Source organism: Tenebrio molitor, chromosome 2 (assembly GCF_963966145.1).
Source record: "Tenebrio molitor chromosome 2, icTenMoli1.1, whole genome shotgun sequence".
In the NCBI taxonomy this organism is placed as follows: Eukaryota; Metazoa; Arthropoda; class Insecta; order Coleoptera; family Tenebrionidae; genus Tenebrio; species Tenebrio molitor.
The window spans coordinates 27,615,682-27,680,953 of NC_091047.1; the positions used below are offsets into that span (position 1 = coordinate 27,615,682).

Here is a 65,272-nt window from a genome sequence, read left to right on the forward strand (position 1 = left end):
CTAGATGAATTAAAGATTAAGTCATTGTCAATTATTCTTTTGATATTGATATTATCCCAATTCTTCTGAAATTGTGGAATTGTTGGTCTTTCGTTCTCATTTTCTACATCCCAGACTGCTAAAGCTTCATCATAATAGTGAATAATAAGCTCCATTATCCTTTGAATTTAGTAATTGAGAAACAAGCTTTTTAACACCATAAACTGAAGATAGGAAAGCAGGGAGGCAAATATTGGAAATGCGGCGAATTCCCAGTCCACCAAATCTAATCGGTAAAGTGGACTGACACCATTGTAAATCAGTTAAACGTAAATTAAGTATTTTTTCTAAAGAAGACTTTAAAGAAGAATCAATGGAATTAACGTAATTAGAAAATTTCCAAAAAGGAGTTGTTCTTAATAAAAAATTAAATTTTGGTATGAAAAGACAGTTCTTGATTAAGGTATAAGCCACGTGTCTGCTAAGAAATTCAGCTTTATTTAAAAGATTTTCAACTGTAATAATAGTTTTTTCGACAGTGTTTTTGAAGCCTTGGTCAAAGATTGGAGAGCCTAAAAGAGATAAACTTCCTCGGTCACAAATTTTAATACCTGGTGCTAAATTTTGAAATTCCTTTATGACTTTTAAATCTGTGTCTCCAGAACAGCAAAAGATCTCGCATTTGTTAAAGTTTAATTCAAGACCAATTTTTCTGGATAAATTGATAACTTTCTTAAAGTCGGACAAAACTACTTCTGGGTAATCAGCTAGGGTTCCATCATCTAAATACCAAATATTCAGTTCAGAATTCAAAGATAAAATAATTTGTTGAATGGCAAGACTAAAAATCATAGGACCACAAGGATCTCCTTGTTGAGCTCCAACAGAAGAAGAAAATAAATGATCACCAAAAAATAAAGTTGAAGGATTCCTATAGCATTGATAAAGATAAGGGTAAAGAAGTGGGGTATGACATTGGACTTCTTTTAGAATAAAAAATTTGCTTCAACTGTGCGAATTAAGATTGTTTGAATTAACGTTACATATGAAAAAAAATCATTAGATTAATTTCAAATTAACAGAAACAGCTAGTACGAAAATCAATCAGAAAGAAAAGTGGGGGTTGTCCTTTAAAAAAAATATTAATGACGTCATAATTATGAGACAAAAAGCTGTCAACATAAGTAAACTACTGAACAATATGCACTTTTTAAAAACAAAGATGACCTCTTCCAGAAATTAATACTTACAGTTTTATTCCCAACTTTTTATATTAATATTAAACTAATTTTAATATAAAAGCCATACATTTATTAACGAAAATTCGAAAAATATTGTTTCTAAATATAGCAATTTGTTTCTATTAATCTGAAATTAATCTAATGATTTATTTTTTCATATGTAAGTTTAATACGGGCAATATTAATTGGCATATTTGAAACAAATTTTTAATATTAGGTAATTGACATCACATTTATAATTTATATAGATAGAATATCTAAGCAGATATATAAGCTCTTTAGTAAAGAATGGAGTTGCTGAAGAAAAGATTTGTTTAACAATCTTATTTTAAAAAATGAACCGGAGCCTTCGCCTTAGCTGGTGCTGGCAGACGTCGATAAACTATCTCTCTCGGACCTATGTATACGCATAAGACTTTTTTGTCGCACCTATTTAAAAATTTTTAAATGTTTATTCGCGTCGGGTAATTATTTAAAACCCTCGTATTCGTCTGGCTTTGTTGCACATATTTTTAATATCAATTAATAAATCTGCCATAAAAATTTCAGACTGCCTAAAGTATATTTTTTGCCTATACAAAACAAAATGACTTTGGTGCAGTCGGGCTGTACTTTAAAACCGTCCAAATAATCTGGGATTTTTATTTCTGTAATCGATAAATGCTAAACTAAAAAATCAGTATAATTTCAAGTTGCCTAAAGTATGTTTTTTGGGATTAATTTTTTGCAAATGTCATGTGCTGCGCAGTAGTAAAATAACCGCAAACGCCCTTAGCGACTCTCGATTCCAGATTCACTAACATTCAAATAGTACAATTTTTTATATCTCTGATTGCCTAAAATACCTTCCCTAAATTCGTCATCAGCTCTCGGAATATTATGCCCTTTACGAAAAATTAAAAATTGATTCAAAAATGGGATATGTACAAACTGCCAATAAGACAGTAACGAAATGATCAATAAAATGTTTTCAATGAGTCGGTCATTGAATATAAATGAAATGAAATGCACTAAAAAATGAGAGGTGATAGAAAACGTGGAAAGTTAATCTATCCGTTAAATAATGAATAAAATGTGGAAGCCACGGCCTAGAAGAAAAGGAGGTGTCACGACTACTCCGGACTTGGCTGGTGGGTAGATCCGGGACCTTCCGGTGAGTCCGGGGACGACCTGGACCGGCAGGACTCGACGAGATCTTTATCCGCAAAAGCGTTCGGTCTGGAAACCTTCCGTAGTGAAGTCCTTGATCCGCTTGGCGATTTGGGGCGGTGGTACTTGAACGAATCCTCTCCAACGACCCTCGTGAACTTCACTACGTCGTCTGGTCAGCCCTGCAAATTCACTGGATCACTGTCCCCTTGACTCTCCTCAGGCACTAACAATACTGCGAACAGCCGTGAACTTCCCCTTTTTGTCCCTGGTTTCCCCGATTTATAGCCTTCGCCCCCTCTCAACGCAGATTTTTCGGCGGAAGCCCATGTACGTTTTTGTCGCGATGGGTTCTAGAACATTCTAAAGAAATCGCGAAGATTTACAAGCGCGCGGCGATTTAAATCGTAACAGTACATTAGTAGTTTAATTAAGTTGGTAAAGGTTTTTTCAACTGTATCCACATGTACAAGTAATCAGTATGGATTAAGATAAGCTACACCTACATAAACAAGTATAACAGTCTAAAACACTACTACTAAATTGATATACTTCGTCCAGCGAGAGATTGGGAGAGATATGAAATTGTATTAAATCAACCCAACATTACAAAATGCACTAGAATACATTAGAGTATAATTTCAGGGCAAAAATGTTACTACTTCAAGAATATATTTCAAATTTTACGTGCGCTAGGTATTAATTTCTGTACAAGGTAGAATTTAGTAATTTTGTATGTCAACCAATCTCTCGCTGGACAAACTATGTATATCAGGCGTGTTAAAAGGCTCATGTCATAAGACACTAGTGTTTTGTATCATCTACAACAATAGTGTAGATGTATTAAATCAATATTTAACATTGACCTTAACAGTCATAATTTTATGCACCTGATTCAATTCTATCTTGCCAATTCCATTATTCTCATCTGCAACGTTCATCAATAGTCTGCCTTGGGAAATATTATACTTATTAAAGACGTTAAGCTTATACTTCCTACAGATTTTAACACCATTAATAGAAAATACATGTTCCATAATTGTGAAAATGTGTGAAATACTTGTATTCGTAACCGGTATAGAGACATACAGGGTGCGTCTGCTTAAAAACTTTATATTTGAATATCTTCGTTGTTTTAAATGACTGCTTAATGATATTTAGTCTTAATAAAGGCTGCATTGCCCTCTTTACATAGGCACTACAAAAATTAACAAGGATCTGGACAGAAGAGGAATATTCAAGAAAAAAATTAATGAAAAAAAAATATTTTCAGCATTTTCTAACATTATAACTTTTAACATGCATATCAAATGTTTCCGTGTAGATTTTCTGCCTAATAATCATCCTAGTGCTTATTATTGACAAATAAATTAATGTTAAATAAAGACAATTTCCAGACTTCATTCACCAGTGTGTATTTACGTAAAAAATACTTCACGGCTTACTGATTTACAAAAAAAAAAACCATAATTAATTTATTATTTGACAACGTCAAAGTAAAAAAGTTCGTGAAATCTTTGAAATACAAGATGTCGTTCTCACAGCAAGAGAAAATTAATATTATTTTTACGTATGGAGAGTGTCACCGGTGCTATCGAGCCGCAGCAAGAATTCTTCAGGACCGTCAAGAAAATTATAAATTTTCCGAAATGAATATCACATAAATTATAAAGCTGTTTGAAGATACTGGCATTGCCACGAGTAAGGGATGCACTCCCCAAAAATATTAACTTTCAAAATGCCGTTGTTGATTAGGTAACTGAAAATCCACACACAAGCACAAGAGCAGTAGCGGCTACACTGAATGTCTCACAAAACACGATTATTAGAACTTTAAAGTCTTTGAAATTTCATCCATATGAAATGATCCTGCAACAAGAACATCACTGAGGAGTTTTTATTCCAGAATTGAAAGGTGTGTGGAAGTTAATGGTCGAAATAAATTTTGAGCATCTAATTTAGTTAAAATTATTTTGAGGTCATTTTTTTAATTTTCTGTGCTGCTAATTGTGTTACATTGTTGAATTTATTGCAGATATTTTAATTGTTATTATTTAGTACATATGTGCTTAAATTATTTATTCACCTTCATCTCTTTAAGCTTGACGCACCCACTTCCATAATAGCCACTTTTATAAATAAAAACAAAAAAATAAAGAGGGTACCGGCTACCGGGTACCCCATGATTCATTGTTTAAAAAATAAAATTAATAACATTTGAATTCGTTTTATTGAAAACTTACTCTAAAATAGTTTAGTAATTTTTTCCAGAGAAGACTGATCCCTAGGATGCAAACGTACCTACACCGGAGTTTGTACATACATACCTATTTGAATTTTTATTGTATTTTACCGAATAGTTCAGTAGTAAAAGAATTTTAAATAAGATAACAATGCCCCGTCAAATTCACGTATCTAAATTATTTGCTGAAAAATGAGTCACCTGTGAAACAAATTCGTAACAACTTTTTACGCTTAAACTCTGTTTTGAACACAGCTGGAAAATTAGTTCTTTTTAACACTAATTTATTGCGTAGTCATCAGTAAAAGTGTAATAAAAACAATACAGGGAGATACAGAGGCCAAAGCTGAATATGTTATACTCCGTAATCTGAGAAAAAAAAAAAAAAAATTTTACTGCGGTTATTTTTCAAATAACTCTGTATCCTTGCAGGTTTCGTTAACTTTTGTTAAGCACATGTCAAGAGGTCATTGAGAAATATAATATTCCTAAATATTGTTTACCTAAATTGATGATTAAAAAAGATATTCGGATATAAACTTTTAGTAGACGCACCCTGTATAGATCCTCAATGTTGTACATCATCAATTTTGAAATTTCTCAACTCAATACACCGGCAAGCCCCAGCAGCGTCCATTATTAGTGCAACCTACAAACATTCAAAAAAATACCCAATCACGTGGAAAAGGAAACTATTAGCCCTAATCATACTGGGTGTGTCTGAAATACGTGTCTTAATTTTAACCAGTGGAAGAACACGCCAATTTACGAAACTTTTCTCTATAACATTTTGCAAAATTCCCAAAAGTTTTTGCCTCCCAATTTTTATCGAACAAGACGTTTTGTGTGAAAAACTGATAAACTAGTCTCTACTTTTTTGTAGCCATGAGAATTTTAAATTTGATTATTTAATTTTTTCTATAACAATGTAACTTGACAAGGCTCCGCGCTTTTTCGTAAAAAATTCAAATAGATTCATTTAACAAGCTCTGCTAGGTATTAAAATTATCACACACATTTTAGATACACCTTGTATATAAGTAATAATTGATAGATGGGGTATATAAAATAGTTTTGTAATTCTTGTTCGATAATTTTGTGCCGTATCATCATATAAAAACGGTCTTGCAATCAGTACCGTACTCAGTATCTGATTAACCTTCAGATAATTTGAGAGCGTGTAAATTGTAGTGTGTTATTTATAAAATAACGTATCATCATGACTGAACCAATTGTCAGCATCGATCAGGGAAAGTTGAAAGGAAAAATATCCACCAATCTACGTAATGAGAACTTCTACAGTTTCCAGGGCATTCCATATGCCAAACCCCCAATCGGCAAACTCAGATTTAAGGTAAAATAATTTTTCTAATGGCGTAATAAACTAGCTGTTTTGAAAAAAATTCAGGATCCGCAACCTCCTGAACCGTGGACGGGTGTTCGAGATGCCACAAAAGAAGGGAGCGAATGCTACTCTAGAGATATGTTTTTAAGACATATAGTAGGCACAGAAGACTGTTTATTTCTGAATGTTTACACACAACAACTTCCGTCAGCCACAAACAATACGTTAAAACCAGTAATGGTTTGGATTCATGGTGGAGGATTTAGAAGTGGATCTGGTAATGCTGACACATATGGTCCAGAATTTCTACTTACTGAAGATATTGTCCTGGTGACAATAAATTATAGACTGGGAATTTTTGGTTTTCTTAGTTTTGAAGATGCATCTCTGGAAGTTCCTGGGAATGCCGGCTTGAAAGATATGGTGATGGCTTTAAAAATGGGTTCAAAAGAATATAAACAAATTTTCTGGTGATCCCAATAATGTTACAATTTTTGGTGAAAGTGCCGGAGGAATTTCTGTACATTACCTGATTTTATCACCGTTGGCATCAGGTAAATTATTACAAAAAAAATAATGATGTTTTGGTTGTTGGAATTTGATAATATTTGTTTTATACTGGGTCTTATTTTAGGATTATTTCATAAAGCTGTATCGCAGAGTGGATGTGCCTTAAATCCAGTTGCACAGGAACGAGGTGACATAACAGTTCATTTGGCTTCATTTCTGGATTTAAAACCATCAAATGAAAAGGCAATTTTACAACGCTTGATGGTACTGCCAGTTGATAAACTTTATGAACTATATGAGAAGGTGGCAATGGTAAATTAATACATTTTTAATATTATTAATCGTATACAAATGTATCTGTTCATTCTACTGATTTTTAAGAAATGTCACATGGTTGATTCCGAAATAGCACTTCCATTTGGCCCGGTTACAGAAAAGCCATCTTCAGGTGCTTTTATAACTGAAGAACCATTGCAAATCATTAAAAGTGGAGCTTATAATAAAGTACCAACAGTGTTTGGGTACACGACAAGAGAAGGAATGCTTTTTGAAATAGCGATGAAACCACGTAAACCTGAAGTGCCTAAGAATTTCGAACGTTTTATACCCTTCATGTTGCAAGTCGAACCTGGTTCAGATTCATCAAAAAATATTGCAAATAAAATAAAACAGTTTTATTACGGGGCGCCTGGTGCAGAAGATAAAATAGACAACTTTTATTTGGTAAATAAGTTCTCATCTATCGAAGTACGGTGTGATCAAGAATGACTGAATCTGTTGGTAACAATGAAATTTGGCAAATTTGAAATTTACAATGAAAGGTTCATTTTTATAATAGTTATTTACAAAATTAGTGGGATAAAAGCAATATTACAGGATTCGAGTGTGAAGATTGCAGATGACGAGGGCGTTAGCCCGAGTTCATCTGTAATCACACGAGTTTCCTGTAATATGCTTTAGCCCACGTGTTATGTACATACAAAATTTTATCTAAGACCGCCCCGAATTAAAAAAAAGGTAAATATTATTTATTTCCGCCAGTTTCATTACACCACTCAGTGGAATAGTAACTTGCTTATCCCACTGAGTAGGGTAATGAAGCTCACTTATCCCACTGAGTGGAGTAATGAAATGCGTCCGGTAATGAAGTTCCTTATTCCACTCAAATGAGTGGGATAAGTGTCATTTATCCCACGGGATTAGATAAAGGCATAAACATAACCGACATAACCAAAAATGTTTTTAATGTCGTTTCAAATTAAAAAATACCGTCAGTATCTATATATTACAAATCAAAAAACACCAGTACTTTTCAATTGTTTCATTGCCAACAGACTCAGTCATTGTTGATCACGCTATAGTAACATCATACCCGTAGTTACTTATTAACTATGATTTAATTTAGTTAATTTGATTTAACAATTAACCGCCAATCCGATTAGATAATTAGATTAGGTACCTTACTCTTGTACTTTTTAGCTGCACACCGATAGATTTGTGAGAGACATCATTTTTGCGGCACAACACCACTCAGTAACTTCTGGTCAACCGGTGTTTTTGTACCGAATGTCCCTAGAATCAGAATTAAATGTTTATAAAAAAGCTGGCGGTATTACAGCTCCAGGTAAATTACCTGATATGTACTTAAAAGTTATAACTCTACGAATTCATGTTTTAAGGTGTGTCTCATGGAGATGATCTGGGCTACTTATTCAAGACAAATATAACCCCCGAAATACAAGGAGGAAGTTTGGAAGAATTATCGATTAATCGATTCGTCAAGTATTGGACAAACTTTGCTAAATTTGGAAATCCAAATCTACAGGATAAATCAAAGGCTCCAGAATGGAAACCTGTGACAAGAAATGAAATCAATTTTATAGATATTGGTGAAAATATAACTGCAGATGTTGATCCGGAACCTGAAAGAATGCAGTTTTGGAGAGACATATGTAGCATTAATCCAGAATATGCTGTTTAACGTCACTATTTAATATTACCATAGCCATTATTGTGTTATGTTATTGTAGAAGGTCATTTTAAATTAAAATATAGATTTAAGAATAAAGAATAAAATCCCGTTAATGCAATAACCCTAGTCTTAAAAACGTAATTTTTACGTGCCTTTTTAAAATGTTAAATCACTTAAGATTTATATTTAAAAAGCGTTCTTGAAAGACATCTGGTTTTTAACAAAAAAAGAAAAAAACTGTGTTAAACGTGGTAGACGCGTATGAAACAAACGCGCACTATCGCCGAATTTTGGTCATCCCTCTTCGCTGACATATTTGACGTTTATCTTCCAAACCTTACAAACACTTACAAAGTTAAAGACAACATTTGGACGTAATTTATTATACTGGATGCTTTAATCCTTTCATAAAGAACTAAAACAGGATCGGGATATTTTAACAAGGTAATTTAGTTCACGTGCCCTTCCTGTGTCTTCAAATAAATTGACGACTCTCTGAACCTTAAATTTTGTAAAGCCAACTTACATTTGGACTTGTTCCACAAGAAAACGAACTACATATATTATTGAAATTCTTACTACACCCTCCGTAGGCAAAAATTGTTTCCTTTTTCAACAATATAGAAAATTCTGCCATTGTAGTCTATTTTAAGAGTCTACTTTTGACAGTTTTTAAGGGGTGTACAAAATGTTGCTTGGCAACTTTTCATCAATTATTTCAAAAGGTAACTGCTCAATAACCTTCAAAATTTAGATTAAATTTTAACAACAAAATCTAATCTTTTTGTCGAATCAAACGAGTGATTTAGTTAATTGTTTGTATAGACACCTATTTTTTAATGTTTAACAATCTAATAATAATTGCCCTTAATTTTCAATAAAGAAAACATGTGTTAAAATTACATTTTTTAACTTGTGGTAATTTTATTATTACTGATTGAACCTTCACCGTCTAAAATATCTGCATTTTAAATTTCATAAAAATCCGTTGGCAAATAACCGAGATATTAGGCATTATGATTTTTAAAGTTTTCTCATTTCTACTTTGAGCGTTGCATCAAACCAGAATATACCGTTTAAGAATATTTAATACAAGTCAGTTGTTATTGTGTTCTGTTACTGTTAAAAATTCATTAAAAAATAAAAATTGACGTATTTAAATAAATTGGTTTGCTTTATTACACTTCACACTAATAAATACTTGACATGGGAACAAATATATAATTTGTTTAAAAAGTGCAAGCAATGCCTACAAGTAGACATATAATTGATTTCATATAAATGTTCATCAAGTGAGCTGTGCATTTGTAAAAGCACCTTTAATTTAGTTACATTACAAAAGTCACATTTATGAAGGTCATGTCCAATAAATCTTTACTTTGGTAAAAATACAAAGACAAAAACAAATAAGAATTACTTTAATTTAATCAGTAAAAAGACGTAACATTGCTCTTGAAATCAACAATGTTAAAATGGACAAAAACTGAAAAATTAGTCAAATCGGGTTCGCGCAGAGCAAGCAACTTTGAAAGTCGAAGTCACTAGCTTTAGCTTTACTACCAACAGAAAATCAGGTTTTCATGGCTTGCTTAAATGCACATTTATATGAAATTGAGTATATAGATAAAGTTACTTTTGTAGAATTAAATCGGAAGATAGTGAGTGACTGGAAGAAATTAAACTTTATATTCTTCTGTTAGTCAGCATATAGATAATTCTATAAAATTGGATTAACAATGTATTAGAAAGTAAATACTTTCTCAACAGAAAAGCTGATTTCTTAAGTCAAGTAAATAAGAATTCTTTTAAAAACTGTTTGATATTTCCGACAACAGGTTGAAAATGGATTACGTGAAGGTGACATTGATGGTGTTTACAGTTTATCAGCAATCAAGAAAAAATTCTAGGAGTGCCAACGTAAAGACAACTTACACCAGCATCAGCACATACGCAGACGTCAATTATTTCTTTAGTGATAATCTGAATAAGACAGTTCACTTATATCAGTTTGCTGATTATACATTTACTTATTATTGTTAAGAAATATAATTTATGGATACTTCATCTCAAATACTGCACACATTAAATGAAAAATTACTTTTAGTTGAAGGTGCTGTTTCCTTAATAAAATAAATCGATGCACAATAATAAAAACCACCAGTGAAAAACACGCTACACTCTGGCGCTGTCTCCATTCAAAGACATCCCTTAAATTACAAAATGAACTGATCCAGATGACTCTGATTATTTGCACATATTTATCGATGTGTTCATTTTTACCTGGGACAACCAAGTTAGAAGTTTGTTTAGACTAAAATTCCTTTGTGACAATTGTTGAAAAAAGTATTACTTTATATTACAAAAAATAAAAAATAATCAACAAAGATATAGTCAAGAACCTAAAAAATATAATAAACCAAGTACTGTAGAGTTCATGAAATGTCGAAAATTATACAGCTAAATGGGTTCGAGAACAGTTTTATTCAACAACATAAATTTCTTAGAGGAGGACAGAAGTGACACAGTGAAAATCTCACAGGCTGAACTTAAAAGATAGAAATGTAGAAACGGTATCTTAAGGGAAAATATTATGGTTCGATACAACTTGTTAACATTAGAAAGTTTGACGCTTTTACCGTCCAAGGGTTGATGAGAGATCCGAAGAAAATTGTGGATCACAGAAAGCCTTGGTCCGAAACTACAATTTCCAATGGTTTCTAGCTTCCTAAATGTATAAAAAGTAATACTTAAATCAACAATTGTTGCTTGCCCCTTATTGTCTTAACTTTTGCTCATAACCTCAATAGAGAAAGTGTCATGATTAATCTTATTCGCCAAGCTACTTGGATTGCTAACTTATTTCGAATTAAACAAAATATCAAGTTCTAGGGGTTTCTTGTATTTTCGGTTGCATATGACGAAATTTTCATCGGAAGTCTCTCGTGAATAACCCTGTATTGTAATGGTGCGAATAGGTTAGCTAAATTAAGAATTTTTATTTTTAAAATAATTTGATGGAAACGTCTTAAGAACCGTTCATTTGGGACGGAAATGCTGGTCAATTGTAAATTTTATTGATGCCGCTGTCCGGAAAAATGGTACTGTAATCCTCAAAGCAAAATCTGTGGACTTTTTTGGAAAACGGTACGCGTCCAGGACAAACCATAGCCCAAGGGGAACAAGTGTTCAAGAGAAAAGAAACGTTACAATAAATTATTCGTTCGACAATTTGGGGAGTCCAATTAAAATGAGGGGATAATTGAATTAATGAATTTGATGTTAGCAGGTTTCAAATTGAGAAAACCACCAAATTAATGTTCATTAGGTTAATTTACTTTTTTAGCATTTTTCAAATTTGTGTCATATTTGTATTAAAGAGCGAGAATTGCAAATTAGAAACAGAGCGCTTTATCCTAGAAAATAACTAGAATCGTTTCCACTTGTAGTTAGAAAAGTAACAAAGCAAAGTAGAAAAGGAGTCGGTAACGGTAACGGAAAAGCCAGGTAGTCGTAGAAACCAGATGTGTGAGTGAGCGAATGAAGATTACTAATTAATTAGAACAGTTTTGGAAAATCAAACCAATGTAGAACAATTTTTAGAAGTAGCAGATCAACGAAATTTAGATGCATGGCATGGCAATTACGTAACAGCGTTTCAAGCCCAAATTCGGTTTCAAAATATTGTTTATTTTTTAGGAACACGATATTGTTTCTTTTCGTCATAGATACACATTATGAAAAACAACTCATAACTCCCTTGAGATATTTCAAATTTTTTCGCCCTCCCCATTGTTTACAACAAACTCATGAGAACGAAGCTATAGTAACCATATATTCACGCAATCTTCCCTGCAAAATGTTTTTAAGAAAGTTTTAACTTTTAAGTATAGACTAAAAAATAAAATATTGTATGCACCACGGGAGATATTCATGTTTTCCCCTCGGTTGACTTATAAACCTCGGGCCCTCGGTTTATAACCACCTCAACCTCAGGGAAAAATCATATTCATATAATATCTCCCTTAATGCATAAATATCTATAATTGGTTTCATTTTTAATTCTGTTTGTTTCTTGATGCTGATGTGTATTATTGTATAGAGTCAGTACTTTAGTGTCCTTTTTCAGAGTTATACTTCAACAACAAATTATGTACATTCGGTCTGGTCCTAACAAAAATGTCCATTTAAATATGGCCGAAAACGGAGACGGTTGTTTCAACAGTTCTAGAGATATCGAAAAGGTTTTGCGATCGGCGGTAGTAAGGTTGATAGAACTGAATTTGTATAGTAGGTTGCTTCGTTGAAAATTGGGGGCGGGGGGAAATGTAATTCGTGACGTAAAATCAACCCAGGAATTTTGAGTGTTCGAATAGAACTCAAGGTTTATAAGGTCCGTGGGGTTTATTGGTGGTTTTTTGGGTTTTATTCTAGTGAGGGAACACCTAATGCGTGATCGACAGACTCTGTCATGAAAGTTTTGTTTTAAATGGTAATAGGGCAACCTAATATACAAATTAGTCAATTCTACCAACCTTGGGAGTAACAAATAAAGTCGTACCGAGCTGATTGGTCACTTTGGTCAAGTAGGGGTTGCAAAAGTGGGGTGTTAGGAAAATGATAAAACCGAAGACGGAACGAAAAACGAGGCTTTTTTGCTTCACTCGAGGTGTGATCTCCAAAGTAGTACGTCCAGCACCTCTAGCAGTTATTTCCGTGATCATGTGTTTTACAATTACAAGGTAAATTATTCCTCTAATTCTTGTACTTTAATTGCAGTCGCGATCTAATTAGTCAAACGGCTTTAGTTCTTTATCGTTTCAAAATCTTGGATTAAATGGAAATTGGAAATTGGAAATTGGAAAATGGAAATTCTGTTACGGGACGAAGTCGAACGTCGGGGCGAAGCACCAAGGGGGAAGACGCCAAGGGGGCGAAGCACCAAGGGGGGGGGGGGAAGCGCCACAGACGTCGGAGTCCTCGTTGATGAAGGGGGGTACCACCGAGTGCCGTGGGCGACTACGGTGACGGTTTCGGTGGTGCGGTCGGCCGAGAGGTGGCTGGTCGATTCCGCCAGCGCAGGGACCTCTCGGTGGACGGCGGATGATGCGAGGGGTGGCTGGTCGATGTCGCCAGCGCAGGGACCCCTCGGTGGAGCGTTGATGATGGTGTGAGGGGTGTCTGGTCGATCGTGCCAGAGCAGGGACCCCTCACGATGTGATCGGGGCTAAATTCGCGAAGCGCGGTATCACGCTCCCCCCCTTTGGAGGCTCGATTTTGGCCCCGATCGACACAATTTGTCCTTGTGGTTCCCTTCCGCGTTTCTTCGGCGTCTCCTCCGATCTGACGCGGGAGTTGCTGCCCAAGGTTGTTTTTCGGGGTCTTCTCCGGCGTCTCCTCCGGCGGGCGCTGCTGCGGTGCACAGGCCACGTATTCTGCATGGGCTGGCTCGCGCCGCTGCAGCCTGCCGGGATTGTTGCTCTTTCCCGGTGTTGTTGGGGCCGAGGGTTTGTTCGGTCTTGTCTTCCTTCCCCTTCGACTTGACTTCTTTGGGAGACCGTCCTGCAGGGGGGCCCGCGCCTTGATGGGGCCTCGTTTGGTCACACAAACGGGGCAGGCTCGGACGTGTTGGCGGACGTCGGCGGAGAGCGCAGGCCACGTATACTGCGTGCGGATAGCTCTCGCGGTTTCCTCTTGGCTGAGATGGCAAACGTCCGGGGCGTCGTGAAACTGCCTCACAATCTTCTGGAACTCGGGGTCGTTGAATTGGGCCGATTTCACCCAGTCGGCGAGCGTCGCGACGTCGGTTGTTGCCGGCGTCGTGGTTGTCATGATCGGGGTTGTTGGGTTGATCTCAGTGGAGTCGGGTGCTGCGTCGACGTTGATTGTCATGGAGCCGAGTGTTGCTACGGGCTCCTCTGTTCCTGTCTTGTCGGTTTGCACCTGGGGGCTGCGGTCCACTGCGATCTGACACAGATGCTCTAGGTTGACGCTTCGGGCTGAGCCGGAGACGTCGCTACAGCCCGACGCCAGTTTTCCGGAGCGCGTTTCTTCTCGGGTTCTGCCAGAGACATCACGGTGGAAGCGGTCTCGGTGAAGTGGGCGAGGTCGCTGTACTTCCCGACTGCCAGGGTGCCGCGGATTGTCGGGGGCATCTGCCTGATGAGTTCTGTGACAAGTTATTTTTCCGTGTTTCTTGGGAAGAGTCGTCGGTACAGCTGGGCTTGTCCGTCGATGAACTCCTCCAAGGGCTCGGTTTTCTTGTACGTCGCCCCCATGAATGTTGCCAGAAGTTGCTGGGACTGAGAATCTGCCCCGTAGTCTCTGCGGAGGCGGTCCCAGAGCTCTTCTACCCTTTGGTCGATGTTCTTGTAGTACCGGTTCCGTTTTTCGGCGTCACCGCGGAGTTGCCGGTAGGCTACTAGAATTTGATGACGTGGGGTTAGATACACTGCACCTACCTTGTCGAAGTAGGCCTCAATGTCCGCAATGAAGACCTCTGGGTCCTCCCGTGGTTCCCCGGCGAAGGTGCGGAGTAGCTCCTCCGGCCGGAAAACGGGGACTGGGGGTTGTGGCTGGAGGACGACGGCTGGAGAGGCGTTCTTCTGAAGGAGCTCCAACATTGCCTGCATGAGTTGCGTCATCTGGCTTGCCTCGCTGGTCGGCGAGGCACTTGTCGATGGCGCGTCCATGGTTGACGGTGGAGTCGCGATCGGCGGCTCGATTCCGTCAGGGGTTGATTCGGGGCTTCCGGCTGAAGCTCAGGCCGGGGGTTGTCTTCGTCGTCTTCCTCGGGTCGGCGGAGGACGAGGGGGGTCCGCTTGACAGCCTTGTCAAGGAGGCCAACAGGTTGGGCGCCACGTGTTACGGGACGAGGTCGAACGTCGGGGCGGAGCCCCAGGGGGGCGAAGCACCAATGGGGCAAGACGTCAAGGGGGCGAAGCACCAAGGGGGGTGGGGGGGGAAGCGCCACAGACGTCGGAGTCCTCGTTGTTGAAGGGGGGTGCCACCGAGTGCCGTGGGCGACTACGGTGACGGTTTCGGTGGTCGATTCCGCCAGCGCAGGGACCTCTCGGTGGACGGCGGATGATGCGAGGGGTGGCTGGTCGATGTCGCCAGCGCAGGGACCCCTCGGTGGAGCGTTGATAATGGTGTGAGGGGTGTCTGGTCGATCGTGCCAGAGCAGGGACCCCTCAGGATGTGGTGAAATGAAAAGTCTCGGTGAAGAGCAAGTCTTTAATGACTCCGTCCGTCTTTTACGACCGGTACGGGAGTAACGTTGACAAAATGTGAGCCCCTATTTATATGCGCCCGGCTGAGGACCGAGGCGCCAAGGACGGCTCCTGATTGGTCCGGCCGGAAACTTTGGTGGCGCAGCCGAGAGAACACCTGTGCCTATAAAGCCTGCGGAACAGCCGCGCGCGCGTACTATAGGACAGGTCTCCTCGTCGACAACACCTCGCCCCGGCCGGCTCACAACAGAAAAAAAGAAACCTAACTATATTTACAAACTTAGTCTAACTTATCTAACTTAACTAACTTAACTAACTTAACCTACGTGTTCTTTATTTACAAAATCGGGGCTAAATTCGCGAAGCGCGGTATCAATTCCTTATTTCAAAGTATGTGGTCTCCTTGCATTTACCGGTTGGGGAAACGTGTTCTCGCCAAGGCGATCTATTATAAAAATTATTATAAAACATCTTCATTAATTATTCGTTACTTGGGAGCCTTCGCCGTCGGGGAAGCTATCGCCAATGTCCGTCGCACTCAATTAGCTGTGGTCCGGTGTAAGTGCACAAACAGCCGCGTCACCCGTAAACGGGACAGTGACCAAACTAGGCCAAGTGACACGTGAAGAGAGGTACCCTATAAGTCTGTTAAAGTACTCGTCGAAAAATAGTCAATTTTGTCTTAAATTGTAAATCATTTTACAATAGGAGAGAAAATCGTCTTATAACTACCATAAATAATTCCATAAATAAATAGGGGCTGTTACTTTACCTGATGTTTGCTCTTCCTTGAGTCGGCCCTGCACAACAAAGGCGCAATAAAGTTAGAGGGTATTATGGTAGTTATAAGACGGTTTGCTGTCCTATTGTGAAATGATTTACAATTTAAGTCAAAATTGACTATTTCTAGACGAGGACTTTTACAACCTTCTTCCCTTTTATTTTCAATCACCGGAGTAGACTAGGCTATCGCGTCGGGGTTCAATTTAATTGGGGAAACAAGTCAAATCTAAACCAGATCACATAAGCGTCGTTTTCAACGCCAACGCGCATGCGCAATTGAGCGAACTAGCGTTGAACTGTCACATCAGCTGATTTGATTATGTAGTTGCGAGTTAGAGCGCATGCGCAAGCTTCCAAAGCCTGAGCGTGGCTTTGAAAAATAGAAATACGTAGGTATTCCCTATTCTAGCAAAGTCCGAGCCACGCCGCGGCGTTTTTTAAAAGCTGTGCTCCCATTGGTCGAGAGGCTTCTAAGCCAAGCGAGCCATGCTTGTAAAGCCACCAACGACCCTATAGTTCGCACCTCAAATTCTTATAATGCTGCTCGCGCCAGAAACCTCGGTATTTGCCCTTCTTAATCATTTGTGCATGAGTCATATTTCAATTCCCGGGCTGTGAGTCAAATTTCGTCCACGAAAAGACTTGATTAAATTAATTTATTTATTTATACCGTTTGTTGGGACAAAATACCACCATACTTTGTTAAATAAAATTTAAGTGAAGTGTGCTCAATCGTTTTAATTCCAATTTGAAAACCTTCCTAAGGTACGGTTTCAAGGTACGGTTTCTCGTAGAATCTAATTAAATTAAATTATGAACAAAACACAACGTAGGATTCATGAACATTTCTTTTCTCATTATTTTTGTTCCGCATTTTTCCCCAAAATCATCATCCGAGGGAATGCGGCAACCAACAATACACCAAATAAGGGAGGAAAGTTTCACCGAGGAAGAGTCAAGGAAGTCGAGACGTTACAATATTAAAAGAATTGTTTAATGTTATGTGAATACTTCTCAGTAAAAAATTAATATTGTTAGATCGTTGAAATTTTTGCATATTTAATATGTTCGATGCATCACTCCTCTCCATTATAATAATAATAAATTACAATATTACGCTTTTAACGTGTAAAGATTATAAACAAGATGCTGTAATGATTTGAATACATTACTTTTTTCCGCCAAATATTTGAACCTGCGCAAAACGGTAACAAATGTGGTCGTGATCGTCATCGAATCGGAGGAGCCCTACGTTGTGATTTTCTTTAGGCGGAAAAGGTTCGGAATGCAAACGATGAGGGTTCCAGTTGGAAGAGTGCCGCAAATAAAACACACATGTGAGGGACGCAAAATACCTTTTATTAAAAATGCCTGTAATAACTTGGATGAAAAAGAAATGGAAACGAATACAAAGGACAGCAATTAAGTTTAACGAAGTACAAGAAATTACTAGTTGAGTACATCACAAAGATAAACAAGATGAATGCAACAATATTTAAAATAACAGAAAAACGGGCACATGACAGACAAAATGACAGTTAAAGCTTGCAAAACAAGTAAACAAATTATGGTGCAGTTATTACAGACAGGGACGGATGAAAAACCCTCTTCAAAAACCGTATCCCAGGTATTACTCATATTTTACAATTCGATTAATGACAAAACAATGTTTAATTTGGAACTATGCGGTCAAGGTACGCCGACGGGAGCTTAGAGCTGGAGGTAACACACTTTCGGCCGCGAGGGGACTCAGAAAATTAATCTGAATCGTCTTGAAAGCAGCGACATTTATAGATACTCGGAGTATCGCGTGTCGGCCTACTGTGTACCGACCAATTCCGAGTGATATAAGCGTTTGGGGTTGTACGATGAGCTTCTCAGAGTCGCATACAGCAGAACTTGTTCCACCTTCCCCAACCAACCGTTTCCGACAAACTCCCAAGATCCCTATAACTGCGACGGGGGCTTCACGTCAGCTTCTCAGAGTCGCATACAGCAGAACTTGTACCACCTCCGTTATACGGTCCTACATAACCGTCGCCCCCACGGAAATTTGACTAAACAACCCCCCCGACCCCCTGAATGTCACCTAGCCCCCATGTGATCGTACTTACAACATTTTAACTTTAACTTTTCCGAAATCTAGCAACAACACAAAGAAAAACAAAAACCGAGTTTAATTCAATCAAACAAAGAGTAACATTCAATGATGAGAAAATCCAGCAAAACAGAGCGCAACATTAAACAATGATAAAATAAGCAAAACAAAACGCAACATTAAACAATGATAACATAAGCAAAACAAAACGCACATTAAACAATGAGGAAATAAAAGCGAACAAAACGCGAGGTTAAATAACGATAAAATAAAACGCTTTAAAAAGGAATACCATACTTGCTGGCAATATTAAACAAAAAAAGAAAATGGCGGGTCGAGTGCTGTTAGAAAATGTTAGGAAAAAAAAACAACATGGACGCACGCGGTTCGGACGACGGCTCCGAATTTTCGAAATTACCAGATTGCTAAAAAAAATGAACCTCCCGGGAGAAAGATAACGCTTAAAATTAACAAATGGGCGCTTCTTAAAGAAACAGCATGCAACAAAAGGTAATCTACAACATACCCTTACCACGTGGTCCTGGTCCCAAAAAAAACAACGGACAACGAACGTGAGATAAATAATTACCCGTGTGGATAAAAAGAAACTGCCGGATTCTTCACGGGGACACAAAATATCTACTCGGGACGGTAGTGTAATTGGTTCGGATTTAACTTACAAATTTGAGAAACTTGGATCGCTCTTCGCAAGGTGTGTTCGTTTCGAAAAACTAAACAAAAGTGACCTACCCCCTTCCTTGAACTACCCGCGCGAGAGAGCGCTTTTCCCCCGCTATATTTCCGCTCGCAGAGTTCACCACTCCCCAGGATTACCAACCCCATCCCTCAGTACCGAGTCTAGCCGCTAGTACTATGGCGCGCTCTCGTGGCGGTACCGGTAATAAAAATTTAAATTTTAAACTGGATCAGTACAATGCATTACAAAATATTCGCCATCTGTATGATATAGGTATGAGATATGATAAGCCTAAAACACTTTTATCATTGCAATTTTCCTAACACTATTTCACATAAAATGGTTTAGTGATTTTAGATGAAATTTGACTCTTAAATATACAGTACTGATGATCCTATATGAGAATCAAATGCGATAATAATTTTACCCATTTTTTCACATTATATGGCCAAACATTTCTTGACCTATTAATGTTCTGACATCATTGCGAACAAATGTTCACTTACTGTGCCTTTCTTTCTTAATGTAATACATATTTCATTACGTATTCATTGATATTGATCTCATTTTATGTCTTTTAGTTTCACATTAGTTAGAAATTGCTTTTGCTGCGATTAGCTACATTTAATTTTTAATTTTATTTATTATAAAGCTTATACTTCATACAGATTAATAGAGAATCCTTCTTCCATAAGTGTGAAAAAGAAAACTACATATTACGTTTATCATTACCTATCATAATAACGTGAGATCATTTAAATTTATAATTAAAGTAGGCTATGCCTTTTAAATTAGATTGACAACACTGTTGTGTTGTTTTAATTTAAATGAAATGAAGCACTAGAAAATAATACAGTTTTATTGACAATCATAGAAAATGTTCAAAGTGTTCTTCCCCGGCTTGGATACAACTGTTAACTCGCCGTTTCATATTTTGCATTGAATTTTGAAGCGTCATTTTGACAATTGAAATCAAGTTGTCAACAGCGTTGCCAATCTAATTTAAAAGTCATACCCTACTTTAATTATAAATTTAAATGATCTCACGGTATATACGAGTAAATAATAATTGATGGATGGACTAACACTACTTCTCCGAAATATAAATAATACATTTAACAGTAAATTTTAACAAACATAAAATAGTTTTGTAATTTTTGTTCGATAATTTTGCGCTGTATGAACATATAAAAACGGTCTTGCAATCAGTACGGTACTCAGTATCTGATTAACCTTCAGATAATTTGAGAGCGTGTAAATTGTAGTTTATTTATAAAATAACGTATCATCATGACTGAACCAATTGTCAGCGTCGAGCAGGGAAAATTGAAAGGAAAAATATCCACCAATATACGCCATGGGAAATTTTACAGTTTCCAAGGCATTCCATATGCCAAACCTCCAATCGGCGAACTCAGATTCAAGGTAAAATAATTTTTCTAATGGCGTAGTAAACTAACTGTCTTGAAAAAAATTCAGGATCCGCAACCTCCTGAACCATGGACGGGTGTCCGAGATGCCACAAAAGAAGGAAGCAAATGCTACTCGAGAGATATGTTTTTAAGAATTATAGTAGGCACAGAAGACTGTTTATTTCTGAATGTTTACACACAACAACTTCCGTCTTCGACAAACAATAAGTTAAAACCAGTAATGGTTTGGATTCATGGTGGAGGGCAATTCTGGCAATTCTGACACTTACGGTCCAGAATTTCTACTTACTGAAGATATTATCCTGGTGACAATAAATTATCGACTGGGAGTTTTTGGTTTTCTTAGTTTTGAAGATGCATCTCTGGAAGTTCCTGGTAACGCCGGCTTAAAAGATATGGTGATGGCTTTGAAATGGGTTCAGAAGAATATAAGCAAATTCTCTGGTGATCCCAATAATGTTACAATTTTTGGTGAAAGTGCTGGAGGAATTTCTGTACATTATCTGATTTTATCACCGTTGGCATCAGGTAAATTATTACAAAAAAATGGTGGCTTGGTTGTTGGAATTTGATAATATTTGTTTTATACTGGATTTTATTTTAGGATTATTTCAGAAAGCTATATCGCAGAGTGGATGTGTCTTAAATCCACTAGCACAGGAACGAGGTGACATAACAGTTCATTTAGCTTCAATTCTGGATTTAAAAGCATCAGACGAAAAGGAAATTTTAGAACGCTTGATGGTATTACCAGTTGACAAACTTTATGAAATATATGAGAAGGTGGCAATGGTAAGTTAATACATTTTTAACATGAATTCAAAACAAATTTATCTGCTCATTCTACATATTTTTAAGAAATGTCACATGATCGATCCCGAATTGCAACTTCCATTTGGGCCGGTTACAGAAAAGTCATCTCCAGGTGCTTTTATAACTGAAGAACCATTGAAAATCATTAAAAGTGGAGCTTATAATAAAGTACCAACAGTGTTTGGGTACAATACAAGAGAAGGAATGCTTGCTGAAATACTGATGAAGCCACGTAAACCTGAAATGCCTAAGGATTTCGAACCTTTTATACCCTTCATGTTACCAGTCGAACCTGATTCAGATTCATCTAAAAATATTGCAAATAAAATAAAACAGTTTTATTACGGAAGTCCTGGTGCAGAAGATAAAATAGACAACTTTTATCTGGTAAATTGATTCTCATCTATCGAAGTAGTAACAGAACATAGTTAGCTATTGATTACTTGTGCCACCATTTTGAATTAACATCAAAATATTCTTAATACATTTTGATTTAACAATTGAGTATTGACCGTAAATCCAATTAGAATAACTTATTCTTTTACTTTTTAGCTGCACACTGATAAATGTGTGAGAGACATAATTTTTGCAGCACAACATCACTCAGTAACTTCTGACCAACCAGTGTTTTTATACCGAATGTCCGTACAATCAGAATGAAATGTTTATAAAAAAGCTGGCGGTATTACAGCTCCAGGTAAATGAATAAACCTGATATGTACTTAAAAATTAAAACTCTACAAATTCATATTTAAAGGTGTGTCTCATGGAGACGATGTTGGCTACTTATTCAAGTCAAATATGACCCCTCAGATACAAGGAGAAAGTTTGGAAGAATTATCGATTAATCTATTCGTCAAGTATTGGACAAACTTTGCTAAATTTGGCAATCCAAATCTACAGGATAAATCAAAAGCTCCAGAATGGAAACCTGTGAAAAGAAATGAAACCAATTTTATAGATATTGGTGAAAACATAACTGCACATGTTGATCCGGAACCTGAAAGAATGCAGTTTTGGAGAGACATTTTTAGCATCATTCCAGAATATGCTGTTTAACAATATTTAATATTACCGTAGCTATTGATGTGTTAGTTATTGTAAAAAATCATTTTAAATCAAAATGAAGATTTAAGAATTTTATCCTGTTTATTATGAAGTCATAATAATGCCGATTTTGAATATATTATGAGGATAAAGCACTAGTGGACTTATGAACCCATAATTAAAATGTTTTTATAATTAGATACTGAATTTAGAAAGAATTGAACAGTTTATTGAACATCAAAAAGAATAAAAACTGTTACAGAAGGAGGTGTTGTTGTGGATAAAACTATATATTACACCCGTGCCTTAACAGAAAATAAGTCACTCAAGAAACATTAGCCAACTCAAGCAAGCTTTCGTAGATAAACATTTCTTTCGTGACTTATTCGCCTTATAAGACACTTGTATAATAAATAAAATAAATTTTCCAATAATAAACAAATAAACAACTCACATCCAGACAAATTCATAATTTGCTTATACAGGCTGTCCCAGAACTCCAGCTCCCCAGAGAAAATGGGAGAAATCTTCATAAGAGGACAAATAAATAATCCAAATGAAAATTCAAAGGCTTTTATTGCCTCGACATGCGTCTCGACTTAAAAGACCTTTTCATGCGCAAAAAACATTCTTTCCGCACTTAAATTAAAAATAGCTATTTATTCTTAAAGTTTTGACCATGTAGTTTTTTAAAATACATACTTATCCATTTTTTTTTACTTTCGTGATGCATATCTGAGAGGGTGGAATTAAACCGCCAAATGATAACGATTGAATCCAGGAAGGCAACACATAAGAGTGAAAATTTAATTATTCGTTTCATTGATGAGTATAGCAACCAAACTCTGGGTTCTCTTTTAGATGTTTTTTTGCCAGGTAACCTAACAGGTAGACAAGTCCATCATTTTCAGATATATGTTGTATGTTAGGTGTTTCAAATGACGCTGTGCGCTGTGTATGAACTTTCACTAGAGTTGTCTGCAATATCAGAACCAAGGGGGGTTCTAAATCTATGGTAAATACCAGCGCGTTTTAGGCCTGCCGTTGCGGTTCGTGTTGTGGGGTTCAGGAAACACCCCACCACGGATCGGGCAGACCTGGGTAACCAGGAGAACGAACCTGGGTAACGAGAAAAAAAACTAACAACAACTCTCAGCAGGCGTTCGGAAGTTGAGAAAAAATCGTGTGACGCTTCGTAAATTAAATATTCAATACTGTTGTTTTCTGAATAAATGTTTGTTATTGTGGATCATCTCTATTGATTGAACGGCCCACGAGACAACGCTAAATTGGCGACCCCGTGTGGAAACAACATTTTCCTTCCAAAGAATTCCAGTAAGTAGAAAATGCCAGACGAAACACCAACGGCCGAACCAGCCCAGATAGCTGCCGCCGTAGGCACCCTACCGTCTCTTTGGAATACAAAACCGGAGTTATGGTTCGCGATCGCTGAAGCGAAATTTAACTTGGCCGGCATTACTCAGGAAAAGACCAAGTACCATCACGTATTGACGGTACTTTCCCCAGAAGCAGCAAACGAGGTTTCAGACGTGATCATCGACACAAAACCAAGCGATGAAACTCCCTACACGAAGCTAAAGAACGCAATCATCACGAGACTCTCGCAAACCGAGACTCAGAAACTAAAAGAGCTGCTATCAAATTGTGAGCTAGGGAGCAGAAAACCTACTCAACTGGTACGGCATATGAAGACGATGGTAGGCGCCGGACCGACCAAGCCTGTCAACGATCAAGTACTAAGGGAGTTGTTTCTACAAAACATGCCGCACGCCATGCAACCCACTCTCATCGCATTAACAGCCCTTACGCTAGACCAGCTCGCGGAAGTGGCGGACAAGATCGTCGAAGCCACGCCAGCACTCGCGATTTCAGCCATGAACAACAGGGGACGTCACCCAGTGAGACATGAGGAGCCATCTTTGACAACCACGCTAGACGCCATTAATAATCTCGCCGACCAGGTAAACCGTTTAATGAAACGGCTCGAGGACGCCTCACCTAGACTTGGTACGAGCGGTTACAGAACCAGAAGCAACTCACGAGGACCAAAGGAGAGAGCCTGTTGGTATCATCACAAGTTTGGCGCTGCAGCGAAGAAATGTGTCGAACCCTGCAATTTTCAAAAAAACGTTTCAGAGGAGCAGAATTAGGGGCGACTTTTGCTCTAACACAACGGTCGCGCCGTATGTTCGTAATCGACTTACGTTCAAAAGTACATTTTTTAGTCGATACTGGCGCCGACCTTAGCATAGTCCCAACTAACTTTTTAAAAAAATGTAACGCCGACCAGGCAAGTGCGCGTTTTGATTTACGATCTGCGAACGGGGCAATCATTAAAGTACACGGCCAAAAGACGCTAGCAATAGATATAGGACTAAAGTGTACATTTAAGTGGACCTTCATAGTGGCTGATGTAACAGACGCAATTTTAGGTGCTGATTTTATAAACCACTTCGGTTTAGTCGTGGACCTACGCGCCAAGAGACTTTACAGCCAAGACCGGGCGGAAACAACAAACGGCCGCGTCAAGACAACAAACCAGTTCGGAATCCGTGCAATTTTTGACAGTGTGGACGAGCGTTTCCAACAATTGCTGCGAAAATACCCGGACGTTTTACGGACGACCATCATGGTGTGCGAACCGAAACATTCAGTTGTGCACCACATACAAACAAAGGGACCACCGGTACACTGCAGACCGAGACGTCTGGCACCGGACAAGTTAAAGGCCGCCAAAGAGGAATTCGACAGCATGTTAGCATCAGGCATCATCCAACCATCTTCCTCGCCCTGGGCCAGTCCACTTCACATGGTGCCCAAAAGTGACGGCACCTGGAGACCATGCGGTGACTATCGAAGCCTGAACGCAGCCACAGTTCCCGATAGATACCCAATACTGCATATTCAAGATTTCACCCTGAACCTACAGGGTAAGCACATTTTTACAACCCTTGATCTCATCAAAGCGTACTTCCAGATACCAGTCAATCCTGCAGATAGTGAAAAGACAGCACTCACAACCCCTTTTGGTCTCTTTGAATTCGCCAGAATGCCATTCGGGTTAAGGAATGCTGCACAAACGTTCCAACGTTTCCTGGATCAAGTTCTCCACGGGTTAGACTTCGTTTACACATATGTGGACGACATTCTCATCGCTTCGGAAAATATGCAGCAGCACCTCGAACATGTCGAAATCGTTCTAAATCGTCTGAGCCAACACGGAATAATGATTAACCCCAAAAAATGCACCTTAGGAGCACAAGAATTGAAGTTTCTAGGAGTCAAGATCACACCAGCCGGAATTGAACCATTACCTGAGAAGATAGAAGCTATCTCAAAAATGGAATTTCCAAAAACGTCTAAAGGATTACAGAGGTTTTTGGGTATGATTAACTACTACAGACGCTGGCTTCCGCACGCAGCCAAATTACAAGCACCTCTGAACGCACTTCTTAATGGTTGCACAAGAAAGAACGTAACAATCAAGTCTACCAAGGAGACAGCATTGGCTTTCGAAAACTGTAAAAAGGCATTAGCACAAGCCACCACATTGACTTACCCAAACCCAACACACTCATTGACGTTGTCTACAGACGCATCCGACACGGCATTAGGCGCAGTGTTACATAAATGGGAGAAAGACACTCCAAAACCAATGGCTTTCTTCTCGCAGAAATTAACTGGAGCGGAAAGGAAATACAGCGCCTACGATAGAGAATTGTTAGCAATTTACAAAGGCATATTGCATTTTCGATACTTTCTAGAAGGGCGAAAGTTCAGCATTTACACGGACCATAAACCTCTCACATTTGCTTTCAGTCAAAAGCCTGAGAAATGCAGCCCTCGCCAATGCCGACAATTGGATCTAATCTCCCAATTCTCCACAGATATCCGCCATGTGAAGGGAGAACAGAACATCATTGCAGATTTCTTATCGAGAATTGAGGCCATAACTAAAGCTAACTTCGACCATAATCTACTTGCTACAATGCAGGAACAAGATCCAGAACTACAGACTCTACGTAAACAAAACAAATTCCATTTCACCGTAGCTCCAGTTCCATCATCAACAAAGGAACTTTGGTATGAAACTTCTCACGGAAACCGTCTCTACGTGCCACAGCCATGTAGAAGGAATATAGTCGCAGTCACACACAACTTAGCACACAGCGGTGTCAAAAACACCATCAAACAATTGTCTAAAAAGTATTTTTGGCCAAACATGAAGAAGGAAATCACTTCACTGGTGAGAAAATGCATCCCTTGCCAACGCGCCAAAATACAGAGACACACACGTGCACCAGTTGGCACATTTCGAGACCCAGATGTTCGCTTCACACACGTCCACATCGACATTGTTGGTCCTCTTCCATATGCAAAGGGAAAACAATACCTCCTTACGATGATAGATCGCTTCTCAAGATGGCCAGAGGCAATACCTATACCAGGCATCACAGCAGAGACCTGTGCAAAAGCCTTTTGTGAAAATTGGATCTGTCGTTTTGGAGTTCCCACTTACATGACAACAGACAGAGGAACCCAATTCGAGTCCGTATTGTTCACGTCACTCCGACAACTGACGGGAACACATCGATTTCGAACAACGGCATACTATCCAGCCAGTAACGCTTTGAAATGCCATCACAGTTCTTGGACAACAGCACTACCTTTAGTACTTTTGGGAATTCGCTGCGATATCAAAGAAGATATTGAAGCATCAGCAGCCGAATTAGTTTATGGTACCTCATTGCGACTCCCCGCTGATCTAATTGAAGATGCGTGCCTACAGGGAAGTCAAACACTACCTTCATCTGAATTCGCCGAGAACCTGAAATCGAAGATGCAGAGGATACAGTATACCAGGACCAGCCATCATGGAGACCACGACGTGTACATACCAAAAAACCTGCACTCAGCCAAATTCGTTTTTGTCAGGGTTGATGCACAAGGCAAACCACTGCAGCCCCCGTACGATGGCCCCTACAAGGTGCTGAAAGCCGGAGAGAAATTCTTCACCCTGCACGTAAAAGGCAAGAAACAAAACGTTTCCATCGACCGGTTGAAGTCAGCAATTGTTGAAAGTAGCCCAAGTCTACAAAACTCGACAGAACGACACACAGAAGAAGCGAACAACAAAATTAATCAACCCGCCGACAACATTGACAACCAGGTCAAAGTATCCGACAACGGTAACCATAGCACCGATCCAGGTTACATAACACGTGCAGGTAGAAGAGTGAAGTTTCCACTACGGCATCGCGACATGGTACAATATTTTTAAAACGTTTCACTTTCAAACTCCACAATAGAACCAAGGACAATTCTACTGCGCGCCCGTCGCGCTGGAGAGGGGGTCCTGTGGGGTTCAGGAAACACCCCACCACGGATCGAGCAGACCTGGGTAACCAGGAGAACGAACCTGGGTAACGAGAAAAAAAACTAACAACAACTCTCAGCAGGCGTTCGGGAGTTGAGAAAAAATCGTGTGACGCTTCGTAAATTAAATATTCAATACTGTTGTTTTTTGAATAAATGTTTGTTATTGTGGATCATCTCTATTGATTGAACGGCCCACGAGACAACGCTAAAGTGTCGATTTTCACGTGCCGTCCGGGCACAGCGACAGCCTCTCGACAAAAGCACCGAGCCGACGATCGGGGGGCCCGATCACGAGGAACCCTGTCGCTGCGCTTCCCGCATCGTCGCCCAACGCCATCGAGGAGGTTGTCCACCAGGCCAGGTCCGGCTCCCGGGACCTAGGGAGGCCCGTCGCGATGTCGGACAACCGGCAGCCCGCGACAGGCCCCACAAGATCGAGGACGACACGCCGCGACGCCCGAAGAACATCAGGGACGCCAACGGGCCGGACGAAAAACATCGCGTCTGTGTTGTGTGTGCGTGAGTGTTGTTCCGTTGTTGTGTTAGTTGTAAGTTAGCTGTAAGTTCGTTCATTGTTTGTTTTAGTTTTAATTTGTTCATTAGTTTTAGGTTTTGTTCATTTCTTTTTATTTTTGCTGTTGTTTCGTGCTTGTTATCTTTGTTATGTTGTGTGTGCAAATAATGAGATAGCGGCTGAAGCCCGCGTCGCTGATTAGGGAAGTTGGGCCTCCGGAAGGTGGAAGAGTGTCACCGGGCACCGGTTGCGTCCCGGTTTGGGCAGGACAGCTTAGTCTCAACTTCCCTAAACAAATAGGCGGCGTCGGCCGAAAAACGTCACAAGTTGGTTTTTACACGCAAAAAAGTGCGTGTCATTTCACTCCTCTCCCCAAAAAACGAGACTGCGGCTCTTTTCAGAGCGTGGCTCTGGTAAAAGTGAGCTGGGCTACGAGACGGCGATCTTCTTCGACGGAAGAACGCTTCGAGAGACGGGACGAATCGGCTCTTGTGGGAGTCGTTCCGACGAAGCAGAGGCATCGGTCAACAAAACGACACCGGTCCCGATAACACCTCGAGGGCCGGTCGTAACAACTTTTACACATAAAGTGCCTATGTACCAAAATCCATTCTACACCCGGTATAATAAATACTTTATTATTTTTTACTGTTGCATTAATTGTATTCGTTAAAAGAAAAGGTTTGTTTACTGTATCACAAAGTTGAATCCCTTTGTTTTTGTTAGCTCCGTTTAATTTATAGTGCTCTCAGAGCTGCAGCGATTTTATGGTAGGGTACCATTGTATAAACGTTAACGGCACCAACAATATGTTTAAACCGCAGGTGCAACCCCTAATCGTAAATTCGTTCCAATATTACTTTGTAAACTGACAGGTCAGGACGAAAGTGATGATTGACAGGGGTCTGTCTGTTTAGGTCGGCTATCGGCATCTCAATAGACGTAATAATTACTATTGCCTTGCCATAAAATCGCTGCAGTTCTGGGAGCACTATACTACATACACTGACCGGCACAAAAAAACGACTCACTTTGAATTTTATTAATATAATTAAATAATTCATTGTGTTAGATTTTTTTTTGATATCATGTTGTATTGATAAATGTTATTTAAGTTATTCTTTGCCAAAGAATATCCGACAAACAAAACATTAAACACAGCAAATAAAATTTTAATAAAAAAAAATAAAAGCAATTTTTTAGAAAAAATTTTATGTTATGAAAAATTGCCAAAATTTGAACAGCATTTTGAATTAATATCTCGTATTGTCAAATTGAATCTTTTAACACGTAAATCAACCGACATAAGCACAACATGGAAGTAGCGCAAATTTTCTAATAATTTATTTAAACAAAACAATTCGGTTGCCATGGTGATCATAGCACTCCCGATCATTGAAAATATCCCAATTTAACTATAATAAAGAAAAGTAGGAACAAATATAATTTCAAAATCATTTATTAAAGAAATCATAATGAGTCATTTTTTGTGCCGGTCAATGTATTTAGATAGCATACTCTCGTGTCAAAAATAAATTACTCCCTAGAATTCGAACTTTTAGGGAAATAACGTTTTTCAAGTTGTGTGTAACTAGAATTTTCAAAAGTAATTTTGAATGCTTAAGGTTGGTTACTATGAATTGAGAGAATTCAACTAAATATGCCGCCAGAAACTAAAATTGATTGTGAAACGAAAGAACATCCATCACTTAGCGAGAAATAGAGCCATATGCAACTGTTACAAGGAATTCACTACCTTACGGTTACGATATCTTTTGTCTGTCACCAGAAACCACATAGCCGCCAACCTAACCAAATTTATGGCAACCTAGTAACGAATATCCCTAAATCATAGGGAGTAATTTATTTTTGACAAGATTATAGTCGGGTATTTTTAATTTTATCTAGAAGAGTTGTTGTCTTTTGTGAACTGTATTACCTGTTAAAATTAAGGCATGTATTTCTGTTCCATTTGAAATAAATTTAAATTTACACTTTAAACTATTTGTGAAATAGCTATTTTCAATACAAGTGAGCAAAGTAGTGCATTTAATCACGAGTACTTGGGCGTCCGAGCCGAAGGCGAGGACTCCACCGCACAAGTGATTAAATGCACATTTGCTCATGCGTGTTGAATCTGATTTTTTCCATGAGTAGCGGAATCGAAATTTCGGGCAGCATTTTTTTTGTCACTTTTTCAATTTTGAGTTAATTGCAGTGAGTGTAATTAAATCATTGGTTTCATCTGCTGCCTACCCCTTATTATGCCGTAAATCACAATTTTGTTTACAATAATTGTGGACTTGACAGCAAAATTCTAACTTTAAGTTTTTTACTTGGCAAATATGATGAAAAATTATACAGACTATTCTGGAGAAACTCGTCCTTGAAAGACGTCTGGTTTGCAAGAAAAAAGAAAAAACTGTGTTAAACGTGGCTGCAGATGCTGTTCGCGTTATCTCGAAGGACCAGATTTTGCGATATCGTTTTGCGCTTGAAAAATTGGTAAGGTAAAAACTTGTTTGAAGGATGTTTTCTGGTTTATTTTCCTGTTGCAAGTGCCATACAGAACAGTCTATTACTAATACTTTGGGGTTTGTATTAGGGGGGGTGGTAACCCCACCAGTGGTAGGGCTATAGGCCTGAACAGATTCAAAAACGTCATAGATTAAAAACGTAAATGTGCACTATCGTCGAATTTTGGTCACCCCTCTTCTAATTCCAACGTGTACAATTCATGAAGTATGATTTACATATTATAAAGTAGCGTTTGAGACTACTGTCTGCACCCACGCATTGAACGATTTATTAGCGTAGAATTTAGCTACCTACGACATGACCGATAATAAATAACTTACAATGCCAGATCTGATTTGTTTTCTTTTTGATCACTATCAGGTGTCCCAGAACTCGCACGTCAGCCGTAAACCACAAATTCTGTTCTTCCATCTGATATAAGATTTTAAAGATTTTTTTTCTTAAATCCCTTAGACTCCTCAATGACACAATTGTGACTTCCTTATTTTTCATGTACATAAGTATCAAAATATAGTTTTAGAGTCTAACCGTAAGTAATTTATTATGATTTACACCTTATTAAATTTGGATTTGTGAAATTATAAATTGGTACAAAAAAGGTTAAATTGGTTAATAGTACCTATAAATTGCAGTTTATTATCGATTACTTGATTCCATCGGTGAGTTTGTACCTGTTGCAACAATTGTGAGTCGTAGGAGCTAACATAGTCCAAATTATTTTTTTCAAATCTTTGAAGATTTCATAATTTTGTTATCAATCTATTAGTTGATCACAAATATTTGCAGAAAGTAAAGTGTCATATTCACTTGATGAATTGGAACGTGATCAAGAGAAATTGTATGAACTTTTGGACAATTTGGGTTCGGATTTTGGGTCAGATGATGACGATGAAGTAGGCAATCCTCCTGAAGAGACGCCACCTGCTGATGACGAGGAAGATGCGAGTGTTACTTCGGATAGCGAAGACGAAGTGCCTTTGTCAACTTTCCGAAAATTGCAGTGGAAACATGGTAGTTTTCACAGCAAAGATCAACCGTCAAAAGAAAATATTACTCCATCAGACGTGAAAACTACTATATTTCGAGAAATATCTAGACGATGACTTTTTCCAGTTAGCGGCAACTCATACATCTCAATATTTTTTGCAATCAAATGGAAAAGTAAACAATGTTACCTCTGAAGAAATTTAAAAAATGTTTGGTTTGCATGCGATAATGGGATGTATACATTTTCCAAGGATCCACATGTACTTTAATGAAAAATTCAAGTTTCCATTAATTGACGGTGTAATGTCACGAGATAGATTCTATATGTTACGTACAAATTTGCATGTGGTTGACAACCTGGGTCTAACCGAGGAAACAAAAAAAAGTAACAGGTTGTGGAAAATACAACCTGTCATTGATTGTGTCCGAAATCGCTGTAGGGCGCTTGAGAGAAAGGAAAAATGTGCTTTCTCAATAGACGAACAGATGATCCCCTTTTTGGGTAGATGCCCAGTTCGACAGTTTGTCAAGAATAAACCAAGACCAGTGGGATTAAAGAATTTTGTAGTCACTACGTCGGATGGACTCGTACTAGATTTCGAAATTTACCAAGGTACTACTACTAGACTCACCAACAGGGAACTCGGATTGGGCCCATCAGTGGTTCTGCGGTTGGTTGAAACATTACCAGAAAACAGCTACTTGTACTTTGACAGATATTTTACGACAGTAAATTTGATGGACAAATTAATTTCATTAAAATTGGAGGCTACTGCTACAATAATGACCAATAGAGTAAAGGGTTTCATATTTAAGAAAGATAATGCAATGAACAGAGGAGAGTCAGAGGAAGTGGTTAGGAGCGACGGGAAACTTTGCATCACAAAGTGGAAGGACAATAAGTCGGTCATGATGTTGTCTACGGCATTTGGAAAACAACCTGTATCTAATGTGCTAAGATGGAACAAACTGGAAAAAGCACGAGTAGACATTTCATGCCCAAATGTTGTGAAGTCATACAATGAACATATGGGCGGTGTGGATGTTTGTGACCAGATGATGGAATACTACCGCTCTTTCTTCCGCACTCGAAAATGGACGGTCAAAGTCATTTTACATCTTTTTGACTTAGCAATTGTAAACAGTTGGATGGAGTATCGCATCGACTGTAAAGGCAAAAAATTGCCAGCCAAAAATATCATGGATCTTCTACAATTTAGGCTTGGGCTTGGAGAATATTTCATTTCAGGAGGAAGAAAACGTACAGCAGATGAAATAGAAAATTCAGACGATGAGAACGCTAATGAAATCGATAACGAAAGGAAGAAGAGAAGAGTGCCTGCAACTCTACCTTGTCCAGACAAAGTTTTCGATGGATTTGAGCATTGGCCAAGTAATGAAGACATGAAAAATCCGTTGAAATGTAGGCTAGAAGGCTGCAACAGCAGATCAAGGATCCGCTGTACTAAATGCAATGTATTTTTATGTCTTACTAAGAACAAAAATTGTTTCAAGCAATTTCATTGTAAGTGAAAAATAAAACATTCACAATTGTGCATGTTTATGTTTACTCCCGAGGCACACAATTGTGTATGACTCAAAAGTCCTACAAAAATATACCCAAAAAATTTCAAATAATTTAGTTGTTAATTTTACCTATTTTTATCGATGGAAAACGAATATCAACTTAAAAATCCAAAATTTAAACTCTGGGAGTCTAAGGGTTAAACCATTTAGTTTTTAAATTACAGCAATTTTAAGATAGCCAATTACAGAAGAATTATTAGTAAAGTGTATCAGGTGAATTATTCTGCGTACTGTTGTTACCAGGTAACAAAATTAATGTTAAAAAGTCATTATTTGTCTGGTCAACTATGCAAACGTTTTATACCAACGTCAAAGTGACATTAATTAGTACATTTGAAAAGTGTCGATTTTTGGACAGCAACACAGTAAGAAATATTCACTTCCGAAGAATACACCGGAATGATGATAATCTACGGGGAAAGTGGCAGGAATTGTAAAGCGGCCGCAAGGTTGTATCGTGAACGCTTTCCACATCGTCGGCATCCTAGTTCGGACGTATTTTTAGGTTTAGTGAACAGAACAAGAACCATTGGTTTTTTGGTTCCCGATAGAAAACGAGTTGGTGGTGTTGACCGCACGGTTCGCACTCCTGATACGGAAGGAGTCGTACTTCAATCATTTACGCAAGATGGAACGAGAAGTGTTAGAAATGTGGCCGGCATCCTGAATTCATCAAAAAATACTGTTCAAAACATTTTAAAGGTAACCATATGCACCCGAATCATTACACTAAAGTTCAACATCTATTATCCGAAGATTATGCACCTCGACTGGAACTCCAGGAACATGAAGAGAATCCAGGCTTTCTTGCAAATGTGTTACTTACGGATGAATCCCATTTTTGCCGCAAAGGGACTTTTAATAGTCACAATCTTCACGTAGGTATGGTTGAGAGACAATTTGAACATTTACTTTAAAAATGTACTTTTCGTTTAATGTTGTTTCCGTTTTCTATTAAATGTCAAAGTGACAGAATTTAATAAAAGTTGTCCAAACATTTCATCACAGTTTTTTTAGCAGCAACATCTAAAGTCATTTCCTCGGAAACGCATGCATTTAGTAGAGTTACCTTCAGGAAGGCGTGTGTGATTGGTTATCTTAAAATCGTTTTCATTTCAAAACTAACATGCTTTTGACGTTTTTTGTTGTAGAATCCTTGTCGGATTAAATATTAAAAGTAGCAGTTAACGGCTGACGCGCGAGTTCTGGGACATCCTGTATAATGTTAATGAAGTGGATTTGCACACAATTGAAGTTAGTGTTTGGATTGCAATGTCCCATAGACAAATGATTGGCCCAATGTTCTTTAATAAAACTATTAACGCTCAAAGACACCAAAGGGTTCTTCTTGAATCATTTATGTGGAACTGACAAACGGCTTTTTCCAACAAGATTCAGTTACCCCTCATACAGCATAAATAACAATTAATTATTTAGGAGGTCTCTTTCTAGGTCGATTGATGAATGTAGGATTGTGGCCCAGCTGATCACCAGATTGTACTCCTCGTGATTTCTTTCTGTTACCCCATTGTAGTGCAGGTATAATAAAAAATAGAGTATGATACACGTTTATAAGGGCCTTTAAAGCACTTGCGACGTTAAAAGCACTCCGCTACGCGTCGTGCTCTTAAACTCGTCGCGTGTGTTTTAAAGGCATCCTTATAAACTTATCCTTATCATAATATACTATTTTATACTCATAGCCTCAAAATCGGTATTTCCCGGTTGTCCTTGGAGTGCGGAAACAACGATTTCCCGCACGCGGTGTTTTTTACTTTCCAGCAGAAACTAGCGGGAATTGCATTGTAAGATGGGTGTTTAATGACGTAGACAGACGGAAACGCCGATTCACTTTAAACAAAATGGACGCTTCGTCACATTTGCAATAAATTGTAAAATTAATTCTCAACAACACAATAAATTAGTCGTTTTATTATAAAACAAATAGGAATACATTCAAAAAGGTAAGAGTATAACAGGGCCTTGAAAATGTTAAATTATTTTATTATAAATTATTTACTTTTTTAATTTTATTTTTAAATATTTTTGAGTTATTCATTACAAAAAATATTGTATCTACCCATGGATTTATTAGTACTGGATACGGTGTACATTTTTTATGTGATTTTCAAACAAGCGTGTTCATAAATACAGTTTTGCCATTATGGGGAAAAAGAATAAAATTTAAAAAAATACAAAGGTGATAAATAGTTATTTACGAAGCAAGTGCGGGAAGACGATGTTCCCGCATGAGCGCAATTTTTAAAGCACGAGCGACGAAGGAGCGAGTGCCTTTAATTAATGCGCGAATGAACGGAAGATGTCTTCACGCAAGTGGTTCGTACAATAATTTTTGTACGAAAATTAAATTAATTTTTTTTGTTTTAAAGTAGGCAGTGATCTTTGGTTATTGGAAACAATTGCTTCACTTAATATGTCAATTTTTGCAATAATTTGTGAATTTTGTAGGAACAATTTTCAACGATTATAAATCTTTCCGTAATTTTTTAATAGAGCAAAACCCAGGGAAGTTGTATTTTATGAACTAAATTTTATTATTATCAAGACAGATTTTTTTTTGAATGCCTCAAAGGGCCAGTGTTTTTTGCAATTTTTACATTCGAGTCGACCGGGAAGCACTCGTTTCGGAGCGAGCGTTGGATGTTGGAAGCGTTGCTTTCAAGGCTATTAGTACAAAAATTAACTTACTTACTAAGTAATAAAATGCAACATCAAGAATGTTGACAATTTTTATTGAACGTCATGCATGATAATAAACCAAACAATTTTTATATTAAACATTTTTAATTAACTTTTTAATTTGAAAAATTATGAAAAAATGTTTAATATAAAAACATAAATATAAAAATTGTTTGGTTTATTATCATGCATGAAACGCGTTTGATTTTTTTGATATCATTACACATTGATTTGACAGTTTTCAAAATTGCGCGACTATGAACTGTCAAAGAAATATCAACTCTACCCTACCCACACAGTTGCCACATAAATTTTCGTACATAGTTGCCATACAATCATTTTGAATCACCCAGTATATTGGGTGTTTTTTTAAATTTCACCTCATAGTAGGCGTTGAAGTGCCGATTGTGAACGCACTATAAAGTCCAATTTTTACTCTTTTGCGATGACGTCTTATGTAGTAACTTCACGTATGTTTGAGCTAGAATCAGAAACAAATTTGAATTGATCATAAATAACTATCTATTATGTTTCAAATTTGTTGACAATTGCTTCGAAAGGTTATGTTTTTAATCAATGTAATATGTGAAAGAAATAAAAAATTGTCAAATTGACAGGAGCATAAAATAACCACAAAGTAACCAACAATAAATAAACGTGCCGTTGTTTTTTGTTTTTTTCTGTTTCTGTCGTTTCAGTAGAGAGAAAGCGAGGAAGGAAATCGTGACGTCACCTCAAAAGGGTAAAAATTGCACTATACTGGTTAGGTACTGTAACGGTCCGAATAGGTTCGATAAATTAAGAATTTTAATTTTAAAATAATTTCAACGAAATACTTTAAATACCGTTCATTTGCGACGGAAATGCTGGTCAGTTGTAAATTTTATTGTTGCTTTGTTCACAAGAGTGGCACCACACTCCTGAAGTGAAATCTGCCAACCTTTCTTTGAAAATGCAGGTACGCGTCCGGGGCAAAACATAGCCTAAGGGGAACAAGTGTTCAGGGGAAAGGAAGCGTTGCAATAAATTTATTGTAATTACATGTTCGACAATTTGGGTGGTCCAGTTAAAATCAGGGGATAATTGAATTAATGAATTTGATGTTAGCAGGTTTCAAATTGAGCGAACAACAAAATTAATGTTCATTAGGTTAATTTACTTTTTTTTAGCATTCTCAGATTTGTGGCATATTTGTAATTAAAGGGCGAGAATTGCAAATTAAAAACAGAGCGCTTTATCGTAGAAAAGAACTAGAATCGTTTGCACTTTTAGTTAGAAAAGTAACAAAGCAAAGTAGAAAGGGAGTCGGTAGAAAACACAGAGGACCGGGTAACGGTAAAGCCAGGTAGTCGTAGAAATCAGACGTGTGAGTGAGAGAGAGAGAATGAAATTTACGAAGTAATTATTAATTAGAACGGTTTTGGGGAATCAAACCAATGTAGAACAATTTTTAGAAGTAGCAGATCAACGGAATTTAGTTGCATGACATGACAATTACGTAACAGCGTTTCAAGCCCAATTTAGGTTTCAAAATAAGGTTAATTTGTTTCATTGTAATTCTGTTTGTTTCATTTTAATTCTGTTTGTTTCATTTTAATTATGTTTGATTAATTTTAATTATGTTTGTTTCATTTTAATTCTGTTTGTCTCATTTTAATTATGTTTATTTCATTTTAATTATGTTTGATTCTTGGTGCTGATTTTTGTTATTGTATAGAGTCGGTAATTCAGTGTTCCTGTTAATTCTGTTTGTTCCATTTTTTAGATTGTGTTTGTTTCTTGATGTTGAGGTTTATTATTGTATAGAGTCAGTAATTTACTGTTCTTTTTCAGAGTTCTAATTCACCAACAAATTATGTACATTCGGTCTGGTCCTAACAAAAGTCTAAATTTAAACATTTAAAATGATGGTGGAAAAACGGAAACTGTAATTTCAAAAGTTCTAGAGATATCGAAAGGGTGTCGTGGTCGGCGTAAAGTAGAACCCAGCTGATTGGTCACTTTGGTCAAGTAGGGGTTGCGAAAGGGGGGTGCGCCAGAAATGATAAAACCGATTGCGGGACGGGAAACAAGGCTTTTTGATTCACTCGGGGTTTGATCTCCAAAGTAGCCGGAGGTACGTTCAGTACTTCCAGCAGCCATTTTGTGACCACGTTCTTTACACTCACAAGGTAAATTATTTCTCTAATTCTTGTATGTACATTATTTGTAGTCGCGATTTAATTAGTCAAACAGCATTTAGTTCTTTATCGTTCTACAGTAAAGATTATATTATTTTCTTTGAGTTTTGATGACCACGTGACTCATTAGAATCTTATATTAATTTCTTTACCGCGAAGTATGTGATCTTCTTGCATTGGCCGATTGGGGAAACGTGCTCTTGTCAAGGGGAACTAGTATGCAATTATTATAAAACATTTCCATTCATTATTTATGTCTTGGATTCTCGAGTTCGGGAAGCTACCGCCAGTGTCCGTCGCACTCAATAAGCTGTGGTCCGGCGTAAGAGCACAAAATTAGCCGCGTCACCCCCAAGGGGGCCAGCGACCAAACTAGGCCAGCTGACACGTGAAGAGAGGTACCCTTTGGCCCTGTTAGAACCTTTTTTCCCTTTTATTTTCGACCACCGGAGTAGACCGGGGTGATCTATGAGATTCCAGGGCATCGCGTCGGGTTAAATTTAATAGGGGAAATAATTGTAATCTAAATCGGATCACATAGTTCGCATCTCAAACTCGTATAATGCTGTTCGCACCATAAACTCATATATTTGCCCAGCTTAGTCATTTGTTCATGAGCCAGATCTCAATTCGTGGGCCGAGAGTCAAATTTCATTGGATCAAATTTCCACCAACTTCTGTTATTAAATTCATTTATTTATTTCTATAATTTGTTGGGACCAAACACCACCACACTCGATTATTTGTTAAATAAAATTTAAGTGAAGTGTGTTCAATCGTTTTAATTCTATTTGGAAAAACCTTCCGAAGGTACGGCCTCTCGTTAGAACCTAATTAAACAAAATGAAAAATAAAACACAACGTAGGATCCATAAATATTTCTTTCTCATTATTTTTGTTTCGTATTTTTCCGCAAAAATAACATCCGAGGGAATGCGGCAACCAACAATACACCAAATGAGGGAGGAAAAAAAAATCATCGAGGAAAAGTCTAGGAAGTCGAAAAGTTACAGTACAAGTACGGATCAGCTGTTTAAATCTTACGTCTTACACGAGTGGTGCGCTCACAATCGACTGTTCAGCGCCTGTTTAAATACTTTAATTTTTATTATATTAATGACTATCACAGTAATACAACACTATAGCAACAGAACTATCGCGCGTTCAAATGAAATCCTGGGCTGGGAAGGCGTTGGAAACCGTCAATTGTTGTGCTTTTTTAAAGCGTAGATTAATTGGAGCATGCTGACAGCTAACCTAAAATTTAGAGCCAAAAAATGTTTCCTTTTTTTCTTTCTTTGCAATGTTTTACATCAAAAATAGAATAAGTAACGATTCCTATTCTCGAAGCAAATATCTAAGGGCACCCTTTGCTGAAAACAAACATGATCAATTATGTCTCGATTAAACATAAACAAATGTCATTCGTGTCAAACGCCGGGAAATTCAAACTTTACACTGTTCTAAACGGTTTAATTTTTCCAACGCCTACTCAGCTCAGGATTTCATTTGAACGCCCGATACATAGTATTAAATATTGTTAAAAAGTATATTCTGGTTTGATGCTAAAAATGTCTCTCCAAAATTTCATTCTTTGGGATTTCGGATCTACACCTGCTGTTATTTGGTCACCAATATCTATGAAATTGATTTCATTTCCTTTTACAGGTTTCCATTCTGGACCATCTGATTTATCTTTTAGATTTGGATTTCCAAATTTAGCAAAATTTGTCCAGTACTTGACCAATCGATTAATTGATAATTCTTCCAAACTTCCTGGTTGTATTTCAGGAGTCCATGTTGATTTGAATAAGTAACCAACATCATCTATATGGGACGCACCTTTAAACAACAATTTGTTAAATTCAATTTTTTTAATATGACACTATATTAATTTTTACCTGGGCCTTGAATTTTGAAAAAGTTTTTAAACAAATTCAACTTCGATTCCACGGACATTCGGTATAAAAATGTTGGTTGGTCAGATGTTGCAGAGTGGTACTGTACTGCGAAGATGACATCTCTCACGCTGACGTTGTCGGTGTGAATCTAAAAATTAAGAAGCAAAGTAAGAGATTAAGTCATAAGTACTTGGTTAAATCGCCGAATTCGAATTGTTTGTGTACACTAACTTTACGTAGAAAATCAAATTTTAAAGCGTGATATGCCGCTACCATTTAGAAAGAATAAAATTTACTTACCAAATAAAAGGTGTCCAGTTGATCTTCTGAACCAGGTTTTCCGTAATAAAACTGTTTTATCTTATTTGCAATATTTTTTGAAGAATCAGAACCACGTTCAACTTTTAACATGTGGGGTATAAGACTTTCAAAATCTTTAGGCATCTCAGGTTTCATCACTGTTGCAAACATCATTCCTTCCCTTGACGTATACCCAAACACCATTGGTGTTGCAATTCGTACGTGCAATTACTAAATTAATTTTAAAATGTATAAACATACATTTGTCACTTTCTCGAATATTTCAAAAAGTTTCTCAGTGGGTAATGCCTTCAAGCGTTGTAAAATCACTTTTTCATTTGGTGTTTTCAAATCCAGATGGGAAGCCAAGTGGACTATCGTGTCGCTTCGTTGTTGTGAAAATGAATTTATTGCAGTCGCACTCTGAATTATAGCCTTATGAAATAATCCTAAAATGAAGTCCAGTGGCTATATTATTATTTTAAACAATCAATTTTACACTCATTTAAATGGCAGAAACTTTTAAACAAACAATGTAATAAAGTGTTTAAAAAAAATATATCTATTCCCATAGGATAAATGACACTAATCCCACTCAAAATGAGTGGGATAAGAACTTCGTTACGCGCACTCAATGGGATAAGTAAGTTCTTATCCCACTGAGTGCGGTAATGAAACTCATTTATCCCACTGGCGTAAATAAAAAAGATTTACCTTTTTTTAAATTTGGGGCGTTCTTAGGTAAAATATTATTGTACATAACACGTGGGCTAAAGCATATTACAGGAAACTTGTATGATTACAAATACGCCCTCGTCATCTGCAATCTTCATACTCGAGTCCTGTAATATTGCTTTTATACCACTAATCATGTAAATAACTATTATTCATTAATATTTTATAATATTTCAATATTATTGACTGGATTTCAACGAGACCACAATGTTGAAATCGTCTAAACATACAAAACAATATTGGACTCCTTGCTATAATTTTCTACCATTTTCTTTAAATTTTAAACAAGATTTAATTTTACTACTTAAGTAATTCAATTAAATTTTTTCCCATATTATCTTAATAGTTTAACCAGTTATAAAGTAAGTGACTTAATTGTATTGAGCAGATTTTATCTTATGGTAATTAATTTTTGAAACATTAAGCATTTAATTATTGTGCAAACTTTGAAATTTGAGAAAAATAGTAAAATAAATCATTGTAAGAATATTTACAGTTATTAAACTATGATATTTTTACTATTGTGTAATATAAATACCTGCTGTCAAAGGTGATAAAACCAAATACATAGTGTACAGAGGTTGCTCCAGCACTCTCACCAAAAATTGTAACATTATTGGGATCACCAGAGAATGTGCTTATATTTTTCTGAACCCATTTTAAAACCATCACCATATCTTTTAATCCAGTGTTGGCAGGAACTCCCAAAGAAGCGTCTTCAAAATTAAGAAAACCAAAAATTCCTACTCGATAGTTTATTGTGACCAAGACAATGTCTTCAGTAAGCAGAAATTCTGGACCATAACGCTTCGATGTGTTGGATCCAGTTTTAAACCTGTAATGATTTGAATACATTACTTTTTCCGCCAAATATTTGAACCTGCGCAAAACGGTAACAAATGTGGTCGTGATCGTCATCGAATCGGAGGAGCCCTACGTTGTGATTTTCTTTTGGCGGAAAAGGTTCGGAATGCAAACGGTGAGGGTTCCAGTTGGAAGAGTGCCGCAAATAAAACACACATGTGAGGGACGCAAAATACCTTTTATTAAAAATGCCTGTAATAACTTTGATGAAAAAGAAATTGAAACGCATACAAAAGACAGAAATTAAGGTTAACGAAGTACCAGAAATTAACTAGTTGAGTACATCACAAAGATAAACGACAAGATGAATGCAACAATATTTAAAATAACAGAAAAACGGGCACATGACAGACAAAATGACAGTTTAAAGCTTGCAAGACAAGTAAACAAATTATAAGGCAGTTATTACAGACAGGGACGGATGAAAAACCCTCTTCAAAAAACCGTATCCCAGGTATTACTCATGTTTTACTATTCGATTAATGACAAAAACAATGTTTAACTCGGAACTACGCGGTCAAGGTACGCCTTCGGGAGCTTAGAGCTGGAGGTAACAAACTTTCGGCCGCGAGGGGACTCAGAAGAATAATCTGAATCATCTTGAAATCAAGCGACGTTTATAGATATTCGGGGTATTAATGAATGTCAGACTATTTCGCCGACCAAGCAAGAGTGACAGAGCGCCTCGGGGTCGTACGATTAGCATCACTAAACAGCATAAGCGAATATTTAGCTCCACCGTCCCCAACCAACCGTTTCCCGACAATCCCCCGAAATCTCTATAACCTCGACGGAAGCTTCACGAAAGCATCCCGCCGCCGCATAAGCGAAGACCTAGGTCCGCCCCCGCTAACGGTTTTAAGTAACCGTAGCTTCCACAGAAATTTACTAAACTACCCCACGACTTCCTGATTGTCACCTAGCTCCCACAGGGCCGCACTTACAACATTTTACTTTAACTTTTCCGAAATCTAGCAACAACACGAAGGAAAAAAAACGAGTTTAATTCTATCGAACAAAGCGTAACATTAAACGATGAGAAAATCCATCAAAACAAAGCGCAACATCAAACAATGATAAAATAAGCAAAACAAACGCAACATTAAACAAGGATAACATAAGCAAAACAAAACGCAACATTAAACAATGAGGAAATAAAAGAGAACAAAGCGTGAAGTTAAATAACGATAAAATAAAAAAAAACGCTTTAAACAGGAATACAATACTCGCTGGCAATACTAACAAAAATATATCGGGTCGAGTGCCGTTAAACAATGTTAGTGAAAGAAAAACAAAATGGACGCACGCAGTCCGGACGACGGCTACTAATTTCCGAAATTAACAGATTGTCAAAAATGAACCTCCCGGGAGAAACTTAGGGATAACGCTTAAAATTAACAAATGGGCGCTTCTTAAAGAAACAGCATGCAACCAAAATGAAATCTACAACATACCCTTACCACGTGGTCCTGGTCCCAAAAACAAAAACAACGGACAACGAACGTGAGATAAACAATTACCCGTGTGGATAAAAAAAAGAAACTGCCGGATTCTTCACGGGGACACAAAATATCTACTCGGGACGGTAGTGTAATTGGTTCGGATTTAACTTACAAATTTGAGAAACTTGGATCGCTCTTCGCAAGGTGTGTTCGTTTCGAAAAACTAAACAAAAGTGAACTACCCCCCTTCAACCATCCGCGCGAGAGAGCTTCAACCCCCCGCTATATTTCCGCTCGCAGTTCCTAGTCTAGCCGCTAGTACCTTCACATTTGGCGCGCTGTTGTGGCGGTACCGGAAATTTAAATTTAAATTTTAAACTGGGTCACTACAAACCCTCCGCCATGAATCCAAAACATCACTGGTTTTAAGGTTTTACTTGTGTTCGATGGAAGTTGTTGTGTATAAACATTGAGAAATAAACAGTCTTCTGACCCTTGTACAGTTTTTAAAAATAAATCCCTGGCATAACATTGGTTTCCATCTTTTGTTGCATCCCGAACACCCACCCACGGTTCAAGTGGTTGCGCATCCTGCATTTTTTCACATAGGTAATTTATGACGACTACAAGAATGATTTTACCTTGAATCTGAGTTCGCCGATTGGGGGTTTGGCATATGGAATGCCCAGGAAACTCAAGAAGTTCTCATTGCGTATATTTGTGGATATTTTTCCTTGCAACTTTCCGTGCTCCACGCTGACAATTAGTTCAGTCATGATGATACTTTATTTTATAAATAACACACTACAATTTACACGCTCTCAAACTAGCGGAAGGTTAATCGGTAACTGAATATATTTTCCGCCGAACCCTAGTGATTAGGTACTGATTACAAAAACGTGTTTATATATTATGGAACAAATATTACAAAACTACTTATATTGGTTAAAATGTATTGTTAAATGTGTTACCGATATTTCGGAAAAATTATTATTCAATTATTATTTAAACTAAATTCTTGGAGAATTTAGTAGAGTTTTGTGCTGATTAATAAAAATACTAAAGTTTCAGAACTGCCTCAATTTCACTTTAATTCTAAACTACTTATCTATAGGTGTTCTCGAAATGCATGTCAAAAAAATTAGTAGTTGGTGACGATGAATAGAAATTAAATACAATTTTTTTCCAGGAGAAGGTTTTTTGTTTACAGCATTACAGCATTGAAAATTTGCTTGAAATTTCCAGTATCTTTTTTCTCAATTACTTCAACTCTGTAGGTAACTTATGTAAGCACAGCGGCAATTGCTGCGCCCGTTGCTGTGACATATAATGATACGGATGGAGCAAAAAGAAGGTAATCATATGCTAGATATTAAATGAAAACAATTTTAATAATAAATATTTTAAATTGACAATAGACTATCTTGTGCAACTCGTAAGCTCGTAAGCTCGCTAGCTCGTCGTGCCCTAAACCCGTGCGTGCTACAAAATGCTTCTTATAAGACTCGTATCATAATATACCTACTATTATTAGATCGGCGAAATTTTTGTTGAAACTACATAATGTATTTGTCTTTATTATCCCCACATTAAGTCATTACACTCATTAAGATTAGGTATATGTTTTGTGTAGTCGTATAGTCGTAAAAAACTTTTAATGGAATATAAGAATAAAATGTTAGTAAGTAAGTACAATTGCGGCCACCGAATTTTGTCCGTCACTTTCATGTCAATTCAAAAAAATGGATATAGTCCATGATTTATTGTCATTATGATGACTTTTGGAATTGACATCCAAAAATTTGTCAACGTCATACTTCATTCGAATAGTTGCGAACATGCTACCAATACCCTATTTCAATCAAGTGCAGATAATATCCCTGTTCCAAGATTGCACGAAATGAGGAAGCGTGTTTTCTCGCAAGTCAGTCAGCAATAGTTAGCATCAAAATGACAAGTCTTGTAATAGCAGAAAGTGAGGTTACGATACGTAAGGGTCGCTTTACAACACATTGACGGTCAAAATTCCGTGGCCGTAATTGTATTTGTTTTGGTTTTGCTAACTGATTAGCTTTTGGACACAACAGTTTGAACAGTGTAGTAAACGTTGAGCCAACGGAGATATCCAACAATAATAAGAAAAAACAATAATTTACAGTGATGCCCGAAATTCCGTGTCTCGAACTGTACCTATTAAAGTAACCATAATGGAAAGAAATCGAAAGTTTTTCTATTTTTTGTAATCTTGTACCTTGTTATCTGTAAATTGCCAATAAAGTTAAAAGTGGTGAAAATAAAATAGTCATAATTCGCTGTAAACAACACAATATTAATTGATTTTAGATATGAAATCATTTTGTAAATATCTTTCAAATACCAATATTAGAAAATAAATACGTTCTCAGTAGAAAAGCAGATTTCTTAAGTCAAGTAAATAAGAATATTTCTAAAAAGCGTTTGATATTTCCGACAACAGGTTGAAAATGAATTACGTGAAAGTGACATTAGTAGTGTTTACAGTTTTTCAACAATCAAGAAAAAATTGTAGGAGTGCAAACGCAAAGACAACTCACACCAGCACATACCGCAGACGTCAATTAGTTCTTTAGTCATAATCTGAATAAAACAGTTCACTTATATCCGTTTGCTGATTATTATATACCGAGTGACTATAAATGATTGAAAATTATTTTGTTATGTTGGTAACACATTTGAAATCTTTAGTTGGCGACATCGTTGGCATGACACACGTAATTTTTAAAATTGAAACAAACGTCAAAAAAATCTAAATCGACAATGTACTTCGTGACTTAACCTAACCTAAATAGAAATGACTGACAGATAATGCACGACAAGACTTGCACTACCAACTGCATCAGTGTTGCCAATCCACTATTTTCTTTCAATCATTTATAGTCACTCGGTATTTAAAGTCCATTCACGTTGGATTTTCCCTGTCAAATTGTTGTCACGTTGCAAGCCTGCGCCTCCTTTCCTAGTAATTTTTACATTATCGTGTTTTATTCGTGATAGAGCGATTGAGATCGATTTGACGTCTTTAATTTTGAATGTTAGTTTGACGTGTGAAATAAAGTCACAGATTTTTTAATAAAATTCTATTCCTGGGTGATTTTACCATGGCGAAAAGAAAAAAGGTTAATTTTAAAATTGCGTTAACCTTCCACAACTGACGTAATGTGACGAAACCCGCAAGCTAATACGGACTCAAGAAAAAATAGCTTCAGTTCGAAAATTAATTAGTCAGAATCCTTTAATATTTAATGTATTGTATGTATTAACATGATTATAATCTATTTACGACCTTTATTGAGCAGTTTTAACAATACAACGTTATTTTAAAGGTAATGTGTACATCGAAAAAACTTAAATTAGAAAAAAATCATTAAAAATCAAAATACACCTTTCTTTTGTGCTATGCAATTGTAACAATACATTCTTGAAACGTCACAACCACAATCAAAACGTATAAGTGTCTCTGAATAACTGAAATTTTATTGCCAAATTTGTTCCATCATTTAGATGCATTCCTTACTTCGCTTCCAATGAAAGAAACTTCACACAATTTTCTATTGGGTTCATTTTCTATAACTTATTCTGGTTCCTCATCAGTCATCACTGTAGTCATTAAGGGTTTTTTCACTTAATCAACAGCGCAAGCAGAAAAATACAACACCAGTAGGTAGGAGTTAGGTACCTATTGTATGTTCCTAATCCTATCATACCGATTAAGAACTGACACTATTTTTAGTGCAAATGATAACAAAATGGATGTATTATTACCTACTGTTATCCTCTAAAAACAATATTTGAAAAATGACTGTTTCTTTGCTGACAGCGAATAACATAACCTCTACAGTCTACGAATGACTTGGTTACTTTATCAGCCCGTATTGGTGACATACACAGCTAAAGCATTTTTGAAGTAAAAATCACACCGCCATAATATTGAATTATTTGACCTTGACTAGGAAAATCCAACGTGAATGGACTTTACTTATTAACGTTAGAAATACCGAGTGACTATAAATGATTGAAAATTATTTTGTTATGTTGGCGACACATTTGAAATCTTTAGTTGGCAACATCGTTGGTATGACACACGCAACTTTCAAAATTGAAACAAACGTCAAAAAGATCTAAATCGACAGTTTCGAACTTTATTTAAAAAATGGTTTTTACAATAGAGCACAACACATTTATTGTAATGGCCTATTTTCGCAGTGGATTGCAAAATGAAAATGGCCATTGGCTGTATTCACAGCAGTCAGCTTATGAACAATTTGTTGAAACCTATCCTGAAGAACAAATCGAATATCCTAATTTTGCACAACACTGTGGGCGAATAGTTGAACGCTTTGTAAGTACTGGTAATGTGGGAAAAGTCAAATCTACTGGTCGTCCCACTGTTGCTACACTTGATGTTGTGCAAAATGTTGAAGTAATTGTTGAGGAACATCCTCACATTTCGATACGTCGTTTATCCCAACAAATAGGTTCCCATTGACAAATGACCTGTTCTCTTAACATTTCCTACATTTTCCTTCTTTTCAGGACTTTGTTATGAATCCTCTAGAAAGATCCTGAAAAAATCCTTGCATTTACGCCCATACAAATTTACAATGGTCCAACAACTTCACCCTCCTGATTACCTCCAAAGAATCCAGTTTTGTAATTGGTATAACAACAATTTGCTTCATAATGTTGACCAGCAAGATATCACTTTCTTTTCTGATGAAGGATGGTTCCATTTGTCTGGGTTCATAAACTCACAAAATTACAGAACATGGTCTGATCACAATCCACATAATATAATTCAAGTGCCACTGCACCCACTTAAAATCGGCGTATGGGTTGCAATGTCGCGAAGGCGAATTATTGGGCCGATATTTTTTCACGAAACAATTAATGCGGAAAGATACCGAAGGCTTCTTGTAGACCCATTTTTAAATCAACTTGACGACATCGAACTAACAAACGGCTATTATCAGCAAGACTCTGCCACTGCACATACTGCACGGGCCACAATAAATTATTTAGAAGAGTTTTTCCCAGGACGTTTAATTAGCTCAGGTTTGTGGCCAAGTAGGTCACCTGACATGACCCCACTGGACTTCTTTTTGTTTCCATATCTAAAGAATGTTGTGTTTCGCAATCCTATTAACAATTTGGAAGAATTGCAGCATGCGATTGAAGAAGCAATAGGAAATGTGGGGCCAGAAATGTTAATTAATGTTTTCACTAATTTATCAAACAGAGTTCAACTTTGCTTACAGCAAGGTGGTCAACACTTTGAACATCTTCTTTAGCTGTATTTTGTAATATCTAGTAAAGTTTGTTGATTGTTTTGTAATCTTTTTTTCAACGCCAAAGTACTTCGTGACTTAACCTAACCTAAATAGAAGCGATTGTCAGATGATGCACGAGAAGATTTGGACTACCAACTCCATCAATGTTGCCAATCCACTATTTTCCTTCAATCATTTATAGTCACTCGGTATAATTTGTGGATACTTTATCTCAAATACCGCACACATTAAATGAAAAATGATCTTTAGTGAAAATCGCTGAATTTTTAATATAATGTAGTTTATGTGTGTAATCCTGATCAATTAGCATACTTTCATAATTAAATAATTCTGAAAGGTGCTGTTTTCTTAACTCGTAAAATAAATCGATGCACAATAATAAGAATCACCTGTGAAAAACACGCTACACTCTGGCACTGTCTCCATTTAGAGAAACCGTTTTAAAATACTTTAAGCGGTATGGGGGATAGGAGAGAGAAAATTTGGACACGACTTTAGAAAGAGAGTAATGATGTTTGATAGTCTGGTGAAAAGCGTGATGATGTATGGAGCGGAAATATGGGGATGGAGAGAGCAAGAAGGGTTGGAAAGGGTGCAAGGAAAACATTTGAAATGGGTGCTAGGAGTAGATAGAGAGACACCGGGCTATATAGTGATGGAGGAAACAAAAAGGGATGTAATAAGAATAGAAGCAGGAAAGAGAGCAATAAGATTTAAGGAGAGAGTGATAGAGTGAGGAGAGTGTAGAATTTTGCAAGAGTGTCTGAAAGAAAAAAGGAAAGAAATAGGAAAGGGGGTATGGAAAGAAGGGAGGCATATTTCGAAAGAAACGGGTATGCAGGCGCGGAGATAGAAAGAATGCGAGAGAGAGGCAGAGTAATGACAGACGAATTGGTGCAGAGAGATAGAGATGTGCAAGTGCAGGAAAGAAGAACGAGAATTAGGGAGTCTAGGTACAATGGGAAGTATGAAAAAATAATAACGGAAGAACTGCCAAAGTACTTAGGAAGAGAATAGCAAGATTTAGGTGTGGAAATGAGGAGAGAGAGAATAAATATTGGAATGAGGATAGGACTAGAGTGTGCAGGATGTGTGGAGAAAAAAAGGAGACAATAGAGCATTTGTTGAATGAATGCGTAGAATCGAGAGAGAGAGAGAGATGAGAGTAGAGAAGAAATTTTGAATGAGGACGGAAGAGGGATCGAATGGATGAAGAAGGTTGAGTGGAGAAGAGGGATAATTGTATTTGGAAAGCTGCTAATTTGTTATTGTTTAGAATTACTGTTTTATTTAGTTAGTTAGTTTTAGTTTACTTTAATTTTTATTTTATTAATGACTTTTTAATAGTAACACAACACTATCGCAACAGAACTAGTAGTTATTAAATATTGTTAAAAAGTATATTCTGGTTTCATGCTAAAAATGTCTCTCCAAAATTGCATTCTTTCAGATTCCGGATCAACACCTGTTGTTATTTGGTCACCAATATCTATGAAATTGATGTCATTTCGTTTTACAGGTTTCCATTCTGGACCATCTACTTTATCTTTTAAATTTGGATTTCCGAATTTAGCAAAATTTGTCCAGTACTTGACGAATCGATTAATTGATAATTCTTCCAAACTTCCTGGTTGTATTTCAGGAGTCCACATTGATTTGAATAAGTAACCAGTATCATCTATATGGGACACACCTTTAAACAACAGTTTGTTAAATTCTTATTTTTTAATATGACACTAGATTAATTTTTACCTGGGCCTTGAATTTTGAAAAAGTTTTTATACAAATTTAATTTCGATTCCACGGACATTCGGAATAAAAATGTTGGTTGGTCAGATGTTGCAGAATGCAGTTGTGCTGCGAAGATGATGTCTCTCACAAAAACGTTGTCGGTGTGAATCTAAAAAGTAATAAATAAAGTAAGAGATTACATTATAAGTACTTGGTTAAATCGCCGAATTCGAATTGTTTGTGTACACCGACTTATGCAGAAAATCAAATATGAAAGTGTGACATACCACTACCATTTAGGAAGAATATACTTTACTTACTAAATAAAAGTTGTCCAGTTGATCTTCTGAACCAGGCTTTCCGTAATAAAACTGTTTTATCTTATTTGCAATATTTTTTGAAGAATCAGAACCACGTTCAAGTTCTAACATGCAAGGTATAAGACTTTCAAAATCTTTAGGCATCTCAGGTTTCATCATTGGTGCAAACATCATTCCTTCCCTTGTCGTATACCCAAACACGATTGGTACTTTATTATAACGGCCGGCTTTAATTATTTTTAGTGGTTCTTCAGTTATAAATGCTCCTGGAGATTGTTTTTCTACAACTGGACCGAATGACAGTCTTCCACCGGCATCATTTAATGCGTCACACGTCTTAAAAAATAATTCATGTAAATAAAATATTGCAACTCGTACATGTAATTACTAAATTAATTTTAAAATGGTCAAAATCTATAAACTTACATCTTCCACTTTCTCGTATATTTCAAAAAGTTTCTCAGTGGGTAATGCCTTCAATCGTTGCAAAATCTCTTTTTCATTTGGTGTTTTTAAATCCAGAAAGGGAGCCAAATGGACTATCATGTCACTTCGTTGTTGTGAAAATGAATTTATTGCAGTCGCACTCTGAATTATAGCCTTGTGAAATAATCCTAAAATGAGGTGCAGTAGCTATATTATTATTTTAAACAACCAATTTTACATTCTTTTAAATGGCAGAAACTTTTAAACATGTAATCCGTGTTAAAACAAATTAAGCTATTCATTAATATTTTATATTATTTCAGTATTATTATTCAGTATTACCTGCTGTCAAAGGTGATAAAACCAAATAGTGTACAGAAGTTGCTCCAGCACTCTGACCAAAAATTGTAACATTATTGGGATCGCCAGAGAATTTGCTTATATTTTTCTGAACCCATTTTAAAGCCATCACCATATCTTTTAATCCAGTGTTGGCAGGAACTCCCAAAGAGGCGTCTTCAAAATTAAGAAAACCAAAAATTCCTAATCGATAGTTTATTGTAACCAAGACAATGTCTTCAGTAAGCAGAAACTCTGGACCATAACGCTTCGATGTGTTGGATCCAGTTTTATACTTTCCGCCGTGAATCCAAAACATCACTGGTTTTAAAGTTTTGCTTGTGTTCGATGGAAGTTGTTGTGTGTAAACATTGAGAAATAAGCAGTCTTCTGAACCTTGTGCAGTTCTTGAAAATGAAAGCAAATCCCTGGCATAACATTGGTTTCCATCTTTTGTTGCATCCCGAACACCTACCCACGGTTCAAGTGGTTGCGCATCCTGCATTTTTACACATAGGTAATTTATAACGAGTACAAGAATTATTTTACCTTGAATCTGAGTTCGCCGATTGGGGGTTTGGCATATGGAATGCCCTGGAAACAGTAAATATTTTCATTACGTAGATTGGTGGATATTTTTCCTTGCAACTTTCCGTGCTCCACGCTGACAATTGGTTCAGTCATGATGATACGTTATTTTATAAATAACACACTACAATTTACACGCTCTCAAACTAACTGAAGGTTAATCAGTAACTGAGTAAGGTACTCATTGCAAAACCGAGTTTATATATTGATACGGCTCAAAATTATCAGACAAAGATTACAAAACTATTTTATATTGGTTAAAATTTACTGTTAAATGTGTTAAATACTATAAGTACTGATACTGCCTCAATTCCAATTTAATTCTAAACTGCTTATCTATGTACGATCATACAGGGAATGGCAGGACTGACGCTCCACAGAAGACTGGCAAATTCGTGGGATTACGCTGAAACGTAAATTAAAAACTATATGTCTTCTGACACTCTTTGTGGAAAAGTGAATAGAAAGTGTTGAAAAATTTAAAAATAACCTACCCTGAGGAAGGTAAAAAAAAGGATGAAGGTATTTTATAAGGTCTGATCTTTATCGAAAAAGATGAAATTGGTTTTGATTTGGCTTTAATTTGAAATTTTGTCACAAAAAAAAAGTTTGTGGTCAACGAAAAAAATTTGTAATCAACTCGTTTGTTAATGGGCGATTAATAATTTCAACTATTAAAGGCACTCACTCGCTACACTCGTTCGTGCTTTAAACAGTTTCGATTATTAATCGCCTTCATTAACAACTAGTTTATTAAATAACTATTAATGATTACACGTACAAGCAATATTTTATTTATGTGAATTGTTTTTAAGATGCTTTGAATGATTCTGTTGGAAAACTGCCATTTGGTCCAGTTTTAGAAAATTCATATCCATATTTATTTTATAACTGAAGAATCTCTAAAAATAGTTAAAGCCAGCAGTAATAATAAAGTACCAATCGTATTTAGGTATACGATAAGGGAAGGAATGGTGTTTGCAACAACTCTGAAACCAGAGATGTCTAAAGATTTTGAAAGACATAACCTTTATATTATAAGTTGCACGTGGTTCAGATTCTTGAAAAAATATTTCAAATAAAATAAGATAAAACAGTTTTAAAACGGAACGTCTGGTTCAGAAGATCAACTCGACAACTTTTATTTGGTAACTAAATTCTCTTCTTTGTAAATGGTAGTGGTATATCACACTTTCAAATTTGATTTTCTACGTAAAGTAAGTATACACAAACAATTTGAATTCGGCGATTTAAGTTGGGACTTATAATAACGTAATTTCTTACTTTGCTTCTTACATTTTAGATTCACACCGACAACGTCCTCGTGAGAGACATCATCTTCGCAGCAAACATCACTCTGCAACATCTGACCAACTAACATTTTTATACCGAATGTATAACAACTTTAAAATTGCGTCTCATATAGATGATATTGGTTATTTGTTCAAGACAGGATGGGCTCTTGAAATAAATTTGATGATTTATCAGTTAATCGATTCGTCAAGTAATGGACAAATGTTGCTAAATTTAGAAAATGGAAACCTGTAAGAAGAAATTATTTCAATTTCATAGATATTGGTGAATAAGTATATTAAAAAGTGCAAGAAATGCTTACCTGTGTACTTATAGATAATAGTTATTTACATTACCAGATGCGTAAGTGAACTTTTTTTGCCAAGGAGGTAGTTCAAGACCCGAGGCGATAGCCGAGGGCCGTGAAACCTCCGCGGTGAAAGAAGAAACTTGCGCATCGTGTATTGTATTAAATTTTTCCTACTACGAAGCACCAACATTTTATAATGTTAAAAAAAAATAGCAAAAATCGTGCCGTATCGCGACCGTCCTTGGATCTTGGAAGTAAAAACCATAGCAACAGCTTTTACAAACATTTTATTTTTCGTCTTCAAACTGCGTGAATTGTGTAAGTGCGTGTAATCCGTAATAATGTTAGTTTGATAGTTTGCGGTTATTGGTATTTATGCAACAAGTCTTTCCGCAAAATATGGAATGTGACGGAATTGAAAGAGCCGCTGGAATTACGTTAGGCTCATTGTCGCCTGTCAAGTCGGGTGAGCGATATAACCTAACTTTCCAACAATTCATAAATCACAATAAATGTGAATAAGTAGATTAATTTTCCTTTGTTGTATTCAATTGGACTAATTAAACTACATATTATTATAAAATGTGTTGCTGTTTTCCATTTAATGATTTGGGTACCTCAATCGAAATTGTCACAAAATAAAATAAATTCTCCTCGTCCCGTAAGGAATCTCCTAGTCGCGTAAGTATTTTACTTTCGTAGCTAGCAACCACACGCATGATAGAATTCACTTTCGATTACAAGTGTGTTGCTAGGGCAGTAGATGAAACTTTCTAGATACGTAGTAGGAAAAATTACTTTTATAGAATTAAATCGGGAGATAATGAGTGACTAGCAAATATTACACCTTATAAACGTCTGTTAGTCAGCATATAATTTTATTGGTGTTTTTTTAAATTTCACCTCGTAGTAGGCGTTAAACAGTCGATTGTGAGCGCGCACTCGTGTAAAACGTAAGTGCTTATTCGCAATGGACATAAGCTTGCCATAAGGCATAAGAAATTCATGATACATGCAGTGGATATACTATTAATTTTTACGTAACTTATGAGAAGTGACCTCAGTGAACATTATTGTTTTTGTACACAAAAAGGCATGAAAAATCATATTCGAGTTATATGGACACATAAATTATTTTCCAATTGCCCAAATTTGCAAATTATTCTTAGGTATCTCTTATGTATTTCTTATGTGTTATGTCCATTGTGAATAAGCACTAAGATTCAAACAGCTGATCCGTGATCCGTAACCAGTATAGTGCGTTCACAATCGACACTTAACGCCTACTATAAGGTGAAAATTTTAAAAACAGCCGATATAAAACTCCAATCATTTCAGATAATTAGAGAGATATTGCATTCAAACTTTATTTAAGTAATACGTTAATAAATGCATGCGCTATAAAATAACGCTACGTTTTAACGGCATAGTGATTTAAAGTTATTGCAATTTATCAAGGCGTTAACGTTATTAAAAGACAATGCAAAGTTGACAAGTAGTGTCAAAAATGAACGAAATGTTAGAAGCTGCAATTTTAGGTGGTGCAAATGACGATGATATTGAAGAAGCAGTTCATCACTTTATTTCTCACTTATTTCGGTCAAATCGCACTCAAATTTTTTGAATAATCAAACTGTTGACATATGAGAAATGTCAAAAATAACGTTAACGTCTTGCATAGCCGCTGCCGTCGGTCCGTAAAATATATCCAGCGTGATGGTCAGCTTGTTTCAAAATGGGGGCTGTCATCAGCGCTTCTTTAAGCTTCTCATAGGGACGTTGCTGATCGGGTCCCCATGTAAAGTTTGCGTTCTTCTTCATCAGGAGGGATAAAGGTCTTGATATTTTGTAAAATTCTGGGATGAACTTTCGGTACCAACTACTAAGCAGACCAACAGATGGCGCCATGGTCCAGCGTCCGAAAAAGTGCCTCCGAAAAAGAAATATGTACTTTTCGTCCGCTTTTGAGAACGTAAAATTACCGTTTTCGTTAAGAACACCTAAAAAAAATTTGCGGATCTACGAATTAAAATTGTTTGAAGGATGAAAATAAGTAAAAAGAAAATTTAGATTTCAGAGTGTACAATCGCGGCCATTAAATTAGGCTGTATTCATTGGCGTTCGTGCGGCCTGTTTTCTTGTCAACGCCTCTTTATAAGTCTTACTGCAATGTAATTCTCTCGCCGCAGCAGCCAACGACAAATTTTCTTCTAGCTTTGCAATAGCCCTAGCTGTCTGAATCGGAGTGAGATGTCGTGGCATTTAAAAAAAATACTTTCATTAATTTTTATCTTAGTCCAGTCAATAGAGACATAAAAATGGTTCCACCTTGCAAAAGGTACAGAAAAGTTTATACTTGGCAGGTATCTTCTATTAGGCATATTATTAATATTGCCGAGTTTGCGACCTTGGGGTGTTGTCGCTCGGCCCGCCATACTGGAGAATAGGGGTGGAAAATCACATTTCTGCGATTATTTCATTATCCGTGCAAGATACGTCTATCTAAGTTATTATAAAAAATGTAGAGCGTACAATTCTCTACATTTTTTGTTCTTTATGTTTTTTTGTCAGATCAATAGTTTCGTAGTTACAGCGTGTAGAAGTCGAGAATTTCTATTATTTTTGTACTTTTTATTCTTTTCCACACCACCACAGAGGTAGAGCAATAGGGTGCATTTTTTTTCTTACGTAGTGTCCCCGGTGGGCATAGTCTACGATGCAGTAGAAATTTACTGTTTTACTCTTTCTGATCTCTTTGTAACGTAGACCGATCCAAATGATCTGGATCGATCGGTATAGATTAGCTGAATTCATCAGAGTTTATGAATTCGGGAATTCCTCTTGAGAATTTTCCTCTTGTTCCTCGGGGTCATCATCATCACCATCAGGATCATTTGGCGTTTACCTGTTTCATTAGTATACACGTTGGAGTCCGATATTCCCGTAGACGGACAAACAATAAATGCTCGATTTCTACAGGCTGTGACTACGAAACTATTGATCTGACACAAAAAACGTAAAGAACAAAAATTGTAGAGAATTGTATGTTCTACATTTTTTGTAATTAGTTAGATATACGTATCTCGCACGGATAATGAAATAATCACAGACGTTCCAGAATCTGAAGATCAAGACGAACAAATACCTGAAATCAATGAATTTCTATTTTGGCAAACGCCAGATGATCTTGATGATGATGATGATGACCCTGAGGACCCAGAGGAAAATTCTCAAGAGGAATTCCCGAATTCATAAACTCTGATGAATTCAGCTCATCTATACCCTTCGATCCAGATCATTAGGGTCCGTCTACGCTACAAAGAGATCAAAAAGAGTAAAACAGTAAACTTCTACTGCATCGTGGACTATGCCTACTGGGGACACCACATCAAAAAAAAACACACCCTATTGCTCCACCACTGTGGTGGTGTGGAAAAGAATAGAAAATACAAAAATAAAAGAAATTCTCGATTTCTACACGCTGTAACTACGAAACTATTGATCTAACAAAAAAACATATAGAACAAAAAATGTAGAGAATTGCATGCTCTACATTTTCTATACTAACTTAAATAGAGGTATCTCGCACGGATAATGAAATAATCGCAAAAATGTGATTTTGCACCCCTATTCTCCAGTATGGCGGGGCGAGCGGCAACCCCCCAAGGTGGCAAACTCAACAACATTAATAATATGCCTGATAGAAGATACCTGCCAAGTATAAACTTTTCTGTACCTTTTGCAAGGTAAAACTCCCTATTGATTGGACTATCTACGATCGCGTAAAAAGTAGGCACTTTTTGCACTAAAAATCGTTGTCAAAGTTGACGTTTAGAGAAACTGACGGAATCGTTCTCTAAAAGTTTTAGAGCTCGATTTCTCGCTTTTATGGGACAGAACTGTCAGAATACAACAATCGAATTTGTTGGAAACATTGTTTAGAAGTAGGTTGCTAAACGACGTGGTTCTCAAACGACTTTGGTTATTCATGAAATATTGAACCAATGATAATTATTTTAGGGTGGTATTTAACTGTTTACCAAATTTACTAAATTTATTCATACAAAAAAATACTTTCGTTTCCCAAAAATACTAAATGTTCACCAAAATTAAGACCATACATAATCCTAGAGTGATAACCGGATATTGACATCCTGCTAGTTTCTTATATTATTTGCTACTAAAAATAACTTTTGTTGTCTAAAAATGCTATATGTTTACGAACTTGTATTCCATATTTAATTCTGAAATGATAACCAGATAATTTTAATTTTTGTTAGTGTCTTATATTTATGCAGTAAAAAAAAACTCTTTGTCTTACAAAAAATCTAAATGTTTACTATATTTTATACAATATTCAATTTCAAATGGATACCCAGATGTAGACTTCTTATTAACCTCTCATACAGAGTGTCTCATAATTAAAGCATTCCGACTCCAAAGCGTTGCAGAGAGTATGCCGTGAAGCAAGCAAGAACTTGTTGGAAAAAGTTTTAAAAAATGCATAAGATGATATAACCCTTCTAACTTTGTTCAATAAGTACAGCAACCGCATTCCTTACCTTATGATTTTCAGATCAAAGCGTTGCTAAGATATGTACAAAAATATGCCTAGGTTGATACCAGTTTGAATTATCCGTATCCAAGGTTACAAAACATTAATCCAGCCCAATTGCCGTCTCTTTTTGAACAAAAATTGCAAAAAATTAAAAATTTTTTTACTCCGCGATAACGCTACTTTTCTAAGACAATTTTTTGCATCATTATTTTCTCACGATAAATAAAAATAAACGGCAAACATTCCTAATTTCTATTTGAAGAAAATTTGATGCAAACTCTACACCTTCAGTATCTTTGTAATAAGGGGTCGCCCGAATTTTATATAGTATATCAATTGTAAGAAAAATCTATGTTTTATTAGGTCTCCTCTCAATAAGGACATAGAATGCAAAAGAATTTCGCAATCGAGTATCAGTCAACGTTTTTTCGAAAACTGCACAGCTCCATATTAGCGGAAAGTCAAAACATTTTTGTCTACAATTATCTTGATGTTTTAAATTTGGAATGCTCTGCTCTGACCAACTAATAATGGTAGGTACATAGCAACCGTCAAACAAACGATGTAAGTTCTAATTTTGTAAGGTTTGGTTGCAATTTTGGGAGAATTACTGGTGTTTAATAAAAGAAAGAAGAAAAAACAAAAATGAGTTCCGAAATTGATGAAGATGATCTGCCTTTGGATGTATTAGAAACGGCACGAAGTGCAGTTTCTAGTCTTATCCCGAAAAAGCCTTCTAGACAATATGTATCTGCTTAATAAATTAACGTATAGCTCTAAGGGCTTCAAGACTAAACTGTCAAAATATTTTTTTTCAAATGGGATTACATATTTTTTTTTAGTAATTCTGATAGAGATTTTAATTCTGAAAACAACAATGTATCACAAGTATAACTTCACAGAAAAAAATACCTAACACTAACTTTTGAAACAAATGACGAGCACCAAGCGAAAAGCTATCAAAATGCATTGCGTTACAATGTAATAACCAAATTAAGGTAGCTGGAGAAAAACAAATGACAAATAATGTTTAGCGCAAAATTGAACATAGACGATAGTAGCGTTTTTTTACATTTTTTTGTGTGAATTTTTGGTATATACTTGTGATACGCTGTTGTTTTCAAAATAAAAATCTTTATCAGAATTACTAAAAAACAATATGTAATCCCATTTGAAAAAAAATATTTTGACAGTTTACCCTTGAAGCCCATGGAGCTATACTTGAATTTATTAGGCCATTTTGTAGCTTATTAACAACCAGTTAATTTTGCGTACAGATAATTAAAATCTTCTGATAAATAACGGAGTTACGGATTCGTCTTCTTTTTTGGGGACATCTTCTATCTGCCCCGTTTCGAGAACGACCTACCATAAATCTTTATTATAGTTATCATGTTATTAAACAATTTTACTTAATAAAGTCAGGATTCACATTTATTTCGTCCGGACTATAAATCCAGTGAACAAAAAACAGTCAATTAGGTCATAAAATGTCAACATTTTTTATCAGTTTTCAAAAAAGTAGTTTTTTTGAACAAGTGCTTAATATAAATGGATAGCGTGAATATTTATATTTGCAGTAAAGGCGCGTAACGTGAGCGTTCCACATTTGGTGAACATTTAGTAAAATCGGTAAACATATAGCATTTAGAATGCAAGCAACAGTAAAACAATACGAAACATTGCTATTTTGGTGACTCTGTTCTCATTTTCCAAAGTATCATTATTTGGTGTCCACTAAGAATTTTTGATGTTAATTTAATTTTTTGGAGGACAGCGCTAGGGGTGTATAATTTAATTTGGTGAACATTATATTAATACCCATTATTTTATACAAATTTATGTTGAAACCGGTGTGATGATCTCACGATCGTAGATAAAATGTTGTAAGACATACGTGTAAAAAGTTCCTTTGTTGCACTCACATCTTTTAAAATACTCCCTCGTAACTCGGCCGTATTTTAAACCCGTTCGTGCAATAAAGGATAACTTTTTACACTTATATCTTAATTAACTATTTTAACGCTAGTGTCAAATTGTGACAACTTAGGACGCCTACGATTTAAAGTAAAAATCAAACTATTAAAAAAACGTTCACTTTCAGATGGCCGCGATTGTATCTAACTGAAAAAAAAAAACAATTTTTTGTGGTTCAGCTTATTATAATATTTTTAAGAGTGCCGTGAAAAACAATCGGAATACAAAGTACGATGAATGTCATCTAAACGTCAGCTTAGAAATTTTCATCTACTTTTTTAAACTTTTTTTATTTAAGTATCAAATAACATTGTCAGTCATGCAGGATAGCAGTCATTTGACTATTATTTTAAGTTCGAGTGTAATAAAAATCGTAATTAGTCAAAAACAAAAATTTAATAGAAAAAATAATTATTATTATTATTATTATTCATGTTTTCCAAGAAAATAATATTTAAAACTCTTCAAGATTGCACCTGAAAATTTTCAAACTCACACTTGACATTTGTTGCTATTTGTATTTCAATTGTTTTTCACGGCACACTCGAAAATTTCATAATAAGCTGAACCACAATTAAAAATTGTTTTATTATTTTTTTTCAGTCAGCTATGGACCAAACGATAACTTTTAATACATCATTAGATTCAGAAAAAAATACTTTACCAGACTAAGCCTAAAAAACTACATGTGTCGATTTAAAAAAAAAGTTGACTATCGGTAGCTACTGAAAATAACGCCAAAAAAATTTTTTATGGCTGCTTCGTTGCGCATGAAAAACCATATCTTTGGTTTATTTGTTCATTGAAATCGGATAATAAATAAAAAAGTTATGGGTTGAGGCGTTTTTTATCAAACAGCCTGTATACATATACATATATCCAATTTTTCAGATTTTTTTTTTGTCAAAAGTATGGATTCATTAAAATTTAAAAAAAAATTTTTAATCTGGACGGGTCAATTTTAGTTTATAAAAATACATATAAACAAGGCGGTCTCTATTTTAACAGGCCAGGACACTGGCTGTGTTGCCAAATTTCTTAGTGGGCCATTCCATAGCATCCTGAGTTTCAAAAATGTTGGCATTTCCATAGAAAGAAATCATTTTGACAAGACAATTAATTGTGCAATTAATTTCAGTAATTGAAAAAATAAATATGCCACACAAATGTTGCGTACCCAGTTGCAAGTCAGATTATTCCACGTCCTACGTCCCATCGAAGAAGATTAGAATGCATGAATAGAAAACGGGCGCGTTAACAAGACTATGTAATGTGGTCTGTGAAAATCATTTTAATCCGTCTTACGGATATGACCGGTACCGAGAGGAAGCGTCTCATTGCGACTGTAAAACCACTTTCGGCACATGATGTTTATTTTGAAGACAATACACCTTTGGAAATTTTGGATAACGTTGAAATTAATAGTAGCAATGCCAGTGACTTAATTATGATACATGATTTGAAAGATTTGGAAGTAAATTTGGAAATGAAAATCGGAAACACTCTGAAGGAGTTGAGTTGTTTTATATGTTTTTATTTCGAAATTGTTAGATATTTGTTTTTCCATGTGATACCCCTTAAGTATCCTGATATCTTTGCCCCTTTTTTATTTGTGCTCTTACGTCTGTAATGAGGTCTTTGTTGCTCGTTCCATTAGGTCTAAACTCCATTTTAAATTATAAACCTGTATTGGTGGTAGGGTCCATACACCCGAGTGGGTAGCTTTTGCAGTTCTCATTTATTTATTTTTAACAATTCATACTGCACCTTTATTAGTCTTTAAGGGTCTCTGTGTACGACTTAAAAAAAAATCTTGTCCTGAGCTGTACAGTGTACAGGTGGCATCGTTGGACTGGAGCTAATGCAATCACGGTGAACTAAAAGGAGTTCTATGTTCTTTTTGGATAGAATTCTTGTTCAGAATGCAGGACTCTATGAAATTTTACTAACAATAGCTATCTTATAAAACAGGATACACATAATTACCTTGACTTGGACACCTGATATACTTTGACTGAAGTAAAATTGCAATAGGAGAATTAGAAAAATCTTTCAGTGATGATTGACTGACAGCTGACAATGACAAAATAGTGAGTGACAGTGAGTGATCAAAAAACTTCAAAACTAGTAACTTTTTTTAAAGGTTGGCGAAGCAACGTTGCCAGACGTTAGTGGGCCATTCCACAGACCACTTTCTGAAGTGTAGTGTCACGGCCTGTTAAAATAGAGACCGCCTTGATATAAACCATTCACGATTATTTCAAATTCGGACTATCTATGAAAATCTGACATTTTAGTTGGCAGTATTGTGATTTGTCTTAATAAATCTATTTTAGGTTATAATTGAACCGAACACTGCTCCCAAGTTGTTACATTTTTTAAATAATTGAACCCATTAGGAACAATAATCGTAAAATGGTCAAAAACTAATTTACAGAATATAAATATTCAAACTAGAGTTCTCTTTACAAAATTTTGTAAACATCACCCCAAATCTGCTATTGAAAGATTTAATTTAACACGCGAAAATGGTGGTCGGGGTTTTTCAAATCTAGAAATTCTACAACATAATCAAATTGCTTCACTAAAAAATTATTTTCTCAATAGAGCTCGTGATAACACTTTTTTTAATGCTTTGGTTTCAGCGGATAAAAGTTACACACCTTTAAATTTAAGCGATAAAATAATTTCAGATATTGTTGAGCCAATATACCTGACACTATAGCAAATATAAAACAAAAGTCTTTACATGGGAGATATTTTAAAGAACTAGAACAACCAGAAATTAATATTCAAGCTTCTCATGCATGGCTTAAAAAATCAAATATTCATCCTGAGACTGAGGGTTTTATATTTGCAATACAAGATCGTGTTATAAATACAACTAGAGTTCTTTTTACTAAATTTAGTAAACACCATCCTAAATCTGCAATTGAAAGATTTAATTTACCACGCGAAAACGGTGGTAGGGGTTTTTCAAATCTAGAAATACTGCTAAAAAATCAAATTGCTTCACTAAAAAATTATTTCCTCAATAGAGCTCGTGATAACACCTTTTTCAATGCTTTGGTTTCAGCCGATAAAGGCTACACACCTTTAAATTTAAGTGATAATATAATTTCAGACATTGTTAAGCCAAATATACCTGACACAATAGCAAATATAAAACAGAAGTCTTTACATGGGAGATACTTTAAAGAACTGGAACAACCAGAAGTTAATATTCAGGCCTCTCATGCATGGCTTAAGAAATCAAATATTCACCCTGAGACGGAGGGTTTTATATTTGCAATACAAGATCGTGTTATAAATACAAGAAATTATAAAAAACACATATGCGGTTTACAATCGATAATTGATAAATGTAGGATTTGCGGAACTGAAGGGGAAACAATTGAACACATTATTTCTTCTTGCACCGTTTTGGCTCAAAGCGAATATAAAAAACGACACGATATATTCGCTAAAATTATACACATGAATTTAGCTGTTAAATTCAATTTATTAAAGAATACACAACCACATTATAGTTATACACCAGAAAGTTGTTTGGAAAATGACAGTTACAAGTTATATTTTGATAGAACAATTTTAACTGACATTCATATTAAGCATAACAGACCAGACATTATAATTTTAAATAAACAACAAAAGCAAGCATATCTTTTAGATATAGCTGTTCCAAATTCACATAATATAACACAGACATATAACACAAAAATTAATAAATATTTAGAGCTGTCCGTTGCAATGAGAAATCTTTGGTGTTTAGAAAAAATTTCGATTTTACCACTTGTAATTTCAGCAACGGGAATATTACCGCAATGTCTTTTTAAAAATTTAAAAATTCTGGATTTAGATAACACATTGGTAGTTGAAATTCAAAAAGGTATATTATTATACTCATGTCACATCGTGAGGAAGTTCCTTAACATTGACACAGAACATAATACACAACAAAGTCATTATGCGGAGGCGAGACGCCGGTAATTATGTTGATAAGCACTGCACTATTACTTGATAGTAATATCCGTAATAGTGTATGTACTCCGGCAAAATTGCCGTGCCGCCGGGTGGAGGTGGGATAGTCAAGAAATTATAAAAAACACATATGCGGATTACAATGGATCATTGATAAATGTAGGATTTGCGGAACTGAAGGGGAAACCATTGAACACATCATTTCTTCTTACACCGTTTTGGCTCAAAGCGAATATAAAAAACGTCATGATATATTCGCAAAAATTATACACATGAATTTAGCGGTTAAATTCAACTTATTAAAGGATACACAACCACATTATATTTATAAACCCGAAAGTTGTTTGGAAAATGACAATTACAAATTATATTTTGATCGTACAGTTTTAACCGACATTCATATTCAGCATAACAGACCGGACATTATTATTTTAAATAAACAACAAAAGCAAGCACATCTTTTAGATATAGCTGTTCCAAATTGACACAATATAACACAGACATATAATACAAAAATTAATAAATATTTAGAACTCTCCGTTGCTATGAGAAATCTTTGGTGTTTAGAAAAAAAATCGATTTTACCATTTATAATTTCAGCAACAGGAATAGTACCGCAATCTCTTTTTAAAAATTTAAAAATTTTTGACTTAGACAACAAATTGGTGGTTGAAATTCAAAAAGGTATATTATTATACTCATGTCATATCGTGAGGAAATTCCTTAACATTGACAC

At 36.3% G+C, this 65,272-nt stretch overlaps 2 protein-coding genes and 3 pseudogenes across 2 annotated transcripts; 3 read left to right on the forward strand and 2 right to left on the reverse strand.

Moving 5' to 3' along the window:
* The first annotated feature begins 5,731 nt into the window (after positions 1-5,731).
* LOC138123563 (juvenile hormone esterase-like) lies at positions 5,732-8,552 on the forward strand (annotated as a pseudogene).
* An 11,921-nt stretch (positions 8,553-20,473) lies between these two features.
* LOC138123564 (juvenile hormone esterase-like) lies at positions 20,474-22,637 on the forward strand (annotated as a pseudogene).
* A 1,247-nt stretch (positions 22,638-23,884) lies between these two features.
* Positions 23,885-32,093, forward strand: LOC138123303 (uncharacterized). Its single transcript, XM_069037943.1, has 5 exons — positions 23,885-24,520; positions 24,952-26,805; positions 27,349-27,748; positions 28,295-28,453; positions 31,870-32,093. Exons 1-5 carry the CDS (start codon positions 23,885-23,887, stop codon positions 32,091-32,093), a joined length of 3,273 nt encoding a protein of 1,090 aa, XP_068894044.1.
* Positions 32,094-39,433: 7,340 nt separating this feature from the next.
* On the reverse strand, positions 39,434-44,543 carry LOC138123222 (esterase FE4-like; annotated as a pseudogene).
* A 5,768-nt stretch (positions 44,544-50,311) lies between these two features.
* On the reverse strand, positions 50,312-52,603 carry LOC138123220 (juvenile hormone esterase-like). The gene is made up of 6 exons (XM_069037817.1): positions 52,379-52,603; positions 51,833-52,328; positions 51,491-51,678; positions 51,065-51,400; positions 50,766-50,913; positions 50,312-50,706 (listed from the first exon to the last, which is right to left on the reverse strand). The coding sequence occupies exons 1-6, from the start codon at positions 52,511-52,513 to the stop codon at positions 50,405-50,407; spliced, it is 1,605 nt and encodes a 534-aa protein (XP_068893918.1). The 5' UTR covers positions 52,514-52,603; the 3' UTR covers positions 50,312-50,404.
* Positions 52,604-65,272: the final 12,669 nt, after the last annotated feature.

Excerpts from the sequence above, each read along its gene's own strand:
- LOC138123303 (XM_069037943.1), top strand. The coding sequence starts at position 23,885 with ATGCCAGACGAAACACCAACGGCCGAACCAGCCCAGATAGCTGCCGCC. Across the intron at positions 27,749-28,294 it reads GGTCAAAGTATCCGACAACG|GCCAGGTCCGGCTCCCGGGA; the intron begins GTAACCATAGCA and ends GTTGTCCACCAG. Across the intron at positions 28,454-31,869 it reads ACATCGCGTCTGTGTTGTGT|ATGATGACGATGAAGTAGGC; the intron begins GTGCGTGAGTGT and ends ATTTTGGGTCAG.
- LOC138123220 (XM_069037817.1), bottom strand. The coding sequence starts at position 52,513 with ATGACTGAACCAATTGTCAGCGTGGAGCACGGAAAGTTGCAAGGAAAA. Across the intron at positions 52,329-52,378 it reads TCGGCGAACTCAGATTCAAG|GATGCGCAACCACTTGAACC; the intron begins GTAAAATAATTC and ends GTAAAAATGCAG. Across the intron at positions 50,707-50,765 it reads TTTCAAAATTCAAGGCCCAG|GTGTGTCCCATATAGATGAT; the intron begins GTAAAAATTAAT and ends TGTTGTTTAAAG.